We start from the raw sequence: 72,089 nt of genomic DNA, 5'->3' as shown, positions 1-72,089 counted from the left end.
TTTGAGCCTCCTCCACGTTCAGATTCTTTTGGACCCATGTCCAACATAATCTTATTAGTATTGTATGATATAAAGATAATAACAATTGTATAATATATTGTAAATTGGAATGCTATTTGTAATGTTAGGTAGATAATACAATGACTAAAAAAGAAAATAGATACTTTGTTATGGGACGGACCACAATAGAAAAATAGATAGATTATTAAGGGATGAAGGAAGTAATAATATAATACTAAAACTGTAAGTGTTATAATATCTTTTTACATTATTAATAATTATATATTATCTATTTATTAATTTTATTTTATAAATTTAATTATAAATATATTATATTTATAAAACATGTGTTTAATATAAATTTATATAATTATATATATCAATAAAAAAATAATTATTCAATAATATCTCATCAAAACTTGGTGTTATTATTAGACTAAATATACAAATCAAACATAAGCAAAATGAATATATCCAGATACATAACCCTAAATTGAATATTTACTTTCAAATTATTCAACTGTTTCTCAAATAGACAAACCAAACAACATAAGCAACATGAATATTGAAACTGAATTGAATTGAAACTGAATATTTAACTTGAAATTGTTCAAACTTTTTCTCAAATCTCTTACGTTTGCCCTTCCGGTAATCGTTTGTGCATGCCTTTCGGATAAGGCTTGCCACTTAATCAAGCTTGATATCTTTTTCCTTAGTTTCAAAGCTGGAATGATAATAACAAAAGAAAATCATGTTTATTGCTTCACAGACAGACACACTTAAAAAATATTAATTATATCAAGACAAACACAACCACTTTAGGCATATGAGTGAGCACTAAAGGGGAAGAATAATCCATTTGGCTACATCCAAACAACAACTATCTAAGAGCTTAAATAGGCAAGGACCTATGCAAATGCAACTCCAAAAAATATCTTTTCTATTTACCTAAGCTTTCGATTTCCAGAACAAATTTGTGCAGATGCTTTCATATAATATTCTCGACAGATACTTTCAACAAGAAGCAACAAGCACCGGTCGTTGTATGTTTAAATAGAGTATAATAATGGAACAATAGCTTACTCAGACTCAGGCCGTTTCTCAGACCCGGAGAAAAATTAGAATATTGCACCCTTAAATATTTTTATATTATTATAATAATAATATAATAATTTTATATATTTTTTAATGTAAATGTATTAATAAAATATTTTTTTATTTATTTATTAAAAGATCAAAATATTTAAAATTAATGTGACATGTTTACTATAATATAAAAATAAAAAAATACTTTAAAGATGAATTCGGATTGTTTGTGTGACAATTTTAAATTCATATTCCCAATACTATCTTATACAGTCAAATTAATATCATATCTACATTGAAAATTATATATAAAATATAAATAAAATACTGCAATGTATTAATATATATAAAATGATATATTACTTTAGATTTGCTTCAACTACATTGTGGCAATACATACATATAATCTTTGCACAATAAATTTCATATAGATTTATGCAATTGTTACATATAACATTCCAAAGAGTTTAAACATCAATATGCATATACGTATCTTACTACTAAGAGAATCTCTACAATTGTATCCACTACTAACAACAGGGTCGGCCGTGGTCCCGGGCGAAAGGGACGCCCGCCCAGGACGCAATTTAAATATGAGTCTATATTTTATTTATGTTATATATAAAATGTTTATACATACAAACTATTTAATTTTAATGTATTAATAGAGAGATATGGTTTGAAGGTTAAGTGTTGCATATACAATTTTTTAGATTTTGGATTCAAATCCGTTTACCTTCGAAATTTTAAAATATTTTTTTTATACATTAGAAAAAATTAGACAAAATTAATATTAATAATATTATTCATATTTTTCATATAAAAATATTAGAAAATTTATTTTATTTAATTATTTATATTTTATTATAAATAAAAAATATATTATTTATACATATTCAAGGTCCATAATCTTCATTTTAAGATTGTCTAGACAAAATTAATATTAATATTATTATTGATATTTTATATAAAAAGTAATTTTATTTAATTATTTATATTCTATTATAGGTATAAAAATGAAGTATATAATTTATATATATTTAGGGGGTTTTATTTTTTTTTTTTGCATTAAAAAGAAAATAAGTATTAGAAAAAATTATTATTATTAGGCAAAATTACCAATAACTCTTTTTGTGGTTTTAAAACTCAACGTAAATCGTCTATATACTTTAAAAATTGCATAACGTCCTCTTATATTTTAAAAAACGTTGCATGAAATCCCTTTTTATATATTTTGAGTGATGAGAAGATAATTTTTCATCTATATTTTTTTTGCATACGAAGGTTTTATATAACGTTTGTTAAAGTATAAAGAAGCACCACACTTTTTAAAATATATGAAAACTTTATGCTAAGTTTCGAAACTACATGAAAGTTATCGACAATTTCGCTTTATTATTATTATTTTTATTTTTTCATAAAAAATACTAGAAAACATATTTTTTTATTATATATATTTTATTATAGGTAAAATAATATTATATACATATATATATATATTTAAGGTCCCCTCACTTTAATTTCGTACCGGGCCCTTCGAAAGTTAGGACCGGCCTTGACTATTAAACTTTGGGGGCGGATGGGGGGCGAAGAAAAGAGTCAGTTATATATATATATATATATATATACGAAAGAAAGGAAAAACAAAATTGTTAACCAAAATTGAAAAAGCCGAATAGGAGCTCCTGATAACACAACCTTTGCATTATACTTACGTTCTTTTCAACAAAATACTAAAGTTGGTGAAGACTAAGGATGACCATGATCGATTCGAGTGGAAAGGGGAAGAGGAAGATTGTTTCTACCCAAAGTCAAGTGGAAATGAGAAGAAAAAGACTATTTCTATGCTAGTGGAAGGTGAAGGCAAAGACTGAGTCTACACCAAATTATGTTTCAACTCCAAAATCAGGCAAACACTGGAGCTAAAGTGACAAACAAGTACAAGATTTTGTTCTTTCAACTTTGATATAATACAATGTTGAAGGGAGTGAGTAAAAAATAATATAAATGAGGATTTTGGTTTTTTTTTTTTCATTTTTTATTAATAATATTTACTCTCTCTACATTAGTTTTAAATGCATGAGAAGATTAACATATTTTCAAGAATTTAGAATGAATGTATACAACAAGTTAAGGAAAGCTAATAAAGCTATGAAAAAAGCAAATAGGGAGTGAGGAGGACCCAAATGACTCAATAAACTATTGTTTCATTGTTATACTCTATTTAAATATATTTGAAAGATGTCTTTCAAGGCTTATCATTTTAATGCCATGAACATAAGTAGACAAATTCTAGTAAGTCAAATCCAACATATGTTCATAATAATAATAATAATAATAATAATGATAAACATGTATATGTGTTAAATTTGCTTAAATAATGCTCAAAACAACTCACTTAAGGGTTATTTGATAGAAGGCTAAACATACTTATCATCTAACTTCATAAAAAAACATGGCAAGATTTTAATGAACTAAGCAAAACACAACAACCTCAGCTCAAAATACGCAAGAGGACATACATGTAAGTTCATCAAAACAAGGCATTAGATAGCATCAAAAGTTCTAATCTCTCTACACACCTAATTCATGCAATATCCTATTGCAAAAATAAAGTTGACACATAATAGAAAGAGAAAAAGAAATACTTTATGGATAGGTGGAGGTGACCGGCCTTAGTTGTAACACTCCGGCCGGCACAAACTGGAGTGTCACCGCCACGTCACACCGGAAGGCTCAATCATCAACCAACGAGTCCTACGTTGTGGTGCTAAGGCCAAAGTAATGAATACAAACAACTAAATATGAATTTAAAATTAAAATGCACTGGTTTATCAATTAAATAAGTAAAGTTCGTGTAAAAAAAAAAACATAAGCTGAAAATAGTTTAAAAGGTATTAATCCTTAAACATAATTATGAATTTCAAAAGCATTATAGAAGATAAAGTAGTTCTAATTCCCTCCGATGGATCATATGATGTGAATGCATCATTTATGTATAATAGAAGCACCATCACCTACAAAAGTTTGTAGAAAGAGGGTCAACACGATAGTTGAGTAAGCGCAATTAATCGAAGATAAATTAATATGGTATAATGCCACAAAATCATTTGACGAAGATAATTTGAATAAGATGGCACATATCACATAAGGATAACTCATACACACGAGTCTTTTAGCGCCTCCCTTATATCTCATTTTCATTTTCAAATAATGGTGGTGGGCACATCACGAAGAAAACTCCACTAGGCCTTAATTAGGGCCGGCTCGACCTGATTTTTCAACCTAATTACTTCGTATGACACGTCATATATTTACACATAACAAACATAGGGTCACAACCCTCAAGAAAAGCTCCACAATGTGTATCTAAGGGTTCGAAGCCCAAAGTACATGTAAGTCAATTTATTTATTAGTTTGCGATGGGCGCCAAACGACCCTCAACCCTTTAGTCTCCAATATAAAATATCAAGAGGAGATTGTACCCAATCCATCCCTCTATCACGGATGACGGTCTAAAGACCTTTTTCATCGTGAATGACGGACACGTCGGAATCACTCAAAAAAGGAACCCGTCATCTCGATCCCTCGACCTAGCGCATTCAGGTTCTAGTTTGAGGTTAGCTAGTTATCTAAAATATTGATAACTCTCACGTGTTTGCAAGGCACAGAGGTGGAAGACTATACCTTATCATCCAAACAATCAACGAGTTGATCGGACTCGACGGGTAGTTTTAATTACCAATTTGACTCAATCCTCAACATGCTATTAGCCAAATTTTAAAAAGAGAGCTTTAAACTCAAAATGTTCCAATTGACAACATTCAACCAACCAAAAAGTGAAATATTAAAACCCAACAAATTTGTTATAATCTCACTTTATTTCGAAAAATAAACATTCGAATAATATGTTCATCCCAATAGGCATAAATCTTTTTCCAAAAAAAAAAAAACCATAACTCAGTTAGGGAAAAACTAGAGTTTCAAACCCATTCCACAAATTCTATGATTTTTAATTTAAAATACTATAATAATCTTCACACAAACCGTATGGGACATTATAATCAACATTCTAGAAAAAATTGGCAAAACCTAACACTTTTAGGGCAAATCCATTTGAAAATAATTTTGAAAAATATAAATAGAATGGGTTTAGGGATTAAAACATACCATCTATCTAAAATTAATTCCACTTACCTAAAAGAGAAAAATCCAAGATGAGAAGAGTTTTGGAGAAAAAGAATTCCAAGGAAGAAGGGGAGGCAATGGGCGGCAGTTGGCTGCCTGCTACCTCTCTATTTAATTTTATTTTATACTTTATTAAACATAAAAGAATTAGCCTTTATTATTTATTTTACCTTACTTGGGCCCAAAAAGGTCCAAACTCAAACCTGGCTCTATTACCAACTGTAACACCCCGGCCGGCTCAAACTTAAGTGTTACCACCACGCCACACCGGAAGGCTCGATCATGAACCAACGAGCCCTACGTTGTGGCGCTAAGGCCAAAATAATGAATACAAACAACTAAATATGAATTTAAAATTAAAGCGCACTGATTTATCAATTAAATAAGTAAAGTTCGTGTACAAAAAAAAAAAACATAAGCTAGAAATAGTTTAAAAGGTATTAATCCTTAAACATAATTAATGAATTTCAAAAGCATTCTAGAAGATAAAGTAGTTCTAATTCCCCCCCCCCCCACCCCCCCGATGGATCATATGACGTGAATGCATCATTTAGGTATAATAGAAGCACCATCACCTACAAAAGTTTGTAGAAAGAAGGTCAACACGACATTTGAGTAAGCGCAATTAATCGATGATAAATTAATATGGTATAATGCCACAAAATCATTTGACGAAGATAATTTGAATAAGATGACACATATCACATAAGGATAACTCACACACATGAGTTTTTTAGCGCCTCCCTTATATCTCATTTTCATGAAGAAAACTCCACTAGGCTTTAATTAGGGCTGGCTCAACCCGGTTTTCCAACCTTATTATTTCGTATGACACGTCACATAGTTATACATAACAAGCATAGGGTCACAACCCTCAAGGAAAGCTCCACAATGTGTATCTAAGGGTTCGAAGCCCAAAGTACATGTAAGTCACTTTATTTATTAGTTTGCGATGGGCGCCTAACGGCCCACAACCCTCTAATCTCCAATATAATATACCAGGAGGGGATTGTACGCAATCCATCCCTCCATCACGGATGACGGTCTAAAGACCTTTTCATCGTGAATGACGGGCACCTCGGAATCACCCAAAAAGGAGGCCATCTCGATCCCTCGACGTATCCATTCGGGTTCTAGTTCGAAGTTAGCTAGTTATCTTAAAATACCGATATAACCTCACGTGTTTGCAAGGTACAGAGGTGGAAGGCTATGCATTATCATCCAAACAATCGACGAGTTTATCGGACTCGACGGGTAGTTTTTAATTACCAATTTGACTCAATACTCAACATGCTATTAGGAAAATTTCAAAAAGAGAGCTTTAAACTCAAAACATTCCAATCGCAAACATTTAACCAACCAAAAAGTGAAATATTAAAACCCAACAAATTCGTTATAATCTCACTTTATTTCGTAAAATAAACATTCGAATAATTTGTCCATCCCAATAGGCATAAATTTTTTCCCAAAAAAAAAAACCATAACTCGGTTAGGGAAAAACTAGGGTTTCAAACCCATTCCAAAAATTCTACGATTTTCAATTTAAAATACTAGAATAATATTCACACAAACCTTAGGGGACATAATAATAAACATTCTAGGAAAAATTGGCAAAACCTAACACTTTTAGGGCAAATCCATTTGAAAATAATTTTGAAAATATGAATAGAATGGGCTTAGGGATTAAAATATATCATCTATCTAAGATTAATCTCACTTACCTCAAAGAGAAAAATCCAAAAGGAGAAGAGTTCTGGAGAAGAAGAACTCTAAAGAAGAAGGGGAGGCGCTGAGCGGCGGCTGGCTGACTGCTGTCTACTGCCTCTCTATTTTATTTTATTTTATACTTTATTAAACATAAAAGACTTAGTCTTTTATTATTTATTTTACCCTACTTTGGCCCAAAAAAGTCCAAACTCAATTTTACTTCTAATTTTAACCTAATTTTTTAATTTCTTACACCAAAAGCCCAACATAAATTAGGCCCAAAATAAAATTTGTCCGATCCAGCAAGTTCTGGAAAACTTTCGGCGATTATTTTTGTGGGGTATTACATTAGTCCTTCTGCATCCTCCCAGTTTTGAAATGGTCCGACCTCGAGTAGCAATTGGAACCTTGGTGGGGGTCGGATCCGACTCTCACACTTTATGATACCGAAAAATTCCTGAAATGTCAGGAGGATCGACTGCTAGTAGTTTACTCGCAGCCGATCCAAAGGAAGCAACCCACTTTAAGTTGATAGTAGCACTTTTAATTATTTAGTAACATTTTATTTAATTGAGTATTTTATAATTTATATTTAATTGTGTTATTAGATCTAATAATAAGATTATTGGACTATTATGGCCCAATAATAAGTTTTTAAATATGTTAGAATCACAAATCTTAAGGCATCTAGGGATTTGGAAATCAACCTTCTGGTTAGGACGTAAGATACTATGTTGTTTTTTTATTTTCTCTATTCAATAAAAATTCATATTTTACTATGTATCAATTGGTCCGACCTGCCGGATCTCAGAAGGGGGGATGAAGACACGCTCTGGAGATGTGGACAGTCATCTTAACGCACTAGAAAATAACCTAACTGCCTTGGTTCTAGCACATACGGAGACGCGACAATAAGTGGATATAGTTAAGACAATGCAGACTCAGATGCAAACTTAGATAGGGACTATAGAGAACCAGATGACTGAACAATTTCACGAGTTGATGGCAGCCTTGTAGAGTGCCACTAACCGTCCTACGATTATGGCCAATGACCCCACAGGATCCTCGGTTGTGATTAATAGGCACAAACCTAGCGCGCCACCGACAAGAGGCCAACCGCTAGCCGTCGCAAACCCCGTAGCAATTTCAAATATAACACTGCCGATATTTAATGGTTCTGATACAATCGGTCGGATCGAAAAGGCAGAGCATCAGTTTCGACTACACAATGTCTTAGGAAATCTTCAAGTACTATTAGTAAGGGTGGCCATGGAAGCAAAGGCGTTGAATTGGTTATGCAACTTTCGATCCAGGTACGAGGATTTATCATGGTGTGACCGATGCAAACATCCCTACAACACGACTTATGTGTGCCCAATGAAACAGGTACGTACGCTAATTAACAAAAAAGAAGATGATGACTGATGAACAAGGAAGAAGAGGAGGAATAGAGAGGAAGATGAGGATAACTTTTGAAACTATTATTTCATTAAAGAGAAGTCACTCGTTTACAATAAAGGACCTTGTATATATATACTACCTAATGGTATATGATAATTTACAAAGACTCATCCAATCTATTCTAGATTCTTCTGTAACTAACTTGATTCTCTTACAAAAACTCTGTCTTGTGGTCCCTTTTCTTTTTAGAGGCTGGTGTAATTGGTGGTGTATTTCTCTGTGGTCCACACTTGGCATTCCTTCCATGGGCTTAGGCTCTCCTTTGCACAATGTATTTTGCCACCCCCTTCAAAAGGTGCATGAATGTTCTTCAGGCACATTTTGTTCAATAAGTATTGAAATTTATTATGCCTAAGATCTTTTGTTAAGACATCTGCAATTTGTTCTTCCAAAGATACATATGCCACCTCAAGCTACTTGCTTTGGACTTTTTCACAAACAAAATGCATATCTATGTCGAAATGCTTGGTCCTCTTATGATGTGTTGGATTTTTACTTATCTGCAAGGCACTCTTGTTATCATAGAACATCATAGGCTTCCCAACCAAACTAACTCCCAAATCCCCAATCAGAATTTGCAACCAGATTATCTCACATACAAAATTTGCCATGGCTTTATATTCAACCTTTGTTGAGCTTCTAGACACAATTTCCTGCTTCTTAGATTTCCAAATAATGAGAGGGTGTCCTAATAACACACAATATCCAGTGATTGACCACCGACCGTCCATGCAACACCCCTAATCACTATCTGTGAAAGCACTCAATGTCATTTTTTATTTTCTTGACAAAATAAGTCTCTTTGCTGGTTCATTCTTCAAATACTTGAGTATTCTCAATGCCATTGTTAGGTGTGCATCTGTAGGCTTCTGCATGTATTGAGATGCCCTCTGCACTGCAAAGGAAATGTCTGGTCGGGTAAGAGTCAAGTAAATCAACTTCCCAACTATTTGTCTATAATAGTTGGGATTCTTCAAGAGTATCCTATCTTCACGTGTCAATTTGCTCCCTGGTTCAATTGGAGTCTTGGAGGGCTTGGCTCCCAATTGTCTATAATCATGCAATAAATTCAGTGTGTATTTTCTTTGACACATCAATATTCCATCATTGTTGTAGGCTATTTCAACCCCAAGAAAATATCTTGGTTTTCCCAATTCCCTCATTTTGAAGTGTTTCTTGATGTTGTGGATGATGCCCTCCATTTCTGCTTGAAAGTGACCTCCTATAACAATATCATCCACATATACTAACAACATTACCATGGATCCAACAGCCTTTTCATGATGAACAGAGAAGGATCCGCCTGAGATTGAATGAATCCAATCCCTTTAAATGTAGTCTTGATGCGTGCTTGAGTCCATATAAAGCATTGATAAGCTTACAAAGAGCCCTATTAGATACATTGTGTCTTGGCAACTCCTCATAGCTATTGGGTAAATGCATGTACACTTCTTTCTCAAGCTCATCATTAAGGAATGCATTATGCACATCCAATTGCTGCATCCACCATCCCTGCACAGCAGCAAGAGTGAAAAAAGTTCTAACAGTTGTATGCTTGACATCTGGACTGAAGGTTTCATGGTAACCGAAACCTTCATTCTAGTTATACCCTTTTGCCACTAAACGGGCTTTATACCTTTCTAAGCTCCCATCTGCATGCAAATTTACCTTGTATACCCACTTACATCCAGTAGGTATCTTACCAGCTGGTAGATCAATTATTCTCCATGTTTGATTTCCCACAAGAGCGTGTAACTCCAGCTTCATAGCTTCGGTCCAATGAGGATACATCACAACCTCCTTATAGGTTGCAGGTTCTTTTAGGTTGTCAAGGGTGGATATATAGGCTTGATATGAGTTGGTGAGGGATTGGCTGGAAACATGGTTGGATGAAAGGGTGTTTGGTTAACGGTGCAAGAGCTGAAGCATTATTATTATAGTAATAGTCTGTGAATTTCTTGAGAGGCTGAGATATTTTAGTGGACCGTCTAAGAGGTATGGTTGACGACTCACACAATGATGCTTCATGGGATAGATTATGCCTGATAGATGGGATAGATGAAAACTCATCCACACAGCTTTCAGAAGGATGAACTGGGCATTCTCCAGCATGGCCTGGATCAGTTACAGATTGGTGATGCTGTTGGAGGGGATTGAATGGCAAAGAGAATGCTCAATCATTTGGTGTTTAATGGGGCTGTTGGGGTGAACTGGATAGCAGTGAAGGATGATTTTTCATCCACGTCCAGTGGAGAGCATGGGCTAAAGGAATCTGATTGTCCGGTAAAGGAGGTTTTGAGGCATTGGATAGGTACGGAAAATGTTTTTGATGGAAGATCACATCCCTGGATATAAATTTGGTGTGGGTTTCAAGATAAAAAATTTTATACCCTACCCATATTGGATACCCAATGAAAACACATCTTTGAGCTCTACTATCAAACTTCTTTCGATTCCTAGCAAAGGTAGAGGAATAGGCTAGACATCCAAACACTCTCAAAGAGCTGTAATTGGGTCCCTTGAAGTGAAGGGCTTCAAATGGAGTTTTGAAATCCAATATTTTTGTGGTAGCAGAATGATGAGAATTGTGGCAGTGAGAATGGCTTCCCCCCAAAAGATACAGGCAAACCTTCTTGGAACAACAAGACACGGGCAATGCACAAAAGATGTCCATGCTTTCTTTCCACAATTGAGTTTTGTTGTGGTGTCTCAACACATGACATTTGATGTAGTATTCCATGTTGATTAAAGAAATCAATCATTCTAAATTCATGCCCGTTCTCAAATCGTATGATTTGAATATGCTTTTGAAACTGATTTTGGACAAAGAAAGAGAAAGACTTGATCAATGAGGAGGTCTCATGTTTATTTTTAATTAAAAAAGTCCAGGTGGTTCTAGCACAATCATCCACTATTGTGAGGAAATATTTATGCCCTTCAGATGTGGGGGTGGAATATGGTCCCCAAATGTCAACATGAACAAGTTGGAAGGGAATGTGAGAAGAAACCAGATGCAGAAAAATTTGACTCTCTTTCGTTTAGCTTTATGACAAGTGTCACATACTTCTAGTAAAGAAGACTGAACTTCAGGACTTTTGATGTTAAGGATGACTCGATGAGAATCATGGCCAATTCTATAGTGCCATAGACCAAACACAAAAGGAGGTGAGGAAGAGTGACTACAAGTGATGGTGTTGGATGAGTTGTTAGGAAAAAGATACAGCCCACCTAACTGTCTAGCTGGACCAATCCTCATATAAGATGGTTGGACCTGGAATTCACACTCAAGAGAAGTGAATGTTAGCTTGATACCAGTTTGTTTTGTGATCGCACTAACAGGCAAAATGTTACAATGAAATGATGGAACATAAAGGACATTGGTTAAAGATGAGATTGATAGATATAGGCATTGTCCCAATGTGATTAACATTGGCCTTGGATTTGTTTGGAAGATCCACAGTCATGTTATAAGTGGGACTCATGGCTAAGAATAAGGCTGAATCCCCAGAAATGTGATGGGTGGCTTCTGAATTCACAATCAAATAACTAGATAGCCTGGAAGGGTGTGTGTGATTTGCAGTGGGACTGAAAGTGTTGCCTGCAAAGTTGGAGAGTTGCTGGGTAGGTAGGTTGTGTGGGGGTTGTGATGCATCTTCTTTGCCTTGGTTTTGATCAATACCATTCAGCAGTTGCAGTAGACGCTTTACATCAGCTTCTGACAAACTTGCAGATTCTTCATCAAAGGGCTTCACAGCTGTATGATTGACAGATATAGGAGCAGAGGTTCCCTTCCCTTTCAATTTGGTGAACTTAAAGTCCTTGGGGAATCCCACAAGTCTATAACATTTGTCCTTAGTGTGTTCTTTTTTTCCACAGTGAAAGCATATAACCTCCCTTGCATTCCTTTTGTCAACAACAACAGCCATGATCGAAGATTGATTCCATGGGTCAACTTGTGTGTACCATTTTCTCTGTGATTCCTCCATCAACACATCATTGTATGCTTCATCTAATGAGGAAAAGGCTTCTGGCTTAGAAGTTCTGATTGGATTCCAACATATCCTTCATTTAATCCTGTTGATATATATATATTGTAATATATATCTATATTTTTATGGTAATATATCAATATGTATATATATATGACGATGTAACTCTAATTTTAGTCAAGAAATCAAGTTATTCTGTTTATTCTAATATGGTATCAGAACTCCGATTTTTTCCAAAATAATACAAAAACACCGCCCGTCAGTTCCTCTACCTTCCAGCCACCGTTGATCGTCACTGCCACCATCATTAGAAGCGCCGTGGCGAGACCGGCAATTGGCGGTGCATGGAGGGCTTACGCGCTTGACGCAATTTTCCGGCGAACGTCTCGCTGGCGCGTGGAGGCGTGTGCAGCGGCGGTTGCCAGAGTTTTTCGGACCGTCGTGTTCGGTTTTTAATTTTCTTTATGATGGTATTTTAAGATTTTTGGTTTGAGTGGTTTTTCATCATCATCTGATTTTTATTCTTCTGGGTTCGATTCGGGCTCGATTCCATCTTTTGTCCTGTGTTTCTGTCGATCTAATTTTCGGTTTGAGATATTGTCTTTTTTGGTATGGAAAAGATGGATATTCATGTTCCAATAAATATTATTCTGTCTGAGGATAATTATAGTTTGTGGGCGTAGTCACTGAAAAGTTTTCTGATAGGTAGGAAACTGTGGTGGGTTGTTACTGGGGATATAGTTGCTCCCGTTGCTCTTATTTATATTGGAGAAGCTGCACCTACAACTAAAGCTGTTGAATCATATATTGAGAAATTGGAGGATTGAGACAGTAAAAATCATCAAATCTTTACATGGCTGCGTAATTCATCTACTCCGGTGATACAGGTTCAACTTGCCCAATTTGAAACTGCTAGGGTGGCTTGGGATTTCTTGGCAGTCTGCTTCCATGCTACTGGTTTTGCACATTATTATCAGCTTTGGAGCACACTACACGATCTAAAACAGGAACCAGGACACTCTGTCAATGACTTTCTTGCTCAGGTGCAACCCATTTGGCATCGGTTGGATCAGACTGAGATAATTCCTAATCATCTCCATCTTATTCAGGTTTTGATGGCTTTGCATCCAGAGTATGAGGTAGTTCGTGCCTCCTTGTTACATCGGCACCCGCTTCCTACACTGGATACGGCTATTCAGGATATTCTTTTTGAAAAAACTCGTCTTCACCTAGTCAAGGCTCCTCCGCCTGACTCTGCTCTTGCAGTCACCGCCCGAACTCCTACTCAGAGTCGTCAACTCCGCTTTAAACGATGTCAGTTCTCTGATCACGACTTCGGTCACTGCCTCAAGGTGGAGTGCCATTACTGTCATGTTTTAGGCCATACTATACAATATTGCCCTACCAAGCCATCCCGCTCTGGCAGCAGTAATTCCAAGCCTCGGCATGTTCATGAACCTCCTCAGTCTAGTACCTCCTTTGTCACAGCCTCTGCCACGCCTGCGTCTACGCCTCTTACGATTCAGAACTTGGAGGCTTTCCTTAAACAGGTTCTATCTTCCAATATCGCCATGTATACCACATCAGATACCTCTCATTGGTATTTTGATTCTGCCTGTAGTAATCATATGACCTCTGATATACGTCTTATGACCTCTACATCCACTGCATCATCTTTACCTCCTATCCTTACTGCAAATGGTACCCATATGCGCATCACCTACACTGGACACACATCCACCTCATCTTTATCCCTCATTTGACATCTATTGTATTCCCCAATTAACCTTGAATTTGATCTTAGTTGGTCAATTAGTTGATCAAGGTCTCACATTGATCTTCTCTTCTTCTAGTATGTAGGTTCAGGATGCGCAAACCGGAAGGATGCTCGGGAAGGGCCGGAAGACGGGCCGCTTATTTGAGCTTGAGTCACTTCAGCTCCCTCGTCCCTCTATTTCTGCTGCCACCACCTCTACACCATCCTGCCTTTAGTGGTATCATCGTCTCAGTCATGCATCCTCAAATAGACTCAAGTCTTTGATTAGTCAGGGTCTTTTGGGTTCTGTTGGTTTTGAGTCTTTTAATTGTGTGGATTGTTCGTTGGGAAAACAATCTGCTTTATCATTCTCTCATAGTACTTCTGTTATGGATACTCTATTTCATTAGTTCACTCTGATATTTGGGGACCTTCACTCGCTAAATCTATGAATGGTTCTTGTTATTTTGTGTTTTTTTATGACTACTCTCGCTTTATGTGGATTTTTTACTTCATGCGGCACCGTTATGAACTTTCCTCTATTTATATGGACTTTGCTAAAATGATACATACTCAATTTTTCTCCACCATTAAATCTCTCCACACAGACAATGCTCTTGAGTATACAGATTCTTCAGTCGTTCGTTTCCTATATGATTAGGGTATTTTTGTCCAGCGCTTATGTCCACACGCCTCTCCACAAAACGGTCGCGCCGAACGTAAATACCGCCATATCCTTGATACCGTCCGCACCCTTCTCTTATCTGCCTCTTGTCCTGATCATTTTTTTGGGAAAGCCGCACTCTACACTATAAATCGTCTCCCTTCCTCTGTCATGGGTAATGTTAGTCCATTTGAAATACTATTTAATCAAGCCCTTAATTATAGTCTTCTCCGCCTGTTTGGTTGTGTCAGCTTTGTCCTCCTCCCTCCTCATAAGCGCACTAAGTTAGAACCTAGCGTGCGTCTGTGTTGCTTCCTGGGATACGAGGTAGACCATAAGGGTTATCGTTGTTGGGATACTATTTCCAATAGGTTACGTATTTCTCGTCATGTCACATTTTGGGATAATACCAAGTTCTCTACCTTGTCTCACTTTCAAGTTCTCTTTGATCGTTTATCTCCGTTCTTTACCTTGTCATCTCCACATCTATTTCCTTCCGACGATGCGGCTCCGTCCTTTGCTCCTGAGTCCCGATTGCGCCTCCTGAGCCAACGCAGATCCCCGAGCCCACCACTACTCCCGACTATGATCTGCCACCATCACCAGATCCTAACACTACTTTAACCTTGGACCCTGATTCTGGCCCTCGCCGTTCCACTCGGGTTAGTCATCTCCCTACTCACTTACTCGATTATCGCTGTTTCTCTGCCACCTTGTCCCACAATGAGCCCAGGTCCTTTCGTGAGGCGTATGCGGACCCATTGTGGCGGCAGGCTATATCTGAGGAGTTACAGGCTTTGGAGAAAACCCATACATGGGATATGGTTGATCTTCCTCAAGACAAGAAACCTATCAGCTGTAACTGCGTATTCCGGTTTAAAATACACTCTGATGGATCCATAGAGTGCTACAAGGCTTGTTCGGTAGCTAAAGGCTACACCCAGGAGTAAGACTATGAGGAAACCTTTGCTCCCGTTGCTCGTACCTCCATCCATTGTTTTATAGCAATTGTTTCCGCTCGTCGGTAGCCTTTACATCAGCTCGATGCCAAGAATGTATTCCTACATGGTGATCTATCCGAGGACATCTACATGTCCCCTCATCCCGGTTTTGCCACATCCTCTAAGGTATGTAAACTTCGCCGTGCTCTATACGGTTTGAAACAGGCACCCCGAGCTTGGTTTTCAAAATTTAGCTCTGCTCTACTCCAGCTTGGATTTACTTTCAACTATCATGACTCTGCTTTATTCACTCAACACGGGTCCGCTGGTGTTACTATTATGTTACTTTATGTGGATGACATGATCATCACATGAGATGATCAGTCCGGTATCTCTAAACTACAGGATCATCTCCACAATCACTTTGAAATGAAGAGTTTGGGGCCTCTTCGGTACTTTCTCGGTCTTGAGATCTCCGACACCTCCGACGGGTACTATCTCTCTCAAGCTAAGTATGCCTCCGACCTTCTGTCTAGAGCAGGTCTCACTGACTCTAAGACCGCGCCTACGCCTCTTGAGTCTAACTGTCGCCTTACTCCGATGGATGGTGCCCCTCTTGACGATCCAACCTTATATCGTCAGCTGGTGGGAAGCCTGATATATTTGACTGTTACTCGACCTGACATTGCCTATGTTGTTCATATTGTCAGTCAGTTCATGTCCACTCCTCGGATGACTCATTATTCTGTTGTTATGCAGATTCTTTGGTACGTCAAAGGCACTCTCATCCATGGTCTCCATTATTCAGCTCACTCGTCCTTGGTTTTAACTGGGTACTCTGATGCTGATTGGGCGGGAGATCACACCGATTGTTGCTCGACTACTGGATTTTGTTTCTTTCTCGGTGATTTGTTTATTTCTCAAGAAGAAACAGACGGTCATCTCCCGGTCTAGTGCGGAGTCCGAGTATCGAGCTCTTTTCGATAACACTACCGGGCTTCATGGCTTCGATGGTTACTGGCTGATCTCGGTGTGTCTCAGCCCTTTGCTACTACTATTCATTGTGACTGTCACCTTGTCCGTCATTACGTTGCTAATAGAAATGTCTCCTTGTCCTCCACTTCTTCTGCTAATCAGACTGCTAATGGCTCCACCAAACCTCATTTACCCGGCCGCTTTGAGTCGTTCTTGAGCAAACTCGAACTTGTTTTCACATTCCCACCTTGAGTTTAATGGAGGATGTTGATGTATATTGTAATATATATATATCTATATTTATGGTAATATATCAATATCTATATATATGACGATGTAACTCTAATTTTAGTCAAGAAATCAAGTTATTCCGTTTATTCCAACAAATCCATTTAGGAACTTGAAGACTTTATCCTTTTCTTGTTAACGTTGATATGTCATGAAATAACCGTCATTATATATCCCACATTTGCAGTGTTGGGGTGGCCTGAAGATCTTCAACTCTTCCCATATCACTTTGAGGTTGGAGTAGTATTCATCAATATATTTTGTATCCTGCACAACTCCACATAAATCTCCCTGCAATTTACATACCATGTTGTCATCAGAGATTGAAAATCTTGTTTGTAAAACCATCCTGGTTTCATGATCATTTTGCATGTAAAATACAGTAGAAGCAAGTTGACGAGACATTAATTTAAAAAGCCAAACAATGATCAAATCATTGCAGCGCACCCACGATGTATGAGCGATTTCATAGATATCGGGTTTAATGAGAGTACCATCAATGAAGCCTAACTTATTTCTGATTGATAGTGCGAGTTTGAAAGATCTGATCCAAGCATGGTAGTTTGGCCCTATCAGTTCCTGTTGCACCAGCACAGAACCATAACTGTCACTGGGATGGATGAAAAATGGAGAATTCATGTATGTGACTTCCAGTTCTCTTCTACCCAATACAGGAAGTGTTACTTCTCCAGTAGAAGACAAGCTTCCACTTCCAGCCATGGTGTTGAACCAAAAAATACACTGGAGGGTTAAGGTATTAGCTCTGATACCATAAAAAAAAATGATGACTAATGAACAAAGAAGAAAATGAGGAATAGAGAGAAAGATGGAGGATAACTTTTGAAACTATTATTTCATTAAAGAAAAGTCACTCAATTACAATAAAGGACCTTGTATATATATACTACCTAATGGCATATAATAATTACAAAGATTTACAAAGACTCATCCAATCTATTCTTGATTCTTGTGTAATTAACTTGATTCTCTTAAACAAACTTTGCCTTGTGTTCCATTTTCTTTTTAGAGGCTGGTGCAATTGGTGGTATACTTCTTTGTGATCCACACTGGGCATTATCCAATTATGTTCTCACGTATGTTGTGTGCATACACCTCCAATTCCTTCCATGGGCTTGGGCTCTCATTTGCACAATATATGTTTCATTGGGCTCATGACAAAAGTTGTTGGATCCATGGTAATGTTGTTAGTATATGTGGTAATATTGTCATAGGAGGTCACTTTCAAGCAGAAGTGGAGGGCATTATCCACAACATCAAACAACACTTCAAAATGAGGGAATTGGGAAAACCAAGATATTTTCTTGGGGTTGAAATAGCCTACATGGAAAATTGATGTGTCCAAGAAAATACACACTGAATTTATTGCATGATTATGGGCAATTGGGAGCCAAATTCCTCCAAGATTGCAATTGAACTAGGGAGCAAGTTGATACGTGAAGATGGGATACTCTTGGAGAATCCCAACTATTTGTCTATAATATCTTGGTAGCGATTTCAAATATAACGCTGCCGATATTTAATGGTGTTGATACAATTGGTTGGATTGGAAAGGCAGAGCATCAATTTCGACTAGACGATGTCATAGGGAATCGTCAAGTACTATTAGTAAGGGTGGCCATGGAAGGAAGGATGTTGAATTGGTTATGCAACTTTCGATCTAGGCATGAGGATTCATTATGATGTGATCGATGCAAATATCCCTAAAACCCGAATTATGCTTGCGTAATGAAATTGACACATACGCTAATCATGGACGAAGGGAAGTCGTGGGACCTCCTCGGGGTAGAACAAGTGGATGATTGAGATAGTAAGTTGTCAGGAATACAGATAGGGGGATAGAAGAGGAACATAGTGGATATGTCCTTATCCTTGTATTCACTAGCGGACTTTACAGGTACACAAACTATTAAGGTTTATGAAATGCTCAATGGAATACAATTGGCGATACTTTTATATAGTTGTGCGAGTCATAATTTCGTGTCGCAATAATTGGTTGGGAGATTATCATTGCCAATACAACATGTTGGTTTGTTTACAATGACGTTCGGGGACAGAAGACAACTGCCGTGTACATAAGTCTGTAGGGCTGTACATTTGGAGGTTGGCAAGGCAAGTATTATGGCCGATCGTTATACATTTTTGTTTGGTAGTGTGGATGTCCTAATAGGAGTTGCGTGGCTGCAAACTTTGGGTGGCATACGGTTAATTGGGGAACTATGACAATGACATATAACCAAGGAAATGAGCGTATGACCCTTCAAGGAGAGCTAACCCTATTGCGCTCACCGGTGGCACGTCAAACCTTGTTGAAAACAGCAAATGCAGACTTTTAGGCTTTAGTGGTAGAACCGACGAGTTATGTAGACCCGATGAGCCATATCAACAATTTCAGCCAACAGTGTAGGCCGGGTGGATCGCAAGAAAGTACCAGAACAGTATCCAGACAAGTTTGAGGAGTCGGGAAGATCACCACCAAGATGCGAGAATGATCATCGTAGAAAACTCTAATCAGGTTCTGGTTCGATGTCCGTATGGCCTTATCGTTATGTTCAATTGCAAAAAGATAAGATTGGACACATGGTGAAAGAGATGTTGACAATAGGGATCCTTCATACGTGTCTCGCCGTGACACCGGAACGACAACGCTCCAACCTTCATCAACCGGGTCTGCAATGTACCACACCTGAGAGGCTTGGGTCGCTAAGATGAAAGGCTCATCCGTGGGCAAGTTCTTGGGGTACATCAAATACTTAAAGTTCACACATTTATATTTGAACTCATCCTCTTTAACGCCCCTCTCCAGATCCACCCAGTCACATTTTAAAAGGAGATACTTCTGTTGATTGCTATAGTACACTTCCACAATGTCCGTAAGAATCCCGTAATATGCCACGGAACCTTCTCGTGGGTTATGGTCCCTAGCTGAGGCATAACTCACTGTATCTGCCGTAACCATAACACCTGCACACTGTGTCCTCTTCCTTGCATCCCGGTCTTGAACACGATAGCGTATTCCTGACACAATGCACGAAGAGTACCGTGTTGCATTGCATAATGGTCCACCCGCCAATGCACGGATCTCCGCTGAGATTGGGCACTCATCATTATTCGTCGGATCATCTACCTACATTTGATGTAAAGTAGTTCATGAACACTCGTGATTTCAATGTTTTTTGGGAGTGTAGTCAAGATACCACGTACGGACGATGTAGGCGGTACTCACATATGATTGAAACCAAGACGCAAATTGTTCGTTGTGCTGCTGGTGCACCTCACGTGGGGGTGCGCGAGTTCGACATGACCTAATAGTATCAAGGTGAATCCTACAGTGCAAAAATAAAAGTCGAAGATATTCAACACAGGTCGGATACGCATACAAGTATTGTTAAATTGATGTGAAAAAACCTTCGCAACGGACTGATTTCATCTATATTTCCTAGGATGTAGCAATGAATTTGGTGCATCGTATTGTAATCAAGATTGAACCTAGAACCAAACAATCCTTTCCCGTGTTGTGTCCCGTCCTCCTCCCCTCGAGCAGCCCGGTTCTCTTTGGTCTCTATGTCTCCGAGATATCTTGAGCAGAAAGTCACGCATTCTTCCATGAGGTATCCACGTGCAATCGAACCCTCAGGTTGTGCCCTGTTCCGTACGTACCTCTTCAGAGTACCCAAGTACCGCTAAATGGGATACATCCACCGGTACTGCACCGGACCGGCCACCATAGCCTCCTCAGCCAAATGGATAGGCAGATGCTCCATTACATCAAAGAATGAAGGTGGGAATAGCTTTTCAAGATGGCATAGCGTCAAAGAAATTCTTTCTTGGATTCGCTCCAGTTCACGAACTGTGTTATGAGCTGAGCACATCGAATTGAAGAAGTTACAAAGTTCAATCAACACGAGCACAACATTTTTGGGAAGACACCTACAGGAAGTGTTGAATCAGCACCTTCAGTTATATTTAGAGGAGGCATATATCATGTTAATTAAAATAATTGCGTTTCAAGGGTATACCGTCGGGCAGCAATAGGTAGAATTCGTTGCATAAGAACATGGCAATCGTGGCTCTTAAGTCCCCATATTAGTTGTTGTTCTACCTTCACACGACGCGATAAGTTTGAACTGAACCCATGAGGTGGTCGGAGGTCCTTCAACACAGATAGGAATATCCGTTTTTCGGGGTTACTCATGGTGTACGTAGCTGCCGGCAAATATATAGCGCCCCTAGGACCCGATACCGGGTGTAAAGAACTACGTATTTGCATCAACTGTAAGTCTTTCCTCGTGTTCAGATTGTCCTTTGTTTTCCCCTTAGTTCCCAACAATGTATACAGTACATTCTCACACACATTCTTTTCAATGTGCATCAAGTCGAGGTTGTGACGTACCTCATTCTCAGACCAATAAGGGAGCTGAAAGAATATGCTCTTTTTTTTCCACACCTGTTGCTGCCCGTCCACCCCCCGGCGACGCTTGCGAGACCCCTGTGCAATGCGTTTCTCAATCAAGTCAACCGTACGATACTCAGTAGGCATATCCTGAAGCTGCTGCAGAAGTTCAGCGCCGGTCAAGCGAGAAGGCTTTCCGTCAAAGCTCATCGAACCGTCAAATGCATGTTTATCAAAGCGCATTCTATGCCCAGCCGGCAGGAACCGTCGATGCCCGCAATAGCTATACTTATGTCCATTTTTCAGGTATCTGGAATGAGTTTTTAAACCACAAACAGGGCATGCATTCGCCCCACGAGTCGGCCACCCTGACAACATACCGTAACCGGGAAAATCACTAATAGTCCACAGCAATGCAGCTCGCATCTGGAAATCCTCCTTAGTACTCGCATCGTACGTCCGAACACCATCATACCAAAGCTCCTTAAGCTCATCGATCAAAGGTTGAAGGAAGACATCAATCCGATCCCCCGGGCCATGCGGGCCGTCTATAATCGTAGAGAGGATGAACGATGGTTGCTTCATGCACAGCCACGGAGGTAGGTTATATATCACAAGTACGACGGGCCAAATACTATAACTCACACTCATATTCCCAAAAGGGTTGAAACCGTCAGTGGCCAGACCGAGGCGTACGTTGCGAATCTCCTCTGAGAATGTCGGGTACCGATGATCGAAACTCTTCCACGCAGGACTATCTGCTGGATGACGCATCTTGCCATCGTCTACACGCCCTTCGGCATGCCATCTCATAGAAGATGCAGTTTTGGAAGATACGTACCATCGCTGCAATCGCGGAATTAATGGAAAGTACCTTAACTTCTTCACTGGAGATCTATCTTTACCCTGTGTAAATCGCTTTTCCCCACACACAACACAAACCTCACGGTCAACATCTTCCCCGGTAAACAACATGCAATTGTTGATGCACGCATGGATAGTCTTGCATGTGAACCCCAAGTCCTTGGTCAGCTTATTAGCCTCATAGAAGTTCTTCGGAAGGACAACATCGTCTGGAAGTGCATCCCGTAACAGCTCTAACAGCAAATCAATAGAATTATTAGACCAGTGGCACAAAACCTTCAAGTGCAAAAGCCGTGCGATAAACGAGAGTCTACTCATCTTCTTGCACCCTGGTATGAGCTCTTTCTCTACATCTTCTAACATCTTTCTATACCCCTTACTGCCATGATGTATATGTTCATTTTCGTCATCCCTATGAGGTTCATTTCCACTGGGCCCCGGATCGGTGTGCTCTGTATATGCACACTCTCGCAATAGAAGTTCTAGTTCCTCCTCCCAACGCATTGGCATATTGTCGTTTGCAACAGCAGGGTTCACCTCTCCTTCTCCGTGGCAAGTCCAAACCTTGTAGGTTTGGTCGAATCCATAACGAATACAATGGAGCAAGACATCTCTACGAGATTTTGTTAAGCGATTTCCGCAAGATGTACAGGGGCAATAGATGCAAGATTCAGAGCTACGATCTTTAAATGCGAAATCTAAGAAAGCCCTGACCCCGTCCAAATATTGAGCGGAGATATGGTTCGCATCGTCTATCCAACTCCTATCCATCTAGCAATATAATATACATGCGATTCCATCAACAAAATATGCAACCAAAAACATATAAGTACAACATAACCTTCACCGATATAATAGGAAACATGGATGCTCTTCATGACGCTAGCATTATAATTTATCACAACATTAAGGCACATGGACCAAAATCAGCAGCCCTCACCACTTAAAAATCTTCCATAGATGCAATGTAAATAGTATTATATGGATATATTTCCCGTCACAAATGCTGGGCCGTCACAAATAGACACATCAGCAGCAAGAGAGAGTGAGAAAGAAGTGAAAAAGTTTCTGAAATTGACAAGACATGGGGAGCATGGGGGGGACATCCGTGTGTATGCTGCAACCACTATATCTATCTATCTATCTATCTATATGGGACTGGAAGATGGAGATTGAGATGGAAGACGTGTACTATAAGAATTTTGAGATAGATATACATATATATATAGAGGTACAGAAATGGCTCTCTACCCCAATTAGAGGGATACAAATAGGAATAGTACACAGCACCAAAGCCACAAGATTCACTGTATCTGTTTCCACCAAAACTGCATTTGCATCATCTTCTTCTCACATTACTACTCTCGCCCTCATCCTTTACTCTCTACTCTCTACTCCCTACTCTCAATGCAAAGTGTAAATAAGCCCTGGATTTTATCCTTAATTTATAGAAATGCTATAATGAATATATGTATGGGTGACTGTATGTGTATACGCATACTACAAATGCAGGATAACGAAATCTGATAGTAAATTACCTACGATCAGAAAACTGAACTGCAATTCAAGAAGCATGCAACTTGAGGTATTTCGCAATTCATAAATCTTGTTAAATGCTTCCCAAAAGCCGAATTAAGTTTCCTGACGTAATGTATTACTTTGTATTCTGAACAAATTAGCAAGAGGATTGAGCTAATATGTTTTAATCTAACATTTAAGCTACCAGAACAAAGAAATACCTCATAAATTTAACATACAGTAAAGCATTGCACTTGGTGTTTAACTATAAATTAAAGATAAATATCAAAAAAATAAATTCAACCAAAAAAACTCTCCTTCTGGACAAAGGAATACAAATTCACCTCAAATGTAACACACGATAAAGCCCAAACAAATGGAGTTAAAATGTAAGACTATATCCATACCGAGAAAGAGGCGAAGAACTTTGGAGTAATACCAAATCTTTCGGGAGAAAACTTAAAAACCTTACCTAGATGCCGGAGTAGATCCCTCGTTTCCGTTGATTTCACAATGCTCGTCGTCCTGCAGGTTCAGAGGAAGGAAACTCGATCGAGTTTTCTACAAGGGAGAAATGAGATTATGCCCTAATTTGTCGAAGATACCTCGCGTAATACAAAATCTTTTTCGAGCTACCTTCAAAACCTTACCTGGGTGAGGTGCGCCGGAGTAGATCCCAGGGACGGATCGATTTCACCTCGCGCGTCGTCGTCGGCAGCTACAGGAAATCGGATCGCGGGCGACTGTGAGAAGCGAACGAGGGAAATGAACCAGATGCCCTAATTTGTCTAAGTGTGGGATGATATAGCGTTTTTGTCCATTTTGATCGTTTCTGGAATGAAAGCGTCAATCCAGTATTTTACTTTTTTTTTTTTTTTTTAATTTAACTTTTCCAAAAATAAAAAATTAAATACCAGTAGTTACGAACACTTTACGTAACTAATGTTATTTTGACCAAATTCTACCATCTCATTATTTGTTACGATATTTTTTGCGTAACGACAGAACCTAAAACGTTGACCGGGTTTTTTTTTTTTCGTCACGGATTTTGTCGTAACTAATATATCTATTTGTTACGATTTTATTGTTACGGACTCTCAACCCGTGGTGAATAGCCCTTTTTTTGGTAGTGCAAGTTCAAACCAATTCCCGAGTCCAGTGCTATTGGTAACGAAGAAAGATGGAGATTTCATATTGATTTTCGTGAGTTGAACAAGGTGAAATATCCAATTCCAATCATTCATAATTTAGATAAGCTAGTTGAATCAATGGTCTTTTCAAGGATACACCTACATTTTTGGTACCACCAAATTCGAGTTCAAGAGGAATATGCCAAAGACGGCATTGTGCACACACAAAGGACACGAGTTCCTAGTAATGCCTTTCGGGGTCACTAATACACCGGAGACATTCCAGCTTGCGATGAATGATCTATTCCGACTCTATCTTTGTAAGATTGTACTCATTTTCTTTGACGACATATTGGTATATCACCATACGTGGGATGATAGCAGGAAATGTGTGTGCAGTTCAGACATGGCCTACTCTAACTTCGGCTTGGGGCATTCATGGTCTCCTAGGTTTGACAGAATATTATAAAAGGTTTATATGTGGATATAGGGCTCCTGCCAGGCCATTCACCGAACGAGATTTTAGTGGAGCTGATGGTTTAAATAGGGAGCCGGGAGTTCTTGTTCGGTGGCCTGGTTTTGATATACAAGACACAACGTGATTCATTTAAGAGGAGCTCCAACAACAATTGCAACTTTCCGCCGTAGGGACTAAGCGTCTTTCACGGGGGAGGCAATTGATACCGATGAATCCCTTCAATATCGGGAGGATCGACTGCTAGTAGTTTACTCGCAGCTGATCCAAAGGGAAGCAATCCACTTTAAGCTGATAGTAGCATTTTTAATTATTTTGTAGCACATTATTTAATTGAGTATTTTATAATTTATAATTTATATTTTATTATGTTATTAAATCTAATAATAAGATTATTGGTCTATTAGGGCCCAATAAGAAGTCACAAATCTTAAAACATCTAGGATTTTAGATATCAACATTTCGGTTGGGGCATAAGATATTCCATTGTTTTACTATTTTCTCTATTCAATAAAAATTTATATTTTACTACATATCACTTTGCCCATGGTGCCTACAGCCTTACACACACAAACAAATCAACAATCAAAATACACATCCTCAATAAATTCCAAAAATCATACACACCAAAAATTATTCCGTACGTCAAACAACAATCTCAATACAAGCATTCATACTTCACTCGAAAATTTCACAACCAAAATATCATTATGAACCATCTATATGCATTCGTTCACAAATTCCCCTAAGTAAACTATAAGATAATTTCCCAATTCAGCGCAATGTTAACTAAATCTTAGAAATCATCGAGGAAAAATCAACAAGAGTTTAAACTTTAAACAATCAACAAGAGTTTAACCAATAGTAATAGAATGCACTAGGGATTAAAAGAACTCCCTGAAAATCGAATAGGCGGCGGCTGTGGACGGCGGCAGCGAACTGCACTGTCGAGCGGCACTGCTGCTGGGCACTACAATGGCTTTCCAGTCTGTTGGGGCCGGCATGCGGCGGTGCTTTGCCCTGTGGAAGGCGCGGCCGCGGCTGTGTCGAGGTGAGGCGCCACGAAGCGGCGGAGGACTGCCTGGAGACAGACTGGGCGGAGGCTGGGGATCAGCGTTGGCTTTTTTCGAACGGCTGGGGAGACACACGTTGACCGGTGGAGTGGCGCTGTGGTGTCGAGCGGCGGAGGATGCTCGGAGCAGGAACAGGCGCGCCGGTTCCCTATCGGGGTGCAGGGGGCGGGCGGCCTCCGGCGAGGAGGAGGAGGGAGGCGGGGGTGGCGTTCCGATCTGCTGGGGCGAGCGTGACGAACAGGCATCAGCATTGAGTGACAGCGCGGCTGCTACAGTGGTGGACGAACTGCTTGTTACTCCGACTATGCTGTCATGAACCGAAATTGATCAACTACACAAGACACGGAATAAACTAACTAAAACGAAACTAACTAATAAACAACGACAAAGAACGAACAACTAAACATAACTAACTAAGCAAGAAAGAACAAACTAACTAAGCGGAAACGAATAAAGCGAGAAAAAGGATAATCGAAAGAGAAGCAAACCTAAGTAAGTACTAACGTAAGCACGACCCAATACCCTTCTAGCATCGAACCATCCTCCACGAAGGCACCACCTCGGTCGACACTTTGGAGAGCTCTTCCATCTTCCCCAGATGCCACGAACTTGAGGCTTTATACTCAAACCCGAATTTTGAAACTAAACCCCATGGAGCATGCAATGGAATTGCATTCCATGAAATATTAGACTAAAAGAGAAAGTATTGCTATCAAGCATAACTTTCCATAATAAAGGATATGATCATAAATGATCAAATATTCAAAAAAATAGTCTTGCTTCGTGTGTCTTACAATGCACCTTAAGGGTCCTATTTATAGGAGTGGGGGAAGGGGCAAGTGGAGTGATTTTCCAATGTGGGACAATGCCCATTTTTATTTATTTATTTATTTCTTTCTTTCTTCTTTTTCACACACCAACAATCCCCCACATGAAAGAGGAGAGGACGTTTACTCGATGAAAGAAGAGCGAATTCTGCATAGGATAAGTAGGTTTCCCTTTGAACTTTCCTTGAGCAGCACGTAGGTTTACCAATTGTCCAGTGGACACGTTATCCTTGAATTGTTCAATTTCTTAGTAAATGAACTACATACCGACACAGAATCCACATTCCTAGTTCGGTTCTCATTATTTGGTCCATTTTGGCCATGGAACTCATCTTGGTTCTGCAAGAGTTTCTAAAGGACTGAGCCTGGACAGTTCTCATTTGAAGCGGCCTCACTTCTCTCTTACATAGGTGATTTTCCTAAGTATCAAAGTGATAGTAATCATTAAAGCACTTATTTGCTATCCTCTCTACTCTGTCACTGTTTGTTGACTGGAATGGGTTGAGGCTATTAACCCCCACAGTGACGCACATAAGTTTTATAGGCAGGTTGTCCCATTAAACCTAGTTCTTGGGATCTCCAATCTTTTTAGGTTGGATTTTCCTTTATAAGACTTATATTTCGGCAGGCTTAACCCCCATTCCTCTAGTCAATTTGTACACTGCATCACGATTTAACTCTTTGGTTAGCGGATCCACTAGGTTATCTTTTGACGCAACATGGTCTATCGTAATAACCTTAGTTGTGATCATTTGTCTTATGGAATTGTGTCGACAGCGAATATGTCGACTCTTTCCATTGTACATTGTACTCTCTGCTCTGCCAATAGTAGATTTACTATCGCAGTAAAGAATTATGGCAGAGACAGGCTTGTCCCATTTTGGAATGTCCTCAAGGAAGTGGCGGATCCATTCTGCCTCTTCTCCAGCTTTGTCCAAAGCAATGAACTCAGATTCCATTGTGGATTTAGCAATAATTGTTTGTTTTAAGGATTTCCAAGAGATTGTTGCACCAGCTAGTGTGAACACGTATCCACTAGTTGATCTCGAATTAAGTGTGTCAGATATCCAATTGGCGTCTGAGTAGCCTTCTACTACAGCTGGACGTCTGTTGTAGTGCAGCCCGTAATCTCGAGTGTACCGTAAATACCTAAGTACACGAACTATGGCTTTCCAATGCTCGCGACTAGGATTACTTGTATACGTACTCAGCTTGCTTATAGCATAAGCTATGTCGGGTCTAGTGCAGCTCATTAGGTACATTAAGCTTCCAATTATCCGACCGTATTCAATTTGGGATGCACCCTCTCCACGATTCTTGAATAAATGGATACTTGTGTCCAGAGGAGTTCTTGCTATTCCTGTATCATCCTTACTGAATTTTTCGAGGATTTTGTCTACATAGTGAGTTTGACTCAAAATTAGACCATTTGCGGTTCTGTTGATCTTAATTCCTAAGATCACATCAGCGAGACCCATGTCCTTCATGTCAAATCTAGAATTTAGTATGTTTTTGGTAGACTTAACGATATATTTGTTGCTACCAACGATAAGTATATCATCTACGTAAAGGCATATTATCACGTAACCTGACTCAGTGGTCTTTACGTATATACATTTGTCACTTTCATTGATTCTGAAACCACTATCCATCATGGTATGATCAAATTTTTCATGCTATTTCTTTAGAGCTTGTTTAAGTCCATATAGTGATTTCACAAGTCTACAGACTTTATTTTTCTTTCCTGAAACTGAGAGGCCTTCCGGCTATTCCATGTAGATATCTTCATCAAGATCTCCATTTAAGAATGTCGTTTTTACATCCATTTGATGCACCTCAAGATTCCGCAGAGCAGCTATCGCAAGGATCATCCTAATGGATGTTATTCTTGTGACAGGAGAATATATGTCAAAGTAATCTAGGTCTTCTCGTTGCCTGTAGCCTTTGATTACAAGTCTAGCCTTTTATTTGTCTATTGTACTGTCTGGTTTTAATTTTCTCTTGAATATCCACTTTGATCCAAGAGGTTTCGAACCAGGTGGGAGATCCACAAGTTCCCAAGTGTGATTTTGAATAATAGAATCAATTTCACTTTTTACAACTTCTTTCCAGAGAGGCGCTTCAGCAAATCTCATAGCCTCAGCATATGTTTGATGCTCGTTTTCAAGGAGATAGGTGAAATATTCATTTCCAAACGACTTTTCGATCCATGCCCGTTTGCTTCTTCTGAGCTCAGGTTCCTGACCTGGTTCAGATTCAGATTCAAATATTTCCATTCGATCTTGGTCTTGGTCCACAGTTTCGTGTTCTCGGTTGACCGAACTAGGTTCAACGCCTGCCTTTGCAGGAAACACATTTTCAAAGAATGATACATTCTTTGATTCCATTATCGTATTCTTTGGGATATCCGAGATTTTTTAATCGAATACCAAGAATCGATAGGCAGTACTGTTATGTGCATATCCTATGAAAATGCAGTCCACTGTCTTGGGACCGATTCTCACACGTTTGGGAGGTGGCACCACTACCTTAGCTAGACACCCCCACACTTGAAGGTGTTTGTAAGATGGTTTTCGACCTTTCCAAAGCTCATAAGGGGTCTTCTCCATCCTTTTCCGAGGTATTAAGTTAAGCAGATAATTACTGCTTAAAATTGCCTCTCTCTACAGGTTTTGGGGTAGTCCACAACTTAACAACATCGCATTCATCATTTCTTTTAATGTGCGATATTTGCGTTCAGCAAAGCCGTTTGATTGAGGTGAGTAAGGTGGAGTTACTTCGTGAATTATTCTATTTTTTGCACAAAAATCAACGATCGGAGTTTCATATTCTCCACCTCTGTCACTTCGAATTCGTTTAATTCGTTTGTTAAGTTGGTTTTCCACTTCATTTTTGTACAAAATGAATTCACTTAATGCCTTGTCTTTACTCTTAAGCAAGTAAACATAACAGTATTTTGTACAATCGTCAATAAATGTGATAAAGTATTTATTACCACCACGCGTTTGTACAATTTTCAAATCGCATACATCACTGTGAATCAATTTGAGTGGTTCAATTTCACGATGAATAGTTTGGAAAGACGATCGAGTTTGTTTTGCTTCAACACAAATTTCACATTTGTGTTTATTTAATTCAAATTTCGGAATGTGCTTCAGGTTAATTAATCGACGAATTGAATCATAATTAACATGACCCAATCGACTATGCCATAAAGTAGAAGGTTTTTTAAGGAGAAATTAAAAGGGAATGAAAGCAGAGAGTCGAGAGCAGGATTTTGATTCACGTCAAGGCTTTTGTTGGCTGTATTCTTTGATTTAAGAAGAAGAAAGATTAAATCACGTGGCCACTAAAACCGTAACCGCCTCCACACGTTCCAATATTTGTTGTAACGTTTATTTTATTTTTCCGATTAAAATTTAAACAATCAAAATTAATTAATCAGAAAAAAAAATTAAAATAGTTGAAACTTTTCTTATTGGGCCCGGCCCACGAGGCTCTACGGCCCCAAGGCCCAAGGCCCAATCTTGACTCTAGATATATATATATATATCCAATTCCAAGCCCAAGCCAAAGCCCAACCCATTATCTCATCCAATCCATTCTCAATTGAACAATAAATGAGAATAAATGTTTATAAGGAGGTGGTGGTTTGTTTGTGCTTCCCATGTGTGGGACAATGCCTATTTTTATTTATTTATTTCTTTCTTTCTTTCTTCTCTTTCACATACCAACACTGCGAGGGCGACGGCGGCGGCTTGCGGATTGAGCAGCGGTGGCAGTTGGAACGGTGGCGAACGCATGACGGCCGGTGCCGGTGATCGTCGTGATGGCGGAAAATGTCGAGCGGGAGAAGGGAGAAGAGAAAGAGAGAGAGGCGGCGGCTATGATTGAGAGAGAAAGTGATTTACGCGGTATTATTTTTTTATGATCTTACCGTGTATTTTTAAATTTTTTTTTTGTATCAAATCAGATATTTATTTTTATTTTTTATGTTATATTAAAAATTTATTTTACATTTAAAATATTAAATTAATATCTATTTATATCATATCAAATAATTATTCAAATTTAATTTTTTATTATTAAAAAATCTAGACTCAAAACTCTAAACACACAAACTAACACACCCTTAGGGTTTAATTTTGAATTTATAAAAAAAAATAAAAAATTAATTTTAAAAAAAGCCAATAGAATTTTTATTTGTAATTTTTCAAAATGTAAATTTTTTTTTTTAGAATAAAAAGACAGAAAACATCTGTTATAATTATAACATTTATTTAGTTTATTAGTAAATCAGGTTCAACCTATTACCTTACTATAAAATACTATTTATAATACTTTATTTATTTTTATATATTTTTATCATATAATAATACTATATATATAAATAATTTATTTATTTATATACATTTCTACATATTTTATTGTTTAATAATATTTTTATAATACTCCCTCCGTCCCATAAAGAAGTATTCATTTATTTTTTTCATATAATTTTAGAAATATCAGTATTATATTAAGATATAGAAGGAATAAAGTAGATATGATTAAAATAACCTTATTAGTATGTGTGATATAAAGGTAATGATATTTGTGTAATATATTGTAAGTTGTAAAAGTATTTGTAATGTTAAATAGATAGTACAATTACTAAAAAAAGAAATTGATATTTTGTTATGGGACGGACTAAAATGAAAAATGGATACTTTGTTATGGGACGGACTAAAATGAAAAAATGAATACTTTGTTATGAGATGGACTAAAATGAAAAAATGAATACTTTGTTATGGGACGGAGGAGTAATATATTTTAACTTTTAAATATGAATCAATATATATTTTAATAATTTGAAACATATAATTTATTATTTTAAAATTGAATATGCAAGCTAGAGAACAAAAAATAAATTTAAAATATAATAGATAAAGCGTGATTATTGTTTAATAAATTTTAAATATATTTATAGATAGTTTTTGTTGAATTTTAAATATAAAATTTCAAAATGTTTCAAATAATATTTAATTTTTTTTATTATTTTTGTTAAAGAAATTTAATAAATTTATATAACTCTATTTGTTGTTGAAGGTAATGGATTCCGTTATAGTAATAAAAACTAAAAAGTTAATAACAAAGACAACCAAAAGTAATCGTAACGGATGCTCTAATAAAATTGGGATAAGAGAAATAAAAATATAATGAAATTGTAGGTAATAAAAATTAATTTTCTTTATCAAAAACAGATAATTCATATGATAAATTATAAGGTTTTGGGTTTAAAATTTAGGTTTATTTAAAAAATTAAGATAAATTAATACCGCAGTGTACTTATGTTTTGTAAAATTAGATTTTAGTAAAAAACTTTTAAAATAGTAAAATTAAATACTTGAAAAATAAATTAAATGTGATTTTTGTAAAATTAAAATGATATAATTTTAAAAATTTTATAAAAATAAAATAGTAAAATAAATAAATACTAATATATTGCAATATTCATTTTTTTTTTTCTATTTCTCTTAATATGGTAGAGAAATAAAAATAGAAAAATAAAAATAATTTATTTCTTTAAATTCATTTTTTCAACCCAAACAAACAAAATATTTTTATTTATCTGGTGTCAATTATCTGTATCAAACACACCCTAAGGGTGACCACGCCTATGGAGTTTTTCAAATATAATTCTTTTTTAATATTCATCACTTCGTTTTGCCTTTAAGTTGTCACTCATCATCAAATTACTCAACGATAAGCACGCTTATCTCTGGAATTATCTCTAATCAACTTTGCATGGTATTCATCCACACGAGTCAATCACCAACAACCAACTTCAACAATATCACAAATATATTATAATTTAAAAATTATAGTAATAATAATAATAATACAATTAAAATAAGTATGTTATATAATATATAACAAAATATGAAAATACTATTACTAATAATAATATAGATATTGTAATATATATATATAGATTTGTAATAAAGTATGTATATATATAATATAGAGAGAGAGGGAGAGTGAATGAAGAGGTAGGGGTGGAGACGTGAGAGAGAGAGAGTAAAAAGTAGTATCCTTTCTCATTTCTTATGGCATATTTATAGCCAAATTACATTGATATTAGTCATTATAATTGATGACTTAGCAACATAATTGCATGACACATACAAATAAGTAACTATGAGTCATAGCACTCCCCCTTATGTGTCATTTAATTGCAATGAATACGCCTCGCTAAAACCTTACTAAGAAAAAACTCAATGGGACAAAAATCCTAGTCAAGGAAAAAGAGCACGTCATTCATGCATTAAATACTTCTCTTGATGTGGATATCACTTGAAATATCGCTACCCCTGATGTTGACATCACTTGAAATATTGTTCCCCCTGATGTGGACATCATTTGAAATCTTGCAACCGATGCATCACAATGATCTTTACCAATTTCTCGAACGTTGCGGTCGGTAAAGCCTTCGTCAACAAGTCTGCTAAATTTTGATCTGATCGAATCTGCTGCACATTTATTTCACCATTTTTCTGGAGATCGTGAGTAAAGAAAAACTTCGGTGAAATATGTTTCGTTCTATCTCCCTTGATATATCCTTCTTTCAGTTGTGCTATACAAGTTGCATTATCTTCGTACAAAATAGTAGGAGGATTATCATTTTCAGATTTCAAACCACAATTCTGTAAAATGTGGTGAATCATTGATCTTAGCCAAACACACTCTCTACTGGCTTCATGAATTGCTATTATTTCTGCATGATTTGAAGATGTGGCGGTTAATGTTTGTTTAGTAGATCTCCAAGATACCACTGTACCGCCACAAGTAAACATATAGCCAGTCTGAGACTTGGCTTTATACGGGTCAGAAAGATACCCAGCATCTGCATATCCAATCAATTCATGTTGAGATCCTTTTTGATATAATAGACCAATATCAATAGATCCTTGGAGATAACGGAAAATATGTTTGATTCCTTTCCAATGTCGTTGTGTTGGCATCGCACTAAATCTGGCCAATAAATTTATAGCAAATGCTATATCTGGTCTGGTACTATTAGCCAGATACATTAGTGCACCAATAGCACTTAAATATGGTACTTCAGGACCAAGTGCTTCTTCATTCTCCTCTTTTGGTCTAAAAGGATCTTTAATAGGATCGAGAGTTCTAACGACCATTGGAGTATTCAATGAATGTGCTTTATCCATTGCAAATCGTTTCAATACCTTTTGGGTGTATATACAGATTGATGTATCAAAATCCCATTTTCCAAATGTTCAATTTTTAGACCAAGACAAAATTTCGTTCTCCCGAAATCTTTAATTTCAAACTCCCTTTTCAAATATTCAATAGCTTCTTGGACCTCTCCAGGAGTTCCAATTAAATTCAAGTCATCCACATAGACAACTATTATTACAAAATTTCTCTCATTTTTCTTTATAAAACACATGGACAAATAGAATCATTGGCATATCCTTCTTTTAATAATGATTCATTGAGACGATTATACCACATGCGACCAGATTGTTTGAGCCCATACGAAGACTTTTGTAATTTAATAGAATAACATTCTTTTGGCTTTGATTTATATGCATCAGGCATACTAAATCCTTCAGGGATTTTCATATAAATATCACTATCCAATGAGTCATATAAATATGCAGTTACAACGTCCATCAGACGCATATCCAAATTTTCATGTACTGCAAAACTGACAAGATATCGAAATGTTATTCCATCCATTACTGGAGAATATGTTTCATTAAAATCAACTCCAGGTTTTTGTGAAAAACCTTGGGCAACAAGTCTTGCTTTATATATGACAATTTCATTATTCTCATTTCTCTTTCGAACAAATACCCATTTATAGCCAACAGGCTTAACACCTTCAGGTGTTTGAACAATGGGTCCAAAAACTTTTCGTTTTGCGAGTGAATTTAATTCAGACTGGATCGCATCTTTCTATTTTGGCCAATCTATTCTTTTCCGACATTCATCAACTGATCTAGGTTCTGGATCCTCGTCATTTTCCATTAGATCAAGTGCTATATTATATGCAAAAGCATTATCCATAATTGTATCACTTTGGTTCCAATGCTTTCCAGTAGTAATATAATTTATTGAATTTTCAATAATTTCATTCTCTTCAGAAGAAATTCTATTATGATTAACATCCTCATCAAGTTTATCAGGATCAATTTCTCTAGAAATCTGATCCATGTTACTACTTGTTTCTTGAGGATTCAAATCCTCAATCCTTTCATTTGTTCTTCTTTTCTTTCGAAGTTTTTTATCTTTGGAACCTACAGGTCTGCCACGCTTTAGCCGTGCATTTGATTCATTAGCATTTTGTATTTTGTCTTTAGGAATAACAATTTACCAGGTACATTTTCAGCAGCTATATAAAATCTAGTGACCCTGCTGGCGTCGCAAAAAGCATCATGCAACTGATTTGCTATTCGCTGCAAATGTAAAATTCTTTGTACCTCTAATTCACTTTGACTTGTACGAGGATCAAGAAAACTGAATAGTATTTTCCAAGTAATTTCCTTTTTCAGTTAATCAGTTTCTTCCCTAATATCGGAAAATGCAACTCGTCAAAATGACAATCAGCAAAACGAGCCGTAAATGAATCACCAGTTAATGGTTCAAGATATTTAATGATAGATGGTGATTTGTACCCGACATATATCCCCAATCTCCGTTGGGGGCCCATTTCTGTACGTTGGGGCGGTGCAATTGGCACAAAAACTGCGCACCCAAAAGTCCTTAAATGTGAAATATTGGGTTTTTCATTGTACACTAATTGTATTGGGGAGTAGCTATGATAGTTTGTCGGTCTTAATATTATCAATGTTGTTGCATGCATAATTGCATATCCCCAAGCAGAGACGGGAAGTTTGGATTTCATCAACATAGGTCTTGCAATTAATTGTAGCCTTTTTATAAGTAATTCAACTAGACCATTTTGAGTATGTACATGAGGTACAGGATTTTCAATTTCAATTCCAATAGACATGCAATAATCGTCAAATGTCTTAGATGAAAATTCACCAGTATTATCAAAACGAATTTTCTTTATTGGGTGATTTGGAAACTGAGCTCGTAATTTAATTATTTGAGCAAGCAACCTCGCAAATGCCAAATTACGGGTGGATAATAAACACACATGCGACCATCTAGTAGATGCATCGATAAGTACCATAAAATATCGAAATGGTCCGCATGGTGGATCTACAGGCCCACATATATCACCCTGAATTCGTTCTAAAAATGAAGGGGATTTAATTCCCACTTTTTCCGGTGATGGTCTAGTTATTAACTTCCCTTTTGAGCAAACAACACATATAAACTCATTTGTATTTAATATCCTTTGATCTTTCAAGTTATGGCCATTGGTATTTTCAATAATTCGTCTCATCATAGTATTACCGGGATGCCCAAACAGGTCATTCCAAATCATAAAATCTGTAGACTTCTGGTCTACCAGATATATTTAAACCACATTAATCTTTGTGCAATATAATCCGGAAGACAATGAAGACAATTTTTCTAATATATATTTATGTTCATCAATGAATTTTGTAATCAACAAAAATTCATTATTTGTCTCACTTGATGTCTCAATATGATATCCATTTATGTAAATATCATTAAAACTTAACAAATTTCTTTGAGATTTACTAGAATATAGTGCATTTTGGATATCAAATTTTACTCATTCGGGGAGAAACATTATCGCTCTTCCAGAGCCTTCAATTAACTTCGCAGAACCACTTATGGTATTCACCTCAATTTTTCCCAACTTCAGGTTGGTGAAATATTTCTTATATTTCAAAATAGTGTGCGTTGATACACTATCAATGAGACATGAATTTTCTTCCATATTATTCATTATAACGTGCTCAGCATTCATATTTCTTCTTCTGAGAGAAATATAAGAATAAATATATCAAAAATTTGGAGAAAATACATAGCTGTCATATCATTACAAAATATAGGGAGCAAAAATTATATGTGTTACAAAAATATCTACACATATCTATATGCATTTATATCGCATTTCCGGGATTTTCATAGTATCCACCTTCAGGGTGTACTAGAAAATCAGATACATCTAGCTGCGTATTATCATTACATTTATCACCCCCACTTCCACTGGCAACGTTCTCTGAAAAATTAATTTATGGGGATTGACATTTTCCGGTGCTTTAACTTCTTCCGGCACTTTATCTTTCTGTTTCAGGGAATTTTGGTACAGCTCAACGAAATAAGAATTGGAACGACAATTTCTGAACCAATGTCCTGTCATTCCGCAGCGATAACACTTGTCCTCGCTTTTCTTTGAACTCTGACCAACATCATTCTGAAGCCGGTTCATAGGCCTATTTGATTCCTGCTCATCAAAATATCCCTGACGGTAATAATACAAAACAAACCTGCCACGACCTCGTCCATGGTCGGCTCCACGTCCACGACCAAATTCACGTCCACGACTAAATCCACGTCCACTGCCTTGTCCGCGACCTCGTCCGCGGTAGAATCTAGGCATATTATTTAAACACTGAGTCGCATTCACTTCCAGGAATGGACTTGCACCAATTGGCCTCGATTCGTGATTTTTTAATAATAATTCATTATTCTGTTCAGCAACAAGTAGACAAGTAATAAGATCACAATATTTATTAAAATCCCTTTCTCGATATTGTTGCTGTAAAACTATATTAGAGGCATGAAACGTGGTAAATTTTTTTTCCAACATATCCCTATCATAAATATTTTCTCCACAAAATCATAACTGGGACGTAATTTTGAACATCATAGAATTATAATCAGCAACTGTTTTAAAATCTTGCAAACGCAAGTGTTGCCATGCATGTTTCGCTTTCGGTAATATAAAAGATTTCATGTGTCCAAACCGATCTTTCAAATTTGTCAATAATTCAAATGGATCTTTCACCATTAACTATTCCATTTTCAGGGCTTCGTCAATATGATGACGTAAGAAAATCATTGTCTTTGCACGTTATTGATTTGTGTATTCATTTTCACTAATTATTGTTTTCGAAAGCCCCATGGATTCGAGGTGCATCTCGACATTCATTACCCACGGCATATAATTATTTCCGGTAATTGTCAGTGGGGGAAATTCAAACTTTGCCATATTCTATTAAAAGAAAATAAATACTTACCAGAAATTCCGCAACCTTCCGCGTAACACAACAACAAAAACAACCAAAAAATTACACTATCTTTTATGTGCACTTCCTCGGCAAAACCTCGTGCTCATAACGTGTTACATAATATATAACAAAATATAAAAATACTATTACTAATAATAATATAGATATTGTAATATATATAGATTTGTAATAAAGTATGTATATATATAATAGAGAGAGGGAGAGTATATAATAGAGAGAGAGGGAGAGTTAATGAAAGAGGTGGGGTGGAGACGGGAGAGAGAGAGTAAAAAGTGGTATCATTTTTCATTTCTTATTACATATTTATAGCCATATTACATTGATATTAGTCATTATAATTGATGACTTGTCAACATAATACATACAAATAAATAAATATGAATCATAGCAAAGTATGTATTTTAATCAATTTTTATTAAAATTTACTATTTAAATTTTATATTTTTTTAATAAAATATTTAATTAAAAATTATTTTAATAACAAACTCGTATTAAATTTTCCCAACTCAAACTCAACCAAACAAAAGAAACACACCACCCCAGATACTTCCAGTAGCGACGAGACTGACTGCCGTCGATTAAGAAACAAGGTTGGAAGAAGAGAATTACGAATTACCTCCTCGATCGAAGGCCATGTTTTTCTTCTTTGTTGGAGGAGTGGAGCAGCAAGCAAGGCAGGTCCTCAAGAGCGGCATAGGGAAGTGCATATCGTGCGGATCGCCCGCCGATCTCGTCGAGTACGATAAAGTTCTCAAGCTGTTCTTCGTGCCGGTGTGGCGCTGGCCGGGAAAACACCCTCTGATGCACTGTAAGGATTGCAGGATTTTTTTCCCGCCCTCGCTGGACAAGGCGGCGGCAGTGGACGCAGCATTGAGGTGTCAGTTCTGCGATCGCAAGGTGGATCCCTCCTTTAGATTCTGCCCCTTCTGCGGCTCCGCCCTGTGAGTGAATCTGAGGTCAGGTGCTTTCGTTTGTGCGTACTAGTTAGGGTTTTATTTTTGTTAATTTGGGTATCTAATAGAGTTGAGTTGATGTTGAACAGAAGCAATAAATAGAGAAAATTATTACTGTCTACACTGGCGTTTTATTGTGTTTGGCTCTTTTATTTCGTTCCAATCACATCCTCCATAGGAAAACAAAATAGTTCAATTATTGCACGTTCAACATAGAATTGTGATCAAAGAACATCCATATCCATATATGAATTGCTCTGACCTAGAAAGAATTGTGTTTCTACCACTAATCTGGAGTGTTCCCTAGTTCTATCACGCTCTTGCTTCTTGAGAATATCCTCCCAAAACTGCTCAAGTTCTTGGCAGCAGTTGTATGGCTGGTTGATAGTGCTGATGGAGGTGGGATTCGAGACGACGACGAATCCCTATTCTCCAGCTGCCTATAGTTCTCAATTGACAATTTTAACTGAGCCAAATCGTATGTTGGTACAATGAATTCTCCACCATTGCCTGAAGGCAATGCTCCTTCAGAGGGGCCTGGAATGTTTGAAGTGTCAATTAGAAAATCTTCCAATGCTGCAAGAGATTGAAGCTGCCGTCCGAGAGATGCAATCGTTTTCTGGCACTCGGCGAGCTTGTCTGATGCTACAGCTAAATCCTCCTGTGGTAAACAAGAAACAGACAACGGCAGTTCATTCCAGGTATGTAGCTAGTAAGTAACAGATGAAAGAGATGAAAATCTAAGTCGATCTGATGATAACCTGCTTTAATCTTGTTTCACCATTTGACGATTTATTTAGCTCGACTTCTTTTTCCTGGATTGTGATTGTTAGTTCTCTTTCTAATTCCTCGCACTTTGCAGCTAGTTCAGATGATAGCTTCCTTTCATCTTCTATTTCTGCTTTTAACGAATTGATGTTGGAAGACATTGCGCTTGCCTCTGTTTCCATGGCGACAAGCTGCGATTCGAGTAACACTTTTGTTTCATTTAATGCAGCTAAATCTTTCTGTAGCTCTTCCAACGTAGTTTCCGTTTCAGCAACTCTGCTCTGTGCCGTTTTCAGGTGATCAACACTCTCATCTAAAGCATTTTGAAGCCTTAATTTCTCTGCCTCCAACTTTGTCGCCTTGTCTCCCAATTCCGCTACTTGTTGTGCCATGGAGTTTAGCTCATCTTTGAATACATTGTCATCCTGAACACATTCTCCAGAAGCCAACTCTGATGCAGAAAATGAAATAATATTATTAGTCTCCGACAATCCAGCAAGACGCTCCATCTCAAGAAAATCATCCATCATGTCGATTTCAAGGCAGCAAGCTGAAAGATTCTTCGTTGGTTCATATCCATTTGCTCCTGTTTTAACAGTCTCTTCAGTATCCAAGTCTATGGATTTCTGCCTACTGCCGCACTCTGATAAACCGTCTGTTACAGCACAGGAGGAGGAAGCAGCCGCAAACTTGTGATTGCTGTCTGCTGTGGATGATCTTCGAACCATTGATCGAAGCATTCTGCACTCTGTCTGAAGCTTAGCAACCTTCTTTATGCTCGCCAACTGCAACTTGCTTGCTGTTTCTGCTGCTTCAGTGCTTAAATCTCTCTCAATGGCAATAACTTCCAGCTGTTTATGACGGGACATGAGTTCTTGCCGGAGGGATGTGTTCTCTTTCTCTAGAGCCTCAATCACTAACAGAGTATCAGGATCAATGGCAGCGGAATTTTCAGCTCTGGAAACTTCGACTTGAGCCTGGAGATGAAGGATTTGCTTCTCGAGCTGAATCTTTTGGGACTCCCAATCGCCGTTCTTCTCTGGCGTAGCATCATCCCTTGCTTGTCTCAGCTGTCTTACACATTCCCTGAGAGCACTCTCGAGATGGCTGGCTCTCACTTCCAGGCTTAAATTGTGCTGCACCGCAACATCAAGCTGCTGCTTAAGCGCAGCCACTTCATTTTCAGTCTTCTCCCACCCTGAGAAAGATACAAAGGATTTGTTACAAGCTCGGATATTGGCATCAAGTATAAACTCTCATTGCCTGCTTCGGTTACCAGCAACAGCTTCTTCAGCAACTCTGGTGTGCTGCTTGACGAGCTCTTCATTGGCAGAGATGTTTACCAGTGCAGCGGATAGCTTTTCCGTTAGAGTCTTGATGATAGTTTCCTCCATTTCGCTGCCATCGGTTTTAGGGATCGAGATCACTTGAGGAGATTGTCTCAATCCTTCCTGCTCAGGAACAATGTGCAAGGTTACATATAATTATATAAATTGCCCCAACATTAATGTAGATGAACATTTATTAACCTGTTGCTCGTCAGAATGTGAAAAGGATGATCCATTGCTTTCGCTTTCGCTTTCACTGGGACTTATCTCAGAAGATTTCCTTTTCCACAACCATTTCCTCTTATCCATTCATTCACTTCCCAATTAAATTCCTGACAGCCTAATAAATCTCGGTATCATTAGTAAGAAAATTCAGGAAATGTTACTGTAAAAAAGCCAACTCATCTAGACTAATAAAGGGTTAATGATAGATAGATCCAGTTTCTCCATCCTCCAATACCATAGTTACTGCCCACGTTGAATTGCTTCGATCTTACATTACAATTTAACCTATTAACTTCATTTCAACGATAAATTAAATACTAAAGACCTCGAGAGGCAATGCAAGTGAAAACCAGAAAAGTTTCAGACAGACAATCACAACTAAATAAGGTTTTTGAACGAGAGAAGCACAGAATTCATAGCGACGAACACAAGCGGCATTACGTCACCTGGACTGAAGAAGAGCGAAAGATCCAAGCTTGGATCCACCAGTCAACACCAATCGAAACCTCAATTAATTTCCAAATGGCAGGCCATTCAGTGTTGCTCTGGTTTGTGGTCGGTCTACATATCTTGCCCAATAAATAATGAATCTTTTGGCGAGGAGGATCTGAAGTCTGTATAATGAAAATTTCAGAAAAGTCAGGATATGAACTAGGACTGAACTACTACTACTGCTGCTGCTGCTGCTTCTTGTATCTAATAATATATTATTCCTGCAGGAAGGAAGGGAAGAGCATTTCTTGACCAAAAATGTTGTCTTTTTCCTTTTTCTATTATTCCCTGGGACCAGAGCATGTGATGTGACAATGTGTATCCCGAAAGCCAATGAAATGAAACCACTTTTCAGCCAATGTGGATGTGGTCTACTAACTAACTTATTTGAAGCTAATAAATAAATAAATAAAACAATTCACCTTCACTGTGCCTCCATCCTCCATTTATTTCCCACACGCACTGTTGTGTTAATCTATCTGTCCATGAATTGGGCCAGAGATCACTCACTCACAGGCACAGCAGCCCATTGGTGGAAGAAAATGATCCACAGCCATTAAAAAGCACAACACAACAGACAAGGCCTGGCCTGGCCTGGACAGGACAGGTGTGCCATCCTCCTCAAGCTCTGCCTCTGGAACACACTAGAAGAAAGATGGACAGTCAGACAGTAGAGGATAATGTATACTAAGTGCAGATGCAGCCATCGTGGATGCTCTTTCAGCCATCGACAATTCCCGCTGTGTGATCCACAAAATCTTGAACCTTAAAAAAATCATTCATATATGCTTTTACTGATCATCTCTTTCATCGCTCTCTCTCCATTCACATTCACAGATTTCTTCTTCTTAGGTAGGTCAGGTCACTGCTTTGCTGGTGCAGCCGGCCGGACATGGCTCAAGCAATGCTGCTGAATGCAAATGTGTCTAGAGCCGAGCCATTGATTACAACACTTAAGCCAAAGTCCTTTTACCATTCTGTTTTGCCCTCAAGATATCTTAATTTTCTTTCTCTTTCTAGATCATCAGCCACAAGTGTTGTTGCTCTCTTCAAGACCAAAACTAAGGCTCCTGTTAAGGTCTGTACCTGATCTGATTCAGTTTCCATTTTGCCTTTGCTGTTGATTGATTTGGGGATTGTTAATCTGCAGGGTGCTGCGGTGAAGGAGAAGGCTAAAGTTGAAGACGGTATTTTTGGCACTTCTGGTGGCATTGGATTTACTAAGCAAAATGAGCTCTTCGTTGGCCGTGTCGCCATGATTGGATTTGCAGTAACCTCTCTTTCTCTCTGCTCCCTAACTGTATATATATACATATATTATGTAATAATCATCCAAGGAAGGGAATCAATTGAAGTTTCGCAATGGAAATAAAGAAGCAAGTGGTTAGGTTGGGTAGAGAAACTTACAGGAACATGTGGTGTGCGTGCAGGCATCGCTGCTGGGAGAAGCGATTACAGGGAAAGGAATTCTGGCGCAATTGAATCTCGAGACTGGAATTCCGATCTACGAAGCGGAGCCTCTTCTTCTGTTCTTCATCCTCTTCAACCTTCTAGGAGCAATCGGAGCACTCGGCGACCGCGGCCGCTTCGTCGACGACGACGACGCCGCGGCCACCGGACTGGAAAAGGCAGTTATACCTCCCGGGAAGGGATTCCGAGCTGCGCTAGGGCTCGGGAAAGGTACCAATTCCACCACACGAACGGCTTAATTAATTAATTTCTGGTTAATTTAATCAAGTTCCATTGACATGGCTTCCTTCAATACAGGGCCGTTGTTCGGTTTCACGAAAGCAAACGAACTGTTCGTGGGAAGATTGGCTCAATTAGGGATTGCCTTCTCGATAATTGGGGAGATCATCACCGGTAAAGGAGCTCTTGCGCAGCTGAATATCGAGACTGGAGTCCCGATTAACGAGATCGAGCCTCTATTACTGTTCAACGTAGCCTTCTTCTTCATTGCCGCCATTAATCCTGGAACTGGAAAGTTCGTCACTGATGAGGAAGAAGCTTGATGCGTTAGTGCAGTGCCTGCCATTTGTCTACCTGCAATCATTAATAGAATTTATAATTGAATTCCAGTCAACGTGATCAGCCATTTATTCCTAATCCAAACCCTACCTTTTCTCGATCGATCGAACACTTCATTACATTCCATGAATAAATGAGCAAACAAACAAACACTTCGTCACAATTAATGCCCAAGTTCTCAGGAACTTGCCGAATGATCAATCACAAACTACATTCCATGAATAAACGACCAAACCTTTTATCACAATTAATGCCCAAAATTTCAGGAACTTGTCGAATGATCGATCAATCACAAACTACATTCCATATTCCATTTCAGTACTCACCAGAATTCATCGGGTGTGGGGTGAGTGTGGAATCGTGATCTAGGTACAGCAGTATTCATGAATCGACACGTGGCGGAAGATGGGCCCAGAGTATCGCATGAATTCCCTGTACTTTCAAATATTGCACGAGGAGCCACAGAAAAACTTGTAAATATAAACAAGACCACAACAGAATGGCACACTGATGAATTATGAATAAATAGATGATGTCTGAATATTAGTTGCTCCATTTTGAAATGTACCTTGAGCACCACAACATTTTAAGTCCTTTGAAGACATTGTATGTTGAGGTTGTCTAATATATTGAGGAATAAGCATTAGCTCCAAGTATTGACACAATCTATTCATTCAAATTGTTTATATGTTTCTAATTTATACAATATCTATTTTGACAAAAAGTATCATGCTAAATTAACTTTTTCATATTGAAATAAAATGATTGTGTCCATAATAATATACTAATTAAAGAATACATATAGCTTAAAAGAATTTTGATTTCAAAGGAAAAAAAAATAAAAGGACAGATAATACAATGCAAATAATAAAAGACAATTTGCAATAAGAATGTAATCTTTATACGTTGTTTTGCAACCTTTTTTTTTTTTTTTGTTAAAAAAAAAAAACATCCAGAAACCAGTTCAACCACATAAATAATAATAACTTTTTGAGTATAAAATCAATGTATGAGATTATTAGATTTGATTGTCTTAGAAAAATTAATTTTGACAAAAAAAATAAAAATAAAAATATACAAATAAACAAAGTCAGAAGGACTTATGTAATTGACACTAAGGTTTTAAGTAGATAATAATAATGTTATAACTTGACCACCAATTGACTAGACTAGTTGAGCTATTACGATGAACCTTTCGCAATATTTTTTAAATTTAAAATATATATTCGACCGCTGAAAACATATTAGAGTTGAATGTTTTGTAAAATTTAATTATGAAAAATAAAAAAAAATTTCTTAAACGAATTCGAACTATTGTGTTTGTGTGACGAGATTTAAATAAATAGTTTAGAACAAAAAAAAAAAAAAAAATTATATTGGATTATATTATTTTAAATCGTCATCTCCAAGAAGACCAAAAGTCAACGAACCACTAGACATATTGGGCCGATGAGACAATTCTAAACAATACTTTAGCTTTACGGCTTACATTTATATTTTTTTATTGGATTCAACGGATACAAATAAATTATCAAATTTAATTTTTAGCCCAAAAATAAATCGATAATAGGTCCATTTGATCCAATATAAAAAGTCCTAGAGTCTTCATAGTATCGAATGGATAAATTTTTCCGACATAACTTTTTATACCGTTGAATTAGGTGACTTTACATTAAATATAAAATAAATTTATTATACGTAATAAACCAAAAGGTATTCAATTATAATAATTACTTTTCCATGAATTATGAATATTTAGTCAGTCAACATGAAAAAGGACTGATAATTTTGAAAATGCATTCTTAAAATCTGATTTGAAATGGAAATAACAATAATTACGTATATTTAATTGTTGATTAAGTGAGATAAAATTTCATAAAAATATCAGTAGGGGAGAAGAAATGATAGATAAGAAATTTAGGGACTAAGGTGCAAATACAGCGCAGTCCCAGCTGTCTGTAATAAATAAAATTGGAAAAAGAATAAATAGAGGAAAAGGGCAAAAGAGCAAAGTACTCTTTCTCTCTCTACCCTCTCTCTCTGCAAGGCAGCGGAAGTCACGACAACCCTTCCATTCTCGCCTCTCTCTCTCTCTCTCTCTCTCTCTCTCTCTCTCACACACACAACACACACTGCGAAATCTCAGCTCTCCACCTCACCAGTCTCAGAGACCACAAATCTCTGCCCGTTCCCTTAAACCTCAAGCCCCGCCATAAATCTTTCTTGATTTTTACATTCAGCAATGCCGGCGTCCTCATCTGGTAAATCTGACTAAACCCCTAATTTTACCTTGTACTTATTTGCCATGGGGCGCCCTGATTTGTGTATGCGCAGTATGAGATTGATGAGTTGTCTTATCTGCTGATTCTGGATTTTGTGTTGTGTTGAAGTGGTGAAGGGTTTTTATTTTGTTTTTTTGGGGAAAATAGCCGTACTTGCCCGCCAGTTTGTGGAATTGAATTAGTGGTATTGGTTTAGCATGTGCGTGTTCTGTGGTTGCTGCCTTTTTGTGAAATTAAATACTAAGGGAACTTGATTTCTTGTTTTGTTTTGCGATGGAGTATCTGGCGATTCTGATTCTGTGTTTTCCGCGATTTGTAATGTATCTGGCGTTTTTTTAGATTCCGCTTGTCACTTGTGTTTACGTGGTGAAACATGTGGCTTATGGGGCTTTTGCTAATATAGAAAATGACGATTTATATTTATGGATCTGGAGTGTGAAGTGTACGTTAGTTGAAACGATTAATGATGTTATTGATGTTGGAAATGTGTTGCCCTTTAGCTCCCGTGGTTCAGTGAAATTTAGTGCTGTCAGTTGTGATCAACAAAAGTTGCTTAGTTTCATTAATTGTGGTATTTGGGCTAACTGAAAAAACTGAAGTCTGCATTTTTTTTTTCTGTGTCCTTTTTCATATGATTTTCAAGAAACAAGAGCCCGATGGAGAAAAAGAAAGAGGGATCAGGCTGCTGCACGGAGATCCAAATTGAAGGAGAATGAAGAAGATGCAGTTGAGGAAATAGAGGAGGAGGAGGACGCTGACCTTGACCCTCCTACCCACCTCCAGGAAGGGGAAGATGATCCCCAGCACCACACAGAGATGACCCATATCTCTGGTGAAAGAGAGTGTGAGAAGCTGGTGGATGGAGGTGTCCGAATCTGTGAGTTCCCAGTTGCAATCCGGAGGGAAGTGAGCAGGCCACACTCATCTGTTTTCAGAATTGTGGATGCCGAGAGATCCACACTAAATGGAGGGAGCAGCAGGCATGGGCAAGGTGGAGTGCCCATGTTGGAGAACATTTCACATGGGCAGCGGCAAGTCCTATCAGCTGTGCCCCGTGATAGCCCGATCCTTTCCGGGACTCAGCAAGAGGAGACTGCTAGCGGCAGTGGGGCTGGGTCTTATGTCATTGCTCCTCCCAGGATTGCTGCTGGCAGCGGCATGTGCAAGAAGCTGGGGACTGCAGGCCGCCCTCATTTTCTCCCAGTGCATTCTGGTTTGTTCTATAGCTATAGTTTAAATTTCCGTACTATTATGTTCTCCTTTATGTGTTTTTGTGCTTTATATCAAATTTCTACAATAGAAACTTGGTGGAGTGTAAAATTTTTTTTACTTAAGTCTGAAGTCCTATGATATAAGAAATTGTCATGTTCTATTTGAAATTATCTGGGGGTACTTGGATGTTATAATTAAGAAACACTGATCACTTGGTTTTATGATTGAACATAATAATTGGTGATGTGATAAGCTTTTGTGGAGAGTTAATGTAGTAATTTTCTCATTGTTGCAAACTGTCAAACTTCAGTGAGTGTTATATGCTGAATTAATTCCTTGACATTTCTGTGTCTGAATTCTATTATTTTCATTCAACTTGTGTTAGTTTGGAAGTTATCTTGCATTACTTTTGGCATTCTGAGCAGGAACCATCTAACTAATTTTTCCTCGTTTTGTTGCCTTATAAACAGAGTGGTTTTCACTGCAAGCTGTTCACCGATTGGAGAGACAGGTTGTGCCACACTTTTTCACTGGGAAGTCAGCCGAGCATACCCCAGAAAAGTACATGGCAGCCCGAAACTCCATCGTTGCTCGGTACATGGAGAACCCCGAAAGGGACCTGACAGTTGCTGACTGCCATGGGGTGGCAGCCGATATCGAGGAGGAGGACTTGAGTAGGCTTGTCAGGTTTCTCAATCACTGGGGAATAATCAACTACTGTGCTACCTCACCTAGGCATGAGGCCCAAAGGGATGGGACTTACTTGTGTGAGGATGCAAGTAGTGAACTGCGTGTGCCCTCTGCTGCCTTGAAGTCTATCGATTGTCTGATAAAGTTTGACAGCCCAAAGTGTAGGCTCAAAGCCTCTGATGTTTATCCAGAGTTAGCAAGTCAAGCCGCAGATAAATCGGACTTTGACAATACTATCAGAGAGCATTTGTCTGAGCATCGGTGCAGTTGCTGTTTTCGTTCCATTCCGACAGTCTATTACCAATCTCAAAAAGAGGTAAATGCTCTGTTATAAAACTAATACATGCTTAATATCATTGCTTCTAATACCCTAAAGCTGCTGCATTTTGGACCGATAAATCCCATATAACTAATCTTTACAATTACAGGTTGATGTCCGGTTGTGTTCTGATTGTTTTCACAAGGGAGGATTTGTTCCTGGTCACTCAAGCCTTGATTTTGTGAAGGAAAACTCCATGAAGGATTATGGAGATTCTGATGGGGATAGTTGGAGCGACCAAGAGATATTTGATCTGCTGGAAGGAGTCCAGCTTTACTCCGAAGATTGGAATAAAATTGCTGAGTTTGTTGGATCGAAGTCAAAAGCTCAGTGTATTCTTCAATTTCTCCGTCTTCCTCTTGATGGCGCTCCGTTGGATGATATTGAAGTTCCAAGCACATCTGGATCTTCAAGGAATGATTCGGAACCAAATTCAAATGGTATGTGTTACCCCTCATATTCAGTGGCTGTGTATAGTGAGAATTTCTTTGAATTTCCTTTGTATTCACTCACTGTGGCGCAGGTTCCTCTTCGAAAGATGATAGCGTGGAAAGCAAGTTTCCATTTTCAAGTTCTGGAAATCCGGTGATGCACCTGGTAACGTTTCTTCCTCATTTCTTCCCTTTCAAATACATGCTTTTTTTTTTTTTTTTCTCTCTGAATGTTCTTGTAAATCTCATATGCTGCTGTTTACAGGTTGCATTTCTCGCCTCTGCATTAGGGCCAAGGGTGGCTGCAGCTTGTGCACATGCATCCTTGGCATCATTATCGAAGGACAGCCGGGATGAAAGTCCCAATCCAGAAGAGGGTGCAGTATCGGCTGCAAATGTGAGGGCTGCTGCCGAAGAAGGCCTGGTAGCTGCAGCCTTGAAAGCCAAGCTTTTTGCAGACCATGAGGAGCGGGAAATTCAGCGGTTGTCTGCCAATATTGTTAATCACCAGGTGATATTCCTGTTCTCATTTGATGAACTTATTGTTGGTATTCATAAGCCCTTTACCTGCGCTGTTCCTGTTTTATTTAATTTTTGGGAATTCTCATTGATGTCAGGATTATCTTGTTTTACTTGATTGCATAGTATATTCCATTTGTCCCCTTATTTCTACATTTTATTAATGCCACTGCAGTCTAACCACACAACTTGTATTTTCTCTACTCCTTTTAGCTGAAGAGATTAGAGCTGAAGCTGAAGCAGTTTGCTGAGATTGAGACGCTGCTCATGAGGGAGTGCGAACAGATGGAAAGGGCAAGGCAAAGGATTGCTGCAGAGCGTGCCCTTTTGGCATCATCGCAGTTCGGATACAGTGGGATCCCTCGACCGGTGGGCACGCCAGGCGTCGCTGCTGCAGGAAATAGCAGGCAGCCGCAGCAAGTTCAAGGCTCGCAGCAGCCTTTTATGGGCGGATACGGCAACAACCAGCCGATTCACCCTCACCTTGCCCTGATGCAGCAGCCCGGGGCAGTGGGTCTGGCTGCGAGGATGCCCATGTCGACCCGGCAGCCGTCTCCATCATCAGCTTCCAGCTCGGGAATGTTCAACCCGGCAGCTTCCACCTCGCAGTCTACCCTCGGCCATCCGATGCTCAGGCCTGGTGCGTCTGGTGGAAAGCCGAGCTCAGGGTAAGCCCGGATGTGCATTGATTTGGAGTGAAAGAAGAACATATGATTTTTGAGAGGCATGAGCGAAAGAAGAGAAATTTGTGATAATTTGGAGGAGAATGAACAGGTGATAGATTTATTTGATTTTGGTGAGAAAGAGCGAATAGAATTGATAATATTGTGAGGTGGTTGAGAGAAAGAACAGAAGATGATGGGTAAGAATAGCGATTTTAATTTCTAACATCATCATCGCAATTTTTAATTCTGAGTTTGACTTAGACGACGTGACATGGAATGAAGCATTATTGGTCAGGCATGACTTTTGAAGTTAGAAATTTGATTTGAATAGATGCTTGCAAAATTTTGATTTTAGTTTGTTTGTAGTTCATGTCCAAGATAGTTATCATAAAATTTTACTAAGTTTATAAGAAAATTAGTATGATAATTTTTCACTCATCATAAATTCTATGGGTTTTAATGCTATATATATATATATTGACATGGCTCATCGCAAACGTTATCCGAAAGTGCATACTGGATAAACTCCGGTTGAACTTAATATTCTGCAAATTAGACCCGAAAGACAAGTCACATTAGCCATGTGCATGCATATAATGTTGTGATCAAACCTACAGTTATATATGTAAAAATATTTTATAGCCTTTTTGTTTAGATTTTTTATAAAAATACTATCATAAATATTTATTTAATTGTGTTTTGAAAATTTTTCATTTTTTTTATCTATATATTATAGCATTTAAAAATAATATCAATTTAAATATTCATTTTTTTAAATATAAAATTGTTATTTTAAAAATATAACTGAATATATTATTTTAATTTAATAAAATGAATAAAGTTCATATACAACTAACAATAATTCAACAAGAAGTTTTTATATTATAGATTTGGTGTTATTTTTTATTTTCTTTTACAGTTAGAAATGACTAATCATTAGATATTTATTTTATTTAGGTATTCAATAATTTCAATGTAATTGCTCTTTCCAATTTATATTAATATTTGGAATCAATAATAAGAAATGGTAGATGTTTATAAAATAAACTAAGAAAATTAATTTATTTTTTTTATAAAGCTATGTTTGGTCGACTTCTCATGGAGAGTTTATTTTAGTTAGATTGAAGCCGTGTTTTAAATTTGAATATCTATAGACAATATATGAAAGTGAGTTTTACATATTTATTGCTCTAAGTATAATAAATATGTAGCAATGATCAATAGGTGCATATCAAGATATTAATACGCGCAAGACTTGGGCGCTACCATATGAGAGAAGCAATTATTTTATTTTATTTTTTATAACGTGGAAATTCACAGTTGGACTAAATCTTTGATAAAACCTAATAGCCTACAAATTAGGTACAACAAAACAAAGCACAATTATTTTTTAATTTTGTTTTTTTATGATTTAAGTTCTCCAATAATTTGGTAAACAATTTTCTTAGACTTCTTACCCATTGGGGTGGCTTTGCATGGGCCTTTTGGCTTCATAATAATATACTGTTTAATTGAATACTCAATTTTATTATTTTAAGTGTCTAGAATGAATTTATTAGTTAATTAGATTAAATTATCTCTTTCTTTTTCTCTCTTAACAAATGAATTCTTACATAAAATTCATCACGCATATATTTGTGTTCTACAAAATAGCTTATAAATAACTTCACACACATAGTGTATTCAATATATCATTTTATTTGATAAAGTGCAAAAATATTTATTACCATTGTATATATATTTTTCAATAATAATAATAATAATAATAATAAATAAATAAATAAATAAATACTCTAATCAAATCTTTATGAAATTTATTTCTCCTTTTGCTAACTCCCACAACTCCTGTAATAACTATACACGTTATAGATGAACATTTTAATATTGCGTCAATCATACACATAAGAAAATTTTAAGTTTGAAGGTTATTGATTGAACATCGACTTTTTCCAACAAAGAATATCTATCAAGAATTTGGTTGAGTTCATTTATTTTTTCTTATTTTATTCTTGTTATTAAAATTTTGGTTGCATACAATTGATGATTTGACAATTTGATATGCATGATAGAAATAAAACTATTAAAAGTTTACAACGGATACCAGCTGTTTGATGAAATGAGTAAAGTGAGATTTTTTTTTTTTTTTTTCGTCTATTAATTCATCTAATGTTTACTTTTACCAATCATATCAGTGTCAAATTAGATACACGTATAAAATTCCTTACATATATGAATTAAATCTCTTTGACTATATATATTTACATCTACACTAATCAAAGTGGTTGCATGATAAAAAAAATCATCATTCATTTTGTAATATATGTTATGTGGAACTTCTATTGGTCAAAAATTAAATTGTAATATCCAACAACAATAAGGTCCATACATAAATATGAGAGATAAACTATTATTTTGTATATATATTTACTTTGGCAATATAATACACAATATTTTGTTGATGACAAGCATATTGATAATGTTGGCATTAGTGATATATACAACTTTAGTATACATAGTGATTGTAATTAGATATTGTAAACTGTGTTGCATTCTAAAACCTCATGTATCAATCCTTGAAGAGCTTAATATCGAGTAAATTAAATTATATCCCCTTGTATTTTAGTAAAAATAGACAAAACATCTTATATTGTATTTATTATGTGAAACTCTCTTATAATAATAAAAGAGGTTAAATATTTTAAATAAACTTATTCAAATAAAAAATAATTGATTAATTCTTTATTTTTGATATATATATAATTTCATAAAAATTATATAATATTTTATCCAAAAAATTATTAAATAAATGGTTAATAAATTATTTAATTAATATAAAAATAATATTTAAGATAGTCCATGCCGATAACCCATCTATGCACGAATACAATAAACCTATCTATTACATTTTAAATATCTTCTTGAATCTTAAATGGGCCATGAACACTTGAACTGAACTCCACGAACTCTTCTAGTCCATTTAAATGCTTGGATTTTCATTTAACTAAATAAATTGCACAGTCTATCTATATACAATTGTCTATCTAGAAAAGCAATGAAGGACCTTAACCTTAACCTGGTCTAGTAATATTACAAATCAATAACAATGCAAATCAAAACCCCAAACATTTTCGAAACCGTATTCAAAAAGTAAAAGTTGCAAAAATATAATCTTCAAAATTAGATCCAACTCATTTGTGATTATTTCAAATAATCACAAATAAATTTGATTAGCCGTAGATTTTTAGCCTATGAGAGACAAATAACCTATACTACTCCATATGTGCTTTGTCAATCAGTTTTCTAACTTGTCCAATTCTCAAATCTAAGATCCAATCTCAAACTCAAAACTCACAATTAAAATAAAATGGAAATAAAATGCCCACTAAGAAAACAAATTAATAATTCAATTTAATGTTTAATGCAAAATAAATATTCGGAAAAGTATGACTTTAAGACCAATTGAAAGGTGAAAAGGAACATGGCAGAGGAAACAAACAAACAAAAATAAAATAATAAAATAGCCTCAAGTATCTACTTGACAAATATTCATTTTGCACAAAAAGTAAATATATACATATGTATACAATGTATCCCCTAAGTGATGAGAATAGCTGCACATAAAAATGAAATATTTAGAAGATAAAAATTTCTTTCAACGTTTCTCTCATTGCTAATAGGACTTTCACCAAACCGTTGCATGCCAGGAATGTCAATGGAAATTGGCAAATTATGACGGTTCTCATGTTAGAATATGAAATTAGAATTCTTTATTTCATGATAAGAACATATACATATTTACAATAACATACAAATCTCTTAAATACGAAAAATACCATAATAAATTGTATATTCCAAATATCTTAACACCCTTCTCAAACTCAAGTTAGGATCAAACTAATTTGAGTTTGTCAAAAGAGAGTTTAAAAGTGATGTACCTGGGAACATCTGTTGGATTATACTGTAAAGCAAACTTTTAGTACGCTTTTGTATTATTCAATTTCCTTATTAACTGGAATAAATAAATTGTTATTTCACATTGTGTTGCTTTTATTTATGTTTTATATATATTAGCATGTCCACTTATTTAATATTGTAGACAACATGGTGTGTGGAGATCACACAGAAGATCTTGTTGTCAGTTCTTTATTAAATATAAATGGGTTTCACAACTGAGATGGTTATGGACAAAACCATCGGTTTAAGTTGTAGTGTAAACTTGGAATTAGTTTGTCTTGACTATTAGTTTACAATAATGTGCTGCGTCACATTGAAAGGATCACAGTTGAGATATGTTCTTCTATTCTGACATTGAAGAACCAAGATCTCGGTAACTCTGTTAATTCTTAACCTTAGATGAAATAAATTAAATATATGGAATAAATGTTCGTTGCTTTAATTTACCATAAGTGAGAATCCTTAGTGATTCAATATGCTTCGTATTTTGGGCAACTACATTATTCGCATAGTAATTAATTTATTATCATTAAGGCACCATGTCCTGGACATCCAGGTTGATGACATCCCCTTAAGGAACTCAATAAGGATTATTGTATAAACCCTGCAGGTGGATTTAATCCGTACAATAATAAGTTTTGAGTGGTATTACTTAAGGAATTAAAAGATATTAATTAATTAAATTGTCAGAAGATTTAATTAATTAATGGATGTGGAACATCTTAAACATGGGGAATTAATTAAGTTTAATAGAAGCCCAGATTCAATTTGGGTTGGGCTGGGAGTGCAATATTAATTCTTTAATGGAATGAATTAATATTTTATGATTCGAATTATATTCAGGGCTGAATATAGAGATTTGGATCTATAAGGGAGCCCGAGCCCAACACCTTCTAAAGATCCCCGGTCTGGCCCAATTACCTGTTGGGAGACTTATTAATATGCGGTCTTTGTCAAACCCTAGTGACGTTTTTTTTAAAAGAGGCGAAAACCACAGGTGCAAGCCGTCAGCTCTAGGGTTTCACGAAGAGCAAAATTCGTCTCCCTCCGTTTGATAGATCGCCGCCCATCCGGTGTTCGAGCGGGGTTCGGGAACAGTCTGGAAGGTCTCTAGCGGAATCAACCTGTTCGTGATTGCTGTTGGTGGTTCCAAAAAGGGTACATCTCTAGTTCATTCTTATAGGAGCATGCTTAGGATCGTTTAATACCATGTATGTACGCGTTGGCATCCAACAACGATTCGTGGGAATGAACAGCCCTCACCGGCGTGTTCCTACAATTGGTATCAGAGCATATTAACTGTAAATAGTTGTCCTTGGCGTTAAATTATGGTCATTACTTAGATGTGGATTTTAGATATAACCCCCCAACGGGGTCCCTGTTTTAATTCACATGGCCAGTTCTAAAGTATCGGCAATTAATTTCATTCGTCATAAGGATAAGTTGATGAGATAATGAAATTATAGGCTAGCTGCCTGTTTGGTGAATGCATGTATAAACGTCCGTCATAACATGGCTTGCATGTGCGATTTACTGAGCTGTCGTGATATGTATAATCTCGTGGTTTTTGAGGTTTTCCCATGATTTTATGCTTATGTGTTAATGTGAATTACTGCTTACGTGTTTGCATGTTTCTGTTTGTTTATTTCAGTTATCAAAATGTCGTTCAATCCACTTATGACTGTTCTCAATCAAAACAAACTCGTTGGTCCGAATTATTTGGACTGGAAACGAAATCTGGACATTGTCCTTGCTGCGGATGACTATAAATTCGTCCTAAGCACCCCTGCTCCAGCAGACTTAACTGAGGAATCCACTGAAGAGGAAAGGGAGGCTCATCGGAAGTGGCATAGGGCTGATCAAATGAGCCGTTGCTACATATTGGCGTCAATAACCAATATGTTGCAATTGCAGGTTGAAAAGTTGCCTACTGCTACTGACATGATGTTGAGCCTCAAGGAGCTCTTTGGTGAGTCAGATAGGGCTGCTCGATTTGAGGCAATGAGGAAGATTATGACTTCCTTCATGCCAGAGGGAACTTCTGTGCGTGAGCATGTTCTCAAGATGATGGAAAATCTGAATGAGATAGAGCTGCTCGGGGGTCAAATCGATGCTGACACCAAGATCGATATGATCCTGCACTCACTCCCTAAGTCCTACGAGAATTTCCGTCTCAACACAATCCTGACCAAGAAGGACTATACTTTAGCCGAGCTTCTTGTGGATTTGGTTGCAGCGGAGGGACTCATGGGTAGGACTCCACAGGCACTGTTTTCTGCGCAGTCTGGACCTTCTTCGTCGAAAGGCGGGAAGAAGAAAAAGCCTGCCAAGAAAAAGGGTGCTGCAAATAGTGGGAGCAAGTCGGTCGCGCCTTCTGGTGGCGTGAAGAAGCCAAAGGGGAAGTGCTTTAAATGCAGCAAGACAGGACATTGGAAAGCTGATTGTCCCCTTCTGAAGGGCAAAGATGGTACGTCTTCTACTTTGCTTGTTGAAACATGTTTCGCGGCTAGTTCTACCAGTATTTGGGTAGTAGATACAGGAGCCACTGATCATGTTTGTTGTACAATGCAGGGGTTCCTGCCACCAAGGCAGCTGAGTGAGGGCGAGATTATCATAAGCTTGGGAGATGCAACCAGAGTGGCAGCGGTTGCAGTGGGAGATGTGCATTTATCTTTTTCTGATTCAGTTTTAGTTTTAAAGAACGTTTTGTATGTGCCAAGTTTTAGAAAGAATTTAATTTCAGTTTCGAAACTTTTTGTGGATGGATATTCAGTTGTTTTTAATAAAAGCGTTTTTATTATGAGAAACAAAGTTGTTATCTGTTCTGGCACATTGGAAAACAATCTTTATACTATTACTAGTGCGCATCAAACTGAAACCAGTACTCAAGTTCATGCATCTTCATCATTAAAAAGAAAACAATCTTCTAAATCGAATCAAACATATCTTTGGCACCTTAGATTGGGTCATGTCAACCTTAGGAGGATCCAAAGACTAGTGAGCAGTGGTTTCTTGGACTCTCTCCAAGTGGAACCATTCTCAGTCTGCGAGTCCTGCTTGGAAGGCAAGATGACCTCCAGGCCTTTTAAGGCCAAGGGAAATAGGGCTAATGAAGTGTTAGAATTGATTCACTCTGATGTATGTGGGCCTATGTCAATTCAAGCTAGGGGTGGTTTTGAGTATTTTGTGACTTTCACAGATGACTACTCAAAATATGGATACATTTACTTGATGCGCCGCAAGTCTGAATGCTTTGACAAGTTCAGAGAATTCAAGGCAGAAGCGGAGAACCGTCAAGGTAAAAGTATCAAGTCATTACGGTCTGATCGTGGTGGCGAATACCTTAGCGCTGAATTTAGGCAATATTTGTTAGAGAATGGGATTACATCCCAGTTGACTGCGCCTGGTACTCCGCAACAGAATGGCGTGGCAGAGAGGAGGAATAGGACTCTTTTAGAAATGGTGAGGTCAATGATGAGTTATGCTTCTCTACCCATCTCGTTTTGGGGATATGCCTTGGAAACAGCGGCGTACATCCTGAATTATGTGCCTTCCAAATCAGTTCCTAAAACCCCAATAGAATTGTGGTCCGGGCGAAAGCCCAGCATGAACCACATTCGGATTTGGGGCTGTCCAGCACACGTGTTGGACAAGGAAGCTGATAAGTTGGCATCTAGGACGGAAGTACGGCTATTTGTAGGATACCCTAAAGGAACACGAGGGGGTTGTTTTTATAGTCCTAAAGACCAGAAGGTAGTGGTGAGCACCAATGCCAGGTTTTTAGAAGAAGACTATATGCATGAGCATAAGACCCCAAGTGAAATTATTCTTTACGAATTAAGGGGAGACAATCAAGTACCAAGTGTACAAGAAGATATACCACAACAAACTGCACAGCGTGTTGACCCTTATGTCACCACACATGAATTGCCTCGGCGTAGTGGGAGGGTAACTCGATTACCCAGTCGTTTCTTGTTAGTGGGAGAGTCCTCGGATTCAGTCCCCAGTGATGAACAAGAACCTGATCCCTATACCTATAAAGAGGCAATCCAAGATGTTGATGCAGATTCTTGGCATAAGGCCATGGATTCAGAAATAGAATCCATGCATGCTATGGAGGTCTATGACCTCAAAGACCTTCCCAAAGGCAAGAAAGCCATTGGGAGCAAATGGGTCTTTAGGCGTAAGAGAGGACCTGACGGGAAGGTTACTACCTTCAAGGCACGGTTGGTTGCAAAAGGTTTTACCCAGAAAGAGGGCATCGATTATGATGAAACCTTTTCACCAGTAGCCATGCTAAAGTCAATCCGGATACTCTTATCCATAGCAAGTCATATGGACTATGAGGTTTGGCAAATGGATGTCAAGACAGCATTCCTTAACGGGAATCTGGATTAGGACATCTATATGCAGCAACCTGAGGGTTATGTGAAGAAAGGCCAAGAGCATCAAGTCTGGAAGCTAAAGAAGTCTCTTTATGGACTTAAACAAGCTTCCAGATCTTGGAATATTCGCTTTGATGAGGTGATCAAATCCTTTGGATTTGAGCAATGTCCAAGTGAAAGTTGTGTGTACAAGAGGTGCAACGGAAACGTAGTGGTATTCTTGATACTATACGTAGATGATATTCTTCTCATTGGAAACAATGTCAAGATATTATTAGATGTAAAGGTATGGCTTTCTGAACAGTTTCAAATGAAGGACATGGGAGATGCATCGTACATTCTTGGTATGAAGGTCACTCGTGATCGGAAGAAAAGAATGTTGTGCTTATCTCAAGCCGCCTACATTGATACTGTGCTTGCCCGTTTCAGCATGCAGAACTCCAAGAAAGGATTCTTACCTTTCAGACATGGAGTTGCTCTATCTCAGGATATGTGTCCTAAAACACAAAAGGAGATAGATGAGATGGCTAACATTCCTTATGCTTCGGCTGTAGGAAGTCTCATGTATGCCATGCTGTGCACGAGGCCTGATATCTGCTATGCTGTTGGCATGGTAGCTAGGTATCAGTCCAAACCTGGTCAAGGACACTGGATTGCGGTAAAACATATTCTCAAGTATCTGAAAAGAACTCGAGATTATAGTTTGGTTTACCAGTCTGACAATCTAGTTCCTTTGGGTTACACTGATTCAGATTTTCAAGGTGATCGAGATGAGAGAAAGTCAACCTCGGGTTATGCGTTTACCTTGGGAGGCGGAGCTATTTCATGGAGAAGCGTAAAGCAGAAATGCATCGCAGATTCTACCATGGAAGCCGAGTATGTTGCTGCTTCTGAAGCAGCAAAAGAGGCTGTATGGCTCAGGAGCTTCTTGTATGACTTAGGGGTGTCTGAGAGTTTGCCTGAGCGTGTAATCATTTATTGTGATAACGCTGGTGCGGTGGCAAACTCAAAAGAACCTAGAGCTCATAAAGCAAGTAAACACATAGAAAGGAAGTACCACATCATACGAGACATCGTAAAGCGAGGAGACATAGCTGTCACTAAGATTGCATCGTTGGACAACTTGGCAGATCCCTTCACGAAGACTTTACCCATTAAGGTTTTCGAGAAACACGTAGACGGCCTTGGTTTACGATACATTGCAGCTAGACTTTAATATAAGTGGGAGAGCATGTTTTTGCATTGTATACTAAAAGTTTAGCTTTAGTATAAGTGGGAGATTGTTGGATTATACTGTAAAGCAAACTTTTAGTACGCTTTTGTATTATTCAATTTCCTTATTAACTGGAATAAATAAATTGTTATTTCACATTGTGTTGCTTTTATTTATGTTTTATATATATTAGCATGTCCACTTATTTAATATTGTAGACAACATGGTGTGTGGAGATCACACAGAAGATCTTGTTGTCAGTTCTTTATTAAATATAAATGGGTTTCACAACTGAGATGGTTATGGACAAAACCATCGGTTTAAGTTGTAGTGTAAACTTGGAATTAGTTTGTCTTGACTATTAGTTTACACTAATGTGCTGCGTCACATTGAAAGGATCACAGTTGAGATATGTTCTTCTATTCTGACATTGAAGAACCAAGATCTCGGTAACTCTGTTAATTCTTAACCTTAGATGAAATAAATTAAATATATGGAATAAATGTTCGTTGCTTTAATTTACCATAAGTGAGAATCCTTAGTGATTCAATATGCTTCGTATTTTGGGCAACTACATTATTCGCATAGTAATTAATTTATTATCATTAAGGCACCATGTCCTGGACATCCAGGTTGATGACATCCCCTTAAGGAACTCAATAAGGATTATTGTATAAACCCTGCAGGTGGATTTAATCCGTACAATAATAAGTTTTGAGTGGTATTACTTAAGGAATTAAAAGATATTAATTAATTAAATTGTCAGAAGATTTAATTAATTAATGGATGTGGAACATCTTAAACATGGGGAATTAATTAAGTTTAATAGAAGCCCAGATTCAATTTGGGTTGGGCTGGGAGTGCAATATTAATTCTTTAATGGAATGAATTAATATTTTATGATTCGAATTATATTCAGGGCTGAATATAGAGATTTGGATCTATAAGGGAGCCCGAGCCCAACACCTTCTAAAGATCCCCGGTCTGGCCCAATTACCTGTTGGGAGACTTATTAATATGCGGTCTTTGTCAAACCCTAGTGACGTTTTTTTTAAAAGAGGCGAAAACCACAGGTGCAAGCCGTCAGCTCTAGGGTTTCACGAAGAGCAAAATTCGTCTCCCTCCGTTTGATAGATCGCCGCCCATCCGGTGTTCGAGCGGGGTTCGGGAACAGTCTGGAAGGTCTCTAGCGGAATCAACCTGTTCGTGATTGCTGTTGGTGGTTCCAAAAAGGGTACATCTCTAGTTCATTCTTATAGGAGCATGCTTAGGATCGTTTAATACCATGTATGTACGCGTTGGCATCCAACAACGATTCGTGGGAATGAACAGCCCTCACCGGCGTGTTCCTACAACATCTACCTAATAAAAGTCAGAAGCAGGACTCTCAATGTTGTTAGAGTCGGAAGTAGGGTTCTCAACGTCGGTAAAGTCAGAAGCAGGACTCTCAATGTCGTTAGAAATGAAAATATGGCTTTCAATATTGTTAGAGTCAGAAACACGACTCTCAATATCATTAGCGTAGGAAGCAGGGCTCTCAAATAGTATTAAATAGGAAGCAGGACTCTTAATGCCGTTAGAGTCGGAAACAAGGCTCTGAAAGTCGTACGATTCACAAGCAAGGCTCTCAACAACGTGATACCCCTGATGTTGAATAAAAATTAAATGGATTGAGTAGATTACTCATGTCAACAATGTGCACATTTCCTTTTGTAAGCCCACTTAAGAAAACTCTAGTGTGCGTTAGTGAGGATAAAATGCATAAAACTATTGTTGTTGAATTTATTTTTATCAATTTTGATATCATTCAAACTAAAATTTATCAATTTTGATCCCATTCAAACTAAAATTTATCAATTTTAGTCTCAAGGTAATTGACAGGGACTGAACACAACCGTGTTGACTTGAATACGGTTGTTTTGGATTACTCAGAAAGATGACTGGGCAACCCAGACAACCAACACGGCTGTGTTGAATTCAACACCTCTGTCTTCATTTCCCTACACTGAACATAGCCGTGTTCATTCTCCTGTTTACGGCCACATTTTAAATACAGCCGTGTTCCGTTCTGTGTTCATGCTCGTGCTGTCAATACAACCATATTTCTGGTCGTATTATCAACAACACCATTTTTCTGTCCATGTTCGAGACCCTATTCTCAACATAGCCATATTTACGGTCCTGTTTTGAATATGATAATGTTATATGTCATATTCATTATCATTATCATTATCATTATCGTTTCTTTGTTCAAATTATATATATATATATTTATATTTCAACGTAAATATTTTTTTTTACAATTATTTAAAAATAAAAAAATAATTAAATTTTCATATTTTAAAAAATTATTGTCAAAAAACTACAAAAATAATAAATTAGTATATATTTTTAATAATGGTAATTATATATATTTTTTAAATATAGTAAAATTTTTAAGATAATGTAAATTTATATTTTAAAAATAAAAAATATAAATATTATTTTAATTTATTTTATTTTAACTAAAAAAATTATAATCATGCATTAATTATATGAATTATTGATCTTGTTTTCAAAATTATCTTGTTAAAATATTATAAATTTTTTAAATAATATTTATATTTTTAATATTTTAAATTTTAAATAAAAAATATTTTGAAAATTATACTATAAAATTTGAAAAAATATATATATAATTATGATTATTAAATATATACATACAGTTCTTCTTGCACTTGTTACATGGTGTTTTAAAGTAATATAGTTAGTGCTTTTATTTCTTCACTGTTTTACCTTTTTATTAGCTAGCGTTTTATGGGATTATACTTTGTGCTCTAAAGTTCTAATTACAGTGCTTTTCGTATATGTTAAATAGTGCTTTAAGGGAATACAATTAGTGCTTTCGTTTATGGTATTATACTTTATGCTCTATAGTTCTAATTATAGTGTTTTTCGTACTTGTTACATCGTGTTTTAAAGTAATATAGTTAGCATTTTTGTTTCTTCACTTTTTACCTTTTTATTAAATAACACTTTATGGGTGTTGATGTGTTTTTTCAACAATAAAAAGTAAAATCCGAAAATAGAGAAATATTTTCAAATTTGATAGATGAGTGCCTGAGATTAGGGATTTCTAAACACTGTAGAATACACAAAATAAAATAGGGAAAATAAAATAAATGACTGGAAAAAAAAGTGGTGATCCCCAAAAGCAATTCTCTTGAATTTGATGTCGATTGAAGATGCCTTCTTTGTCCAGTACGGAATCCTTAAATAACCCCTTGAAGATGCGGTTCGAACCGTTACCTAGTCGGTTACCATAGCCGCTGTTAACCGCCTCAGAAGTTCTCTCATATTGACACATGTGTCAACCGTCCTACCACGTCCGACCTTTGAAAATCGCTCACTAGTTGAAGCTATCCTCCGCTATCAGAAACTGCCTTCTCACTCGACCTGCAAATTAGCTACTTTACTGCCCGACCTTGTTACGCCCGACCTTTGGGATTTGTGTTGACTAGGTCCAACTTCAATGTCCGACCTTATTAGGTCCCGACCAGGTCCGACTTCAGTACGCGACCTCATTACATCCAACCATTGGAATTGACCCGACCAGGTCCAGTCTCATCATCCGTCCGACCTTTGGGATTTGACCCGACCTAGTCTGACCTTATCGTCCGACCTTAAGCTCGCCCGACCAAGCTATTGCAGCTATATTTGGCCTCTCAAAAGCCCACTAGACTTTTTGAATAAATATTAACCTAATTTGGCAGGTCCATTCCCAAAAATCCTATTCACCATTTTTTGTGCTCAACAACTTGCCTCCTCCCGCCGAAATGTCACTCCTTGAACTACGGAAGATGTGACGTTTTAGGGTTACAGAGTGTGATCATCACACTATGCCGTGTCAAATCAAAGGGTTTATGTTAAACCCTACCTTCATCTTCTCAAACTCACGCATCCAAAATTTTGAAAATCTCCTTCTGTTTCTCCATCTAACTTTCCCCTTTTGATATTTACTTCCTCTTCGTCTCCTTCATCTTCACGTAAATGGCTAATCAGTATGTTTCTGCGCTTCCTTTCGATGGGGCCGATCCTTCAGTGCCCTCTGTGGCTTCAAAAGTTCTTACTCCTACCGTACGCCCTTACTGTACCACCACTGCAGACGCTGAGCGCATGAGGTCCGTTATTGCGCAAGTTTCTCCCATTATCGTCAACAACGACGCGTTCAAGCCAGAACGCCTCCTAGACAGTATCAAGACTCACCTGATTGATCCGAAAGATACCTATCGCAAATGGTACGCAAGGCTTCTTCCCCACTTTGAGGACCAATGGAAAAACCAGGGGATTGATAAAGCTATCCTCCTCTCAACACAACCTCTCTATCTGCACGACAAAGTCTTAGTGGCCATGGCATCCTTTTGGCATTCTCAGGCGTGTGCCTTCTTCCTCCCCTCAGGTCCTATTGGACCGACCTTGATGGATGTGGCAGTTATTGCGCATCTGCCGATCGTAGGCGGGGATCCTGTTCTGGTCTCTCTCGGAGGTCAAGAACCTTCTCCCAACCATCAAGGTTGGGCCCTAGCTAAGCTTCCTGAAAGAGAAAGAGGATGGACAAACTTTGTCAACAAATATCAGGGTAAGGAGGGTACCCCTGTTTCCGAACTGGAACACACAGCCTTCCTCCTCTTTTGGCTTTGCAGGTATATCCTCTCCCTTTTAATTTCTTTTGTATCTTCAAAGTTTGGATATTCAAGTTTAAATTTCTTTCTTCTTTCGTCACAGGTACATCATTCTCTCCCTTTCCAAACTTGTTCTTTCTACTCAAGTTGACCTAGCCATCCAACTAGTCTGCGGCCATTTTTTCTTATTAGGCACCTTGTTTTTAGCTAACCTCTTTGAAGGTTTAACTCGAGTGAGTTCCCATTTAACTGATACTAAAAAGGCAGATACTGCGGCCTCGGGACCATTCTGGTTCCTAGAACTGTGGCTCCGTCTGTACTTTCCTTCCGCATTTTTTGGTCGCCTCCCTATTTCTCCCAATCCTTATAGGTCTATTGGTTATGCCCTAGCCAGACTAACCCCTAATTCTTCTTGTCTAATATCATCCGATCCTGTAATAGCCCAAATTTTAACTGAGGACCGCAACAATTCCCGCTTCCATGTATATGCAGCTTTAATACAATATTCGACTGATCTTTTCTTCCTCTATCATGACCCAACTCATCCTCTAACTCATCCCGATCCTATCCCTCATCCGACCTATGCTTTTTCCTGGGACGTTGCAATGGAACCCCGATCTCTTTTTTCCAGTAGGAGGTCGGATAAGAAAAACCGCAGGTCATTCTATACTTATAATTATCAACCTCAGTTTTTGGCGAGGCAATTTGGCTGTTGTCAGGGCATACCGGGACCATTAGCCAGTCCCCACCTGATATTTCAAAGTCCAGAGGGACTAGTAATTCCCGAACTCATCCCGACCTACATTTCTCAACTCACTAGCTATATTACCTCCAATTCATACTTACTTTTTTGTCCGAAACCCTCAATGACTGAAACTTTCCCCTGGTGGATTTCGGACCGAAAAAGGCAAGCGCCTATTGCAGGTGGGTCTAGAGCGAAGAGGCAAAAGAAAAAGGCCACCCCTGCCATCGACAGGTAGACTATTGAAGAATACTTGGCATCCTTGCCAATAGACACCAGTGGGATGCCAAAGTATTTGAGGCAACAATTTGGTAAATCTTGTTTCCTTCAGTATTTTGTTTTTCCTTGCGGACCTTTTTAACTTTAATTTCCCCGTTTAAGAAGGTCCTTCATTGCCACCGACGACTGCCCCGTCTAGCTCTCAACCGACCGACCATCCACCGACCGAGCATCATCCACCTGAGGCACAATTTCCTATCAATCTAACTTCCTCCCAATCAACTGCCACCCCGACCAGAGAACAACCATCCGTGGTCCCGACCACAGAGCAGCTGACTGTGGTCCCGACCACCGAACCATTGACTGTGGTCCCGACCACAGAACAACCAACTCCCAGGCAAACAAAGGTAAAATGGATTCTGATATTCCTCAGCAAAGACGAATATCTATTTTAACCATTAACTCCAAACCCTTTTACTGTAGGCACACGGACCGGAAGAATCGTCGGAAAGGCTACTTCCTCTTCCAACGTCAGATGTGGTCGCGGCGATGCCCGACCAACTCGTTGCCCTCCCCGATCCAATTGTAGAACCACAGCAAGTAAGCGCTAGACCTTTTTCAATGTTGTCCGTTTACAAAACTTCTGATAGCTAAAACCTATTCCGACCAGGCACCTATTGAGAATGTGGTACTGCCTGAACATGACCAGGTCGTGGCTTTGCCCGACCCAATTGCTCGGCAAATCGATGAGGTTCCTCTTGCTGTCCCTGAACCAGTCCAACCAGACCTACCTCCTCACGATGTAGAGGAAATTTCCTCTTCAAAGTCGGGTGAAGCCTCCGTTAATTTTGCCCCGCGGGGTTCGGTTAGTATTCTTTCTTGTCTATTTTAAATTTTCTTCCCCCCCAACGGTGCTAAATATTCTTGTTCTTTGTTCAGGGTATGGAACTAGCAGCCGCCCATCAACTTCAACCAGGGGATGAGTCGGTTGCTGGCCCGTCCATTCGCCATGTCAACCCCGCAGTTTTCCAACTCATGGCCCCTTCTGAAACTACGGCCGCCCTAAATCAGGTAACTTTTTAACCTTATATCTCAAAGAATTCACCATCTTTTCTTAACTTACTATCCTTCTCCTGGCTTAGGCCACCCAGGAGATGAACGTTTTGGCCCGAATAAACCTCCCGACCTCCGTCAGAACCATTGTAGAACGCTGCGCCGACCTGGATTTTGCTGACTTGGAAGTAGCTGACCTTTCGGCGCTAGTCCAAGTCGCAATAACCCTATTGGTTCAGCCCACCTTGGAGTCGGGAGCTTCCCTTGTTCTTGATCGGATAATGGCCAGGATCACTGAACTTCAAGCCGAACTCCCTCTGATCCGACCTCCATCATCTGAGGCAACTTCATCTCAACTGGCTATGGATCCCACCAATCTTGAAGCATATTTGCAGAAGGTCGATCAGGACCTTAACATTACTAGGGCCAAACTGGACGAGCTCCGACAAGCAAGACATATACTAGCCACTGAAATCTCTCACAAGACAGAAGAACTTCGACGCCTCCAAGAACAACTGGAATCTTTGGATAACAACATTCAGGAAGGAAGTCATCTAGTTGAGGCACATTGCCTTAACCAAACAAATCTTTGTGAGCAACTTCAGACGGCTATACGAACGAGACTCGTCGAGAGACACCAAGAAGCTTATCAACGTCGGCGGGCCATCAAATCAGAACTAAAATGGACCAACCTCAAAACTGCTTTAAAGGCTCTTCTTTCTATGTAATCTAAATATCATGTATATAGCCCCAGACCTATCTTGTATATAATTCCTATTTTCAGCATATAGATCCTACCTTCCTTGCGTTTATACTAAGTCTAAAATACAGACACAGATCCATGTTTATTGCCTATTAATAAACCACCTAGATTAGAAACCAAAATATCTATATAAACTTCGTACCTCAAACCTCAAAACGTCATCATCATTACTCTTTTATTCAACATGGTTTCTCCTCGTCTCCGCGTTCCTCTTTCCAACTGGGAAGGTGCTCTCCAACCATTCTTAGTAGGAAAACACCCCATAGGTCATTATGCTGAAGACATGATACAGGTTCTAAAACAACTGGATTTTAAATTTAAATTCTCCGGCAGAGGCAGGAGAACCATTCATCGTACCATCCGACTGATGGAGCGTATATCCACCAACTACGAACCTTTTACCGACATACTTACACGCATATCGGATCTTGACCACCATCTAGACATGATAAACCATCATGTAATTGCCATTCTCCCAGACCTTAGTTGGAACAATGATTTCCAACCACAAAGATCGACACTCTCCAGATTGAGTGTCCTTGCCGAACGAGAAAGTCAGTCTCTACAAGATATGAAGACCCACACTGAACAAAATCTTCAAGATATGCAAGACCAATAGGATCGCTATCGCCTGGATTTGGATGACCTTTTGGATGAAGAACCTGAAATAGTTTCGGCAGGCTGGGATGATACCATTAATCTCTCTGATGACTAGAGAACCCTTTTATTAATAGGTTCGAAACCTTTTGGAGGGTTTCTTATTTTTTATAATAAAAATTAATGACAAGGTTTCGAAAAGGTAGGGTAAAACCTTTTCAGATACTTAGCATTAATATTCTCATGTACCATTTTTCCTTCTTGATTTATGATAATAAAGGCTCAATTTCCAATTAGTTTATGAATGATGAAAGGACCTTCCCAGTTGGGAGACCACTTCCCTAATTGATCAACTTTCTTATAAGTTGGCAGAATCGTCTTCAAGACTAAGTCGCCTTCTGCAAAAAATTTAGGGAATACTCTTTTCCCATAGTATTTCGCCCTAATCTCGCTCTGTCTAACCACTTGATCCAAAGCGTTCAATCGATCTGTATCTAACTCTTCCAATTGTCACCACATCTTTCGTAAGTACACCTCATCAATACAGGCTGTTGTACTGGTTACCCTTGGTGAAGGCACAACAAATTCTGCAGGTAACACTGCATCTTGCCCGAATGTTAATTGGTATGGAGAGAATCCAGTAGAAGTATTTCTACTATTTCGATGAGCCCACAATGCCTGAGATAGCAAAGTATGCCATTTCTTTGGATTCTCCTCCACCATTTTCTTGATAATGCCAATAATAATCTTATTTGCTGCTTCGGCCAATCCATTCGCCTGTGGGTAGTATGGTGAAGAATGGTGTAACTTAACATTGTATTCAGCCAAAAACTCGACAAACTTCTCCCCAGTAAACATCAACCCTTGATCAGTTGTGAGAGTGTGAGGAATTCCAAATCGATAGATGATATGATTGAGAACGAATTCAATCACTTCTTTCTGCGTTTCATTCTTCAAGGGAACTACTTCTACCCATTTGGTAAAATAATCAGTCGCCACCAAAATGAAAGAATGTTGTTTCGACGAGGCCGGATGAATTTTCCCAATTACATCCAACGCCCAAGCTTTCAATGGCCAAGGTTTAACCATTGTCTGCAATTCTACTGTTGGCAGATGATTTAAAGGACCATGCCTTTGGCATTCTTGACATCCCTTGGCAAATCTGATACAATCATAAAAAAATTTTGGCCAATAAAATCCCATACGATGGATAGCCCATCGCATATTTAAGCCTGCCCGATGCGCGCCACATATTCCTCCATGGACCTCCTCCATTATTTTAATGGATTCCTCAGGTCCCAGACACCTCAATAAAACCCCTTCAAAGGTTCTTTTATACAAAACCCCATCAATAAGTTGGAAACGCAAAGCCTTTAACCGAATACGAACAGTAGTGGTAGAATTTGGGGATTCCAAATACACCATAATTTCTGTTCTCCAATCAATCTCAGAATCAACACTGCCAATCATCTGCTGACAAGCACTCTGAGCCAAATTATCGGCCAACCGATTCTCTGCTCTTGGTACATGCTAAAAAACTACCTCCACGATTCTATATAATAGATGGAGTACTACATCTCCGTATCTACGCAAATGAGAAAAATTACAAGCGTACCGTTTCAATACTTGGTTAATAACGAGTTGAGAACCCCCATAGATAAAAACAGACTGCACTCCTTTAGCGATAAGTGCTTCCAAACCTAAAATTAGTGCTTCATATTCTGCGGAGTTATGCGTCATCTCTTCCATTTGAAACTGCAAATTAATTTTACCGCCTCCTGGTCCTTCTAATATTACTCCCACTCCTGACTTTCCTTTCGAACGGGAACCATAAAAAAACATTTTCCAAGGACTGGTGCCAATATAGGGCATTATTCTGTTTTCTGATGACCCATCGTTTGCAAATTCTGCCAATAAATCAGCCACAACCTGCCCTTTCACAGCTTTGAGGGGTCGGTGCCGCAACGCAAAAGGAGCCAACTTAATAGCCCACTTCATTAATCTTCCCTGCATGGTTGGTCTGTGCAGAATTAGTCTAACCAAATCCATTTTAGAAACCACCTCGGTCTCTCTTGGCAGAATATAATGCTCCAACCGAGTGCAAGCAAAGACTAGATAATAGCACATTTTTTCGGGCATACTGTAATTCAATTATGGTCCCGCCAAAGTTTTACTTAAGTAATAAATGGCTCTTTCCTTACCATCTTCCCATTCTTGCACCAAAAGACTGCTTACAACATCAAAACTGTTCGCCACATATAGCCGAAGAGGTCGGTCGCCTCTTGGAGGAACCAGCACAGGCGGATTAATCAACGCCTCCTTGATTTCTTCCAATGCCTTATGTTGCTCTTGACCCCAAGAAAAATCAGTGGCCTTATTTTGTAACAATTTTGTGATAGGTTTTAATTTCCCTGCGGCGTTTGATATAAAACACCTTAGGTAATTCACCTTTCCCAGAAAACTTTGCACTTCTTTGACCGACAGAGGCGACCGCATTGTTAGAACAGCTTTGGCTTTGTTCGCATCAATTTCTATCCCTTTTTTATGTACTAAAAACCCCAAGAAATTCCCTGCCGAAACTCCAAAGGCACATTTCGTTGGGTTCATTTTCAGGTTGTACTGCTTCATTCGAATAAAAGCATTTTTTAAATCAACCAAATGTGTATCAAAGTCGGTAGACTTAATGATCACATCATCAATATATACCTCCATTGACCGCCCAATCAGATCATAAAAGATGGTGTTCATAGCCCGTTGGTAAGTTGCTCCAGCATTCTTTAAACCGAATGGCATAACCGTCCACTCATAGATTCCCAACGCTCCTGGGCATCTAAACGCGGTTTTAGGTATATCTTCTTCTGCCAATGAAATTTGATTATACCCTGCGTATCCATCCATTAAACTTAAAATTCGATGCCCTGCTGCAGAGTCGATCAACATGTCTGCTATAGGCATGACATATTCATCTTTTGGAGTGGCAAGATTAAGATCTCTGAAATCAATGCAGATTCCGATCTTTCCATTTTTCTTGGTTACCGGAACAATATTGGCTAACCATTCTGCATATCGACATGGACGAATGAAACCAACCTTTAGTAGCTTCTCGATTTCTTCTTTGATCTGAGGCATCAATTCTGGACTCACTCTCCTTGGTGGTTGCTTATAAGGTTTAAACCCCTTTTTAATAGGCAACCTATGTTCTATTAAACTACGCGCCAATCCGGGCATTTCGAAATAATCCCATGCCAGACATTCCTTGTGACCTCGAATTAACGTTACCATTCGCTCCTGTTGGTTTTTTGTCAATAAACCACTTACCCTGACCATCTTGGGTATCTGCTTGGTTCCCACATTATATTCAATGAGAGGATCCTGACTTGATAAAGAAGTTTATGTCTTTTCCAAGAGATCAGGCCAGCGAAAACCTTCTTCTTCGCTAACATTATTGTTGGAAACTTTATTATTATGTAGTCTAACCATTAATTGGTTTAAATAAAACTGCCTAATCATTTTATCACATTTATTTATTTCTTCCATAAATAAAACTTCAAATAAATAAAAGTTTACTTTGGCTAACAACAGAGCCATAATACAGAAGATTATTTCTAATGAAATATACAACCTTGTGTAGTGAGCTTACAGCCCTTCCAGGGATACTCGTCTACCATACTTGTCCGTGAAATCGGTGGTACTTACTCCGTATAAAGAACCGATTCTTCCACTCCTTCTGTAGAACCGAACGGGTTTGTACGGGCTTCCATGGTGAAAACCTGATCTCCTTCCCAAAACATAATCTGTTGATGGAGAGAAGAAGACACGCACTTGGAAGCATGGATCCAGTCTCGCCCCAATAAAACTGAGTAGGTAGTATTGCAATCTACGAAAAAAAACCCGGTCGAAATTACGTTTGGTCCGACCTCAATGAGTGCCACTATCATCCCTTCTGGTTTGGTTGGTTGTCCCGTGAAGCTCGTCATCTCGATGTCTACTGGAGAAAAATCGCTAGCCTGTTTGCCCAATTTTCTTAAAG

At 37.9% G+C, this 72,089-nt stretch overlaps 6 protein-coding genes across 7 annotated transcripts; 3 read left to right on the top strand and 3 right to left on the bottom strand.

Annotated features, from left to right (window-relative positions):
* Nucleotides 1-19,432: 19,432 nt before the first annotated feature.
* Nucleotides 19,433-20,699, bottom strand: LOC127250156 (uncharacterized). Its single transcript, XM_051273317.1, has 3 exons — nucleotides 20,482-20,699; nucleotides 20,300-20,399; nucleotides 19,433-20,200 (listed from the first exon to the last, which is right to left on the bottom strand). The coding sequence occupies exons 1-3, from the start codon at nucleotides 20,679-20,681 to the stop codon at nucleotides 19,433-19,435; spliced, it is 1,068 nt and encodes a 355-aa protein (XP_051129274.1). The 5' UTR covers nucleotides 20,682-20,699.
* A 667-nt stretch (nucleotides 20,700-21,366) lies between these two features.
* LOC127250154 (uncharacterized) lies at nucleotides 21,367-24,965 on the bottom strand. Its single transcript, XM_051273316.1, has 4 exons — nucleotides 24,499-24,965; nucleotides 24,321-24,373; nucleotides 21,480-23,101; nucleotides 21,367-21,388 (listed from the first exon to the last, which is right to left on the bottom strand). The coding sequence occupies exons 3-4, from the start codon at nucleotides 23,099-23,101 to the stop codon at nucleotides 21,367-21,369; spliced, it is 1,644 nt and encodes a 547-aa protein (XP_051129273.1). The 5' UTR covers nucleotides 24,321-24,373; nucleotides 24,499-24,965.
* A 14,093-nt stretch (nucleotides 24,966-39,058) lies between these two features.
* On the top strand, nucleotides 39,059-41,865 carry LOC127250299 (uncharacterized). Of its 2 annotated transcripts, XM_051273493.1 has the most exons (3): nucleotides 39,059-40,214; nucleotides 40,376-40,483; nucleotides 40,578-41,865. In XM_051273493.1, exon 1 carries the CDS (start codon nucleotides 39,194-39,196, stop codon nucleotides 39,503-39,505), a length of 312 nt encoding a protein of 103 aa, XP_051129450.1. In that variant the 5' UTR covers nucleotides 39,059-39,193; the 3' UTR covers nucleotides 39,506-40,214; nucleotides 40,376-40,483; nucleotides 40,578-41,865. The 2 variants fall into 2 exon arrangements, with proteins under 2 accessions (XP_051129450.1, XP_051129449.1); XM_051273492.1 differs by having other exon boundaries at nucleotides 40,376-41,865.
* LOC127250297 (filament-like plant protein) lies at nucleotides 39,800-42,947 on the bottom strand. The gene is made up of 6 exons (XM_051273490.1): nucleotides 42,749-42,947; nucleotides 42,281-42,448; nucleotides 41,811-41,949; nucleotides 41,558-41,732; nucleotides 40,275-41,479; nucleotides 39,800-40,174 (listed from the first exon to the last, which is right to left on the bottom strand). Exons 3-6 carry the CDS (start codon nucleotides 41,916-41,918, stop codon nucleotides 39,800-39,802), a joined length of 1,863 nt encoding a protein of 620 aa, XP_051129447.1. The 5' UTR covers nucleotides 41,919-41,949; nucleotides 42,281-42,448; nucleotides 42,749-42,947.
* Nucleotides 42,948-43,071: 124 nt separating this feature from the next.
* On the top strand, nucleotides 43,072-44,456 carry LOC127250298 (photosystem II 22 kDa protein, chloroplastic). The gene is made up of 4 exons (XM_051273491.1): nucleotides 43,072-43,404; nucleotides 43,477-43,596; nucleotides 43,757-44,006; nucleotides 44,094-44,456. Exons 1-4 carry the CDS (start codon nucleotides 43,219-43,221, stop codon nucleotides 44,336-44,338), a joined length of 801 nt encoding a protein of 266 aa, XP_051129448.1. The 5' UTR covers nucleotides 43,072-43,218; the 3' UTR covers nucleotides 44,339-44,456.
* A 1,906-nt stretch (nucleotides 44,457-46,362) lies between these two features.
* On the top strand, nucleotides 46,363-50,829 carry LOC127250576 (SWI/SNF complex subunit SWI3C-like). Its single transcript, XM_051273933.1, has 7 exons — nucleotides 46,363-46,615; nucleotides 47,280-47,849; nucleotides 48,319-48,854; nucleotides 48,967-49,297; nucleotides 49,381-49,454; nucleotides 49,554-49,799; nucleotides 50,021-50,829. The coding sequence occupies exons 1-7, from the start codon at nucleotides 46,597-46,599 to the stop codon at nucleotides 50,477-50,479; spliced, it is 2,235 nt and encodes a 744-aa protein (XP_051129890.1). The 5' UTR covers nucleotides 46,363-46,596; the 3' UTR covers nucleotides 50,480-50,829.
* Nucleotides 50,830-72,089: the final 21,260 nt, after the last annotated feature.

This window comes from Andrographis paniculata, unplaced genomic scaffold (assembly GCF_009805555.1).
Source record: "Andrographis paniculata isolate CXL003 unplaced genomic scaffold, ASM980555v1 Contig37END, whole genome shotgun sequence".
Taxonomy (NCBI): domain Eukaryota; kingdom Viridiplantae; phylum Streptophyta; class Magnoliopsida; order Lamiales; family Acanthaceae; genus Andrographis; species Andrographis paniculata.
The sequence above is the reverse complement of the archived record's forward strand: the minus strand, read 5'-3'. Positions and strand labels throughout refer to the sequence as shown.

Coding starts and splice junctions, on each gene's coding strand:
- LOC127250156 (XM_051273317.1), bottom strand. CDS start 20,681: ATGGAAGAATGCGTGACTTTCTGCTCAAGATATCTCGGAGACATAGAG. Junction 20,400..20,481: donor GAAATCAGTCCGTTGCGAAG/GTTTTTTCACAT, acceptor TTTGCACTGTAG/GATTCACCTTGATACTATTA. Junction 20,201..20,299: donor CGTCTTGGTTTCAATCATAT/GTGAGTACCGCC, acceptor CATCAAATGTAG/GTAGATGATCCGACGAATAA.
- LOC127250154 (XM_051273316.1), bottom strand. CDS start 23,101: ATGGATAGGAGTTGGATAGACGATGCGAACCATATCTCCGCTCAATAT. Junction 21,389..21,479: donor TTCTTTCAGCTCCCTTATTG/GTCTGAGAATGA, acceptor TTGGGAACTAAG/GGGAAAACAAAGGACAATCT.
- LOC127250299 (XM_051273493.1), top strand. CDS start 39,194: ATGTTTTTCTTCTTTGTTGGAGGAGTGGAGCAGCAAGCAAGGCAGGTC.
- LOC127250297 (XM_051273490.1), bottom strand. CDS start 41,918: ATGGATAAGAGGAAATGGTTGTGGAAAAGGAAATCTTCTGAGATAAGT. Junction 41,480..41,557: donor TGCTGAAGAAGCTGTTGCTG/GTAACCGAAGCA, acceptor TATCTTTCTCAG/GGTGGGAGAAGACTGAAAAT. Junction 40,175..40,274: donor GTGAAACAAGATTAAAGCAG/GTTATCATCAGA, acceptor TGTTTACCACAG/GAGGATTTAGCTGTAGCATC.
- LOC127250298 (XM_051273491.1), top strand. CDS start 43,219: ATGGCTCAAGCAATGCTGCTGAATGCAAATGTGTCTAGAGCCGAGCCA. Junction 43,597..43,756: donor TCGCCATGATTGGATTTGCA/GTAACCTCTCTT, acceptor GTGTGCGTGCAG/GCATCGCTGCTGGGAGAAGC. Junction 44,007..44,093: donor TGCGCTAGGGCTCGGGAAAG/GTACCAATTCCA, acceptor CCTTCAATACAG/GGCCGTTGTTCGGTTTCACG.
- LOC127250576 (XM_051273933.1), top strand. Junction 47,850..48,318: donor TTTTCTCCCAGTGCATTCTG/GTTTGTTCTATA, acceptor CCTTATAAACAG/AGTGGTTTTCACTGCAAGCT. Junction 49,455..49,553: donor GAAATCCGGTGATGCACCTG/GTAACGTTTCTT, acceptor TGCTGTTTACAG/GTTGCATTTCTCGCCTCTGC.